The sequence below is a fragment of the Pholis gunnellus genome (assembly GCF_910591455.1).
Source record: "Pholis gunnellus genome assembly, chromosome: 2".
NCBI lineage: Eukaryota > Metazoa > Chordata > Actinopteri > Perciformes > Pholidae > Pholis > Pholis gunnellus.
Window position 1 is genome coordinate 20,703,162 of NC_136536.1, and position 72,089 is coordinate 20,775,250.

The 72,089-nt window shown below is 40.1% G+C and overlaps 1 protein-coding gene across 1 annotated transcript; it reads right to left on the reverse strand.

The window, feature by feature from the left end:
• Positions 1-16,724: 16,724 nt before the first annotated feature.
• LOC306706788 (carbohydrate sulfotransferase 11-like) lies at positions 16,725-31,062 on the reverse strand (the record flags this gene model as incomplete). Its single annotated transcript, XM_079174006.1, has 4 exons — positions 16,725-18,042; positions 18,375-18,536; positions 18,749-18,825; positions 30,969-31,062. The coding sequence occupies 4 exons, from the start codon at positions 31,060-31,062 to the stop codon at positions 17,359-17,361; spliced, it is 1,017 nt and encodes a 338-aa protein (XP_079030132.1). The 3' UTR covers positions 16,725-17,358.
• Positions 31,063-72,089: the final 41,027 nt, after the last annotated feature.

Consider the following 72,089-nt stretch of genomic DNA (forward strand, 5'->3'; position numbering starts at 1 on the left):
CACCTGAAACATCTGCAGCAGGAATAATGATACAAACAAATGCATATGTAATATCCATAAATAACAGTAAAACACTGACAGGGATCATGTTTCTGATAAAGTAGTACTTTTATTACTTCCGTTTGTTGTAATAAAATATTACATCATATGCAGATGATGTGTTTTTGTCAGAAGGACGTTCAATGTCTGCAGGATAACTTGTCATGAAAAGGCCTCATCTGTGCGGGTGAACTGGGTCAAGAGTGAAGCCTTGTTGGTGGGACGGTGGAGGGGCCGGGCAGCGCCCAGTCTGCCTGGTGGACCTGAGTGGGGGAAAGAGAAAATGAAAGTCCTGGGAGTTTTTTGGGGCAACGAGGGCTTTCAAGCAAAGAACTGGGAGGAAGTGAAGGAGGAAGTGTGTGCTCGGTTGTCTAAATGGAAATGGTTGCTACTCCAGTGGTCGTACAGGGGAAGAGTTCTGGTTGCCAATAATTTAGTTGAGTCAACTCTTCGGCACAAACTTATTGCTCTGACGTCACAGAGAGGCCTAATAGAGGACGTCCAGAGAGCCATCGTAGACTGGCACTGGGTCCGGGCAGCAGCTCTGTACCTGCCTGTTGATGAAGGAGGGCACGGACTGATTGACATCCAGTCCAAAATTGCCTCCTTTAGACTCCGGAGAGCTCAAAGACTGCTTCACAACTGTGGCCCAAGCTGGCTCGACACAGCTCGGCTGCTGCTGAGGAGAGCTGGGCGATCGGGCTACGACAAGCAGCTGTTCCTCCTGCAACCAGAGAACTTGGACCTTACTGGACTAAAATCTTTCTACAGCTCTGTCGATAACCCAGAGAGAGTTTGCCGCAAACCGAAGTCTGTGTGACCAGTGGCATGACGGCTTTGAGTGCAGTTTCCCCTCTCTGTTCACCCCCCCCCCCCCCCCCCCCCCCCCCCGGTGGGAGAGTGGCAGTCACTTTTAAAACACTACACCTGGACAAGTTTCAGGATGCATGAAAAAAAGCCGTCTACCACACCTGCGTCAAGGTTGTGAACTTGCGCTCTTTGGCAGGGATGGAGTCGTCGAGGTGGACTGAGTTCTTTGGTCCAGATGTTTCCTCGTAAGGCAGCTGGCGGTCTCTGTACAAGCTGCCCGTTGAAAAGCGGACACCTTCAGTGGAGGGTTGTACACGGGGCAATAGCTACAAACAGATACAGCGCACACCTTGATCCGGAGCTGGGGGAGGGGTGTTTATGTCGTTCTCAGGCGAGGACCCTGAACAAACAGATGTACAAGATCTTCGCTCTCTCAGCACTTTTAAAAAGGTGGTTTCAGGGTCTTGGGGGTGTGTGTGTGTGTGTGTGTGTGTGTGTGTGTGTGTGTGTGTGTGGGGGGGGGGGGGCTTGGTTTGTTCATCTTTGGTCCGAAAACGGTACACACTTTGGTGAACTTTTTCTCATCTCCTCCTCTCCTCTCCATCTCCTCTCCTCTCTAAAAAAAACAAATACAGACAACAGTAAGTAGAGTTAAAATCTTTACAGAATAAAGGTGAACATATAAATTATGCAGCTGTATAGAAATAAATAAAAATGAATATTTACCTTTTAAATGAGAGGGTTTACACTCGCCCTCCACCTCCCCTCCTCTCTCTTCCTCTCCTCTCCTCTCCCTAAAAGAGAAATGGAACACAGGTTATAAAGTTATAGTTAAAAAATCAGATGAACAGATTATTTATTTATCACAACATCAATTTTGATGATAAGAAATAAAATGATACTCACCTCTTCCTTAGAAGGATTCACACTTGCCCTCCACCACCCCATCTCCTCCTCTCCATCTCCTCTCCATCTTCTCTCCTCTCTAAAAAGAACAAATACAGACAACAGTAAGTAGAGTTCAAATCTTCCCAGAATAAAGGTGAACATATAAATTATGCAGCTGTATCAGAAAGAAATAAAAATGAATATTTACCTTTTATTTGAGAGGGTTCATACTCACCTCCACCTCCTCTCCTTTCCTCCTCCTCTCCTCTCCTCACTCTTCCTCCTCTCCTCTCCTCTCCTCTCCTCACTCTTCCTCCTCTCCTCTCCTCACTCTTCCTCCTCTCCTATCTTCCTCTCCTCTCCTCTCTCTCCTACTCCTCTCCTCTCCTCTCCTCTCCTCTCCTCTCCTCTCCTCTCCTCTCCTCTCCTCTCCTCTCCTCGTCACTGAGGACTCTTGTCGGACTAAGGGTGGGCATCAACAGACATGTGAACCCCCTTGATATGCTGTGGACATCCTATTAATTCTCTGCACAGAGGAGCTTCCCTGGGGGGTCGAAACACGTTGGAGGTTCACGCTATCCCCCCCAGACCACTCTCTGTGTGCAGACACCCTGCCTGAGTCTCTGTGCAGTGACAAGGAGAACCTTCTCAACAGAGCATGCTCCTAAAATCTAATACAACTTAATACATATAATACAACTTAATACTTATATATAATACAACTTAATACAACTTAATACTTATATCTAATACAACTTAAACAATTCAACACAATCATTTCAGTCTAAATAAGTAATCTCAAAGTCAGCTAAATTCAGTTCAAATGAATAAAGGTGCTTACCAGGATTGCGGTGCTGAACATTACCTGGAGGTTCAGGGTCTCTGTTGCACCGCCAGCTGTCGAACTGGTCTCTCCTCTCCAGATAAAGCCTCACGTTACTCGCCCACTCCGGCCCAGGGTGGTCCCATAACGGGCGACGCTGACCGGGACTTACCTTTATAGGCTCACCGGGTCCCTGAGGGGGTTTAAGTGTACTTACCTTTACAGGCACACCGGGTCCCTGAGGGAGTTTAGGTGGACTTACCTGAATAGATCCACCTTGTTCCTGGTGCTTCACAATGCCTGGAGGTCCAGGAGCCTTGTTGCACCACCAGCTTTTAAACTGGTTCCTCCACTCCGGATTCAGCCTCCTTTTCTTTGGACTTACCTTTACAGGCTCACCGGGTCCCTCGGGGTACCTTCTTTTGCCTCGCCTTTGGGGTGAGCTTGGGGGGATGCTACGAAGGACCCCAGTAACCGTGCTGCCAGGGTCGTAGTCAGGTGGGGGTCCAGGTGAGGGTCCAGGTGGTGGTCCAGGTGAGGGTCCAGGTGAGGTGCCGATCTGGGAGGCGGGTCCTCTGATCCTGAGGATGGTCCGTGAGACTCCGGGCCGGTTAGGGTCCGGGATCTGGACGCTGCTGTACGCGATCCGTCGGGCCATCTGAGGGTAAAAACACACACAACCCTCAGACCACTGACACACATCATGGTACTTTCCCACATCACATATCACATTAAAAGGATCAGTAGCACAAAGCAGTATGACTAGACAGAAAGTAGATGTCATACAATAAACTATATGCTATAACTATATGCACAAAAAAACACAGTAAAGTGCAAAATGTTTGCAATTGTTTCACAGTGTTGTTACTGCAGGAGGCCTTCCATATGTCTACAGGCTGCTGGTATCAAACCAATGAACACAGTCACCACTGAGAGTTTCACTGTACACAACACAGTTTACTGTCACGTGATTAAAATGACACCTGACCTGCTCTGATATTCACAACACCATTTTGTTTTCATAATTATTGAGCATATGAAGGATTAGGCTGGATAATGTACTGATTTCTGTCCGCTGTTTATTGTAAACATTAATATGTGCGTGCATGTAAAAACGTGTGTAGATAATTACAATCAGCCTGGAAGCTTAGCACAGTTTACACAGAGTACATCTACACTCAGATACATTTTACACAGCGAGATTTACACCAGACTACGTTCAAAAAAGTCAATTTAAAGCTGTCTTGCTGATTGACTAAAAGTGGGAAACATGTCCGCGCCTTTTCTATAAAATAATTATCCTTTGGTTGTTTCACTCTCTGCTGCGCATCGTGTTCATGTTCAGGGCACGAGGACATAAAAGTGACACGTTTTTGAGCGAGGTTTGGTGTAAAATAGTCTCCTCATATATGAAAAACATCACGAGTATGTAGGAAACGTGTGAATTGTGAACACGGTGAAATAATACGATTTAAATAAATTGTCATGCGTGCATCACTTATGATCCATATCCCCTAGAAGTTGTATAAATATATAGAAACAATATTTGTATTAGCATTTCTCAGTGTGTGCTAGCTTAATGCTATACGGTCGGGTCTAAACAGCTAACGTTAGCTAACAAAACAAAAGCGTTATTGGTTTAAATTAGACAAAAACGTGTTTAAATTTGGTCACAACAGTCAAAAGTCAATCCTAGTGGATGAATTTACACTGATAATTGAAAATATTACCAATATTAGCATACATATTGGTGTATTTTGGGGATTCACAGTCTCAATGGTAAAATGCATTGAAGACCATAGGGGTTTAGAAAGTGTATAAATCTCACTTCTTTGCAGCAAATAGTTCTCACAACTTGACAGTAGGTCACAAGTAGAGTTCCTGATGCAATTAAAATCACAGTTTGAAGGTTTCTTTTGAGAGATTTCGTCGAGGGAAGGATATTTCTGCTTTTCTGACTGACTGAACTTTCGTTTCTGGACAGATGGAGTGAATTTTGAAAAGATGCGCATTTTGGTAGACACGGTAACAAACAGAATGATCAGGTCCCTGCTGAGAACAGGTCTTACCTCAGAGTCTCCATAAGGTCCGGATCAACAGTCCTCCGCTGCACAAACAGACATTAAATACAAGCTCATGAGGAATATCCTTATGGACATAAGCTAAAATAATAAAGCTAGCTTTAGACTCACGGTCTCCTGTCACGTTTGGGAGTCACGTGACCTGCAACCATACTATAGTACAGGGGTGGCCAACCAGTCAGAGACCAAGAGCCACATTTTTTACTGTGTTACTGCAAAGAGCCACATCATACACATGGGCACACATGAACATCACCCTATCCCTTCCTCACACACACACATACCTTTGCTCAGCCAGATTTATTGTAAATGTCACACACCAACATGATAATGACAGAAATGGACTCCTAAGACCACAGGCCAGTCATTTTCAACAATGAACATTGTGTGCACTGTCTCACACAGACAAACTCTCAGTTCAACCAAGTCCACAAACAAAAATATAATAATTTACAATAGTGTTTTTCTTTTACTATGCATGTTACTTAGTGGGACTTCTGGCATTCCTTGCCTTGAACAATCCTCTTCAAATCTGGCTTGTATTCCGTTGTTGTCACTCGAAGCAATTCTTTCACATGGGTGTCAGTCAGAACAGATCGATGCTTTGATTTCACGTGTTTCAGGGTAGAAAACACAGACTCGCAGACGTATGTTGACCCAAACATTGACAGTATCTTAAGCGCAGCCCGTTTGACATTGGGGTATTTTTTCATTGGCACACTTTTCCAGAACTCAATGGTCCCGTCCCTTAAAGCAGGTTTGAGTTGGTCCTCCTCACAAAGATCGATCATCTCCAACTCAGCCGCAGCCTCATCTGTGACTAGCGGGGCTTTCAAACAGTCCGTCTCGGCGTTAAATGGGTCGACGAGGAACGTAATCTGTGGCCGCACATGCGCGTTTGACGAAAATACCGTATTTAACTCAAGCGAAGCGAACACGCACATTAAAAAAACACAAATACAAACTTCGATATGAACGTAAGAGCCGCATGAAACCGGGCAAAGAGCCGCATGCGGCTCGGGAGCCGCGGGTTGGCCACCCCTGCTATAGTATGTCTTATAGCATGTAAAAAGATGCAATAAAGTATATTATGTGGAAACAAGTCATGAAACAGTAATAGTATAGCATGTCCAAAAAGTCATAGTATAGTATGACAGAAAAATGTATAAACAAGTCATAGTACAGTATGTCAGAAAAATCATAAAAAAGAAATAAACATTTGGAAAAAGTGATTGAATAGCATGTCGCATAAAGTAAAAAAAAAGTAATAGTATACTATATTCTCTGTCTGTCTGTCTGTGAGTTAACAATTAGTGTAGAGATTTGAAAACACTGTTATTTTGGTTTGAAGGCATCAAATCTTCTAAATTTAACATTGAAATTCCTAGAAATGCTAAAATATATGCTAACGTTGTGCACCGTGGTACCCATACGGAACGCTTAGGAGCGAATGTCAGGACGTACGTAATCAAACTAGGGCACGATGCGACCGTGAATTGGTTTGTTTTGACTTATTGTACAAACATCTGCTCTTTTTATTTTATAATATTACATAAATTGTTTCTTTAACATTTACCATTGAGATGCGCTTTGATCGTTGCTGTACGAAGCAACGTGTAAGACTCAACATCCAGGATTTCCTTGACGACAGAGAAGATGTGTTTACTCCGGACCAGATGAGAAGGATGGAGGACCACAGGACCAGATGAGAAGGATGGAGGACTACAGGACCAGATGAAAAGGATGGAGGACTACAGGACCAGATGAGAAGGATGGAGGACTACGGGACCAGATGAGAAGGATGGAGGACTACAGGACCAGATGAGAAGGATGGAGGACTACGGGACCAGATGAGAAGGATGGAGGACTACAGGACCAAATGAGAAGGATGGAGGACTACAGGACCAGATGAGAAGGATGGAGGACTACAGGACCAAATGAGAAGGATGGAGGACTACAGGACCAGATGAAGAGCGGCGGTCGCCTTTCTTTCAGTCGGCTGAGTAAGTAATCCCTCACTAAGACTACAGAAGTATCAGTAATAAGATTCCATCATTGGAGGCCAGATTCAACACAACAATGTAGAGATTGTATAGTTGAGTTCAAAGTACGGGTCTTGCTCGTTTTTCTGCTTCCCGGCTGAGTCGCTGGATAAAACGCATCAGATAAAATAACGTTACATTTGTGCATGGATACAGTATAGCTAAGTTACCTGGCTAGCTAGCAAGCCAAGGTAACGGCTGTGCTGGTGACGTGCATTGTGCGAGACGAGAGGTGGAGTTCACTGATTGGTTTCACAACAAACTAAATGATACTACAACAAATCTATGTCAAACTGACTTTCTATAGAAGTCTATGGGAAAACTGACCCAACTTCTCAATTGATTTATTACCTCAGTAAACATTGCTAACATCAGTTTATCATCTCAATCGCTAGATTCAATTCTTCTTTAATACACCATGATGTTTAGTTACTGAATTTTGTTTAGTAAAATAGACAATGAAGCAGGGTATGCTTGAGGGTGGGGCTACTTTGTGATTGACAGGTCACGGCATTGTCCAGTCTGAACGTTGTCCCTGATTTGATGTTAGAACTTTAACCCGTTGACGGAGTGTTTTTAGTTTATGAAAAGTCAATTGTAACATTTTGGTTGCTTAAAAATGTTTTTCATTAGGTTGTTCTTAGCCCCACCCCATCACTTCTGATTGCAGAAAAACGCATTTACAATGTGCGCATGCACTGAAACAAGCACATACGCATGTCTACATTTATAAATGGTGCAAGTAGAACATAATCCTTATTTGTGACAGAGTTTAGACACTTTCCACAAATAAAAAAAAATGTTGGCACAAATTTGTAAACAGCTGTTCACTAGTTTAGAGCTGAAACAATTATAATGACCACAGCCAAGGAGGTTATGTTTTCGGCTCAGTATGTGTGTGTCTGTTTGTCAGCGGAGTAACGATTCTCATGAAACTTGGTGGAAGGATGTAGCATGGGCGAAGGAGGAAGCCATTAAGTTTTGGACCGGATTCGAATCACAGGATATAGGCATTATTTTTCACTTGTGGAAATGACCTTGAGCAGAGGTTTGCCCTCTCCGAGTGCTCTACTAGTTATTTTATATTTGATGTATCACAAAGGATTCCAGTAAGACATCGCATGTGGTAGCACAAATGAAGCTCTAGCTTAAGTTCAGTCAGGAAGACTATACTCTTGCATGCCTAAGCCCGTAGTTTATTTCTCATAGGGCCTACATCTTCCAATCCCTCCTTGCGCATGCTCACTCATTATTTCCTTGCTGTCATTGGTCGGGGCTGTCAATCATCATATCAGCTGTTTAGATCAGCTGGTCTCCTCTATCCAATGGCACAACGAAACATTTACATCGTTAGCCTATCATCTTGCTGCTGTCTCTTTTAGATATGATTGTCTCTCTACCTTCAGTACGTTCATGCTGCTGTTACGCACGCCTCCACCTCGCCATCTCCACTCAGTCCTCACAGATTCATCATCTTCATCAACTCATCATTCTATCAGCCTCATCAGCCACCACCACCAGTGTCTGGACTCCAAGGGGAGATTTATCTCGCTGCTGCTCAGGGCAGACGCCCCTCGATTACAAATCTCCCTGCAGAGTCAAAGACAAAGACTCTGTCAAGACTTTATCACCACATATCATCTGTTAATAATAAACAATTATCTTTTCTTCATCTGACTTGTCTCTCCTGATTGAAATGAATAAGTGGCTATGTTTTCAATTTTAAAGATGTGTTCAAGATATGAATAATTAAATATGATTTATCCTTGTAAATAAAAAAACACCAGGTGGAGTGGTTGCTCATTTTAAAGTATCCTTTTAAATTGTACAATTATACACAGAAAAGACAGGTGTGTTTACTGAGGAACATGCAGGAGTTGTTGACCTGACAAAGCACAGCACTTTAAAAAGATATCCCTCCACTCTCTCTTCTTCAGCATGTGGGGTAGCCAGTCCTGGTTTGTTCGTAACTCTAGGTCTTTGTTTTCTACATGTGTGGTGAGACGTTGTTTGTCAGTAGCCCTCAGGTTGCCTTATTTCCTCCTTCGGGCATCAGATTATTGACCATGTGAGCTTTATGATCACATTGATACTCTGGACTCTGGTCCTGGTCAGTCCTTCTTGGCCCTGCTGTGGAGAAGTAAGACCAAGAGGAGTTTGATAAGCTTTTTTTGAAGGATAATTGTGGCTTCAGCTGGGATAACATCTACTGAGACAAAATCGGTGTAATATAACGAATGTATCATGTTTAAAAGTTGATCTGTAAAGTTGCCTATTTACATTTTTGCATAACGTTTTAATCTTTTTCTGGGTCGATAACAAATTACAATCCCAGTGACAATTTGTCATCTTGATAAATTACATAAAAAATGTCTATGTTTATGCATCGAATGAATAAAATAATCTCTCAGTGTAAAAACATTGTGCATTACTGTGTTTAGTCCTTGCAAATTTATTCATGCCATACTAATATCCATTATACAATTACTGAGTTATTCGTTTTAGTTCTATTTAAAAATATATATTAAAACAGGATTACAACAAAGGAAATTCTAAATATGACTTGACTGGATGCACTGTTGTCTATGGTGAACCTTTGTATTAGGCAGTGGCGGCTGGTGGAACATTTTCTAGGTAGGGCAATCCAATCAATTTCAGCAAACTAGACTACTCCTGACGAGAACGCGCAATTTGGGGCGCTACAGATGCCCAAAGCGGAATCTATTTGAGGACGCTGATTGGCTAAATTGTATGTCACACATTTATATCTTTAATCAGCAATTGGCTAAATTGATTCCTAGACCCGCCTCCTGTGGGCGCTTTCTCCAGCCCCAGCTCTGCTGAGACATGTCCCACTGTTAAATCATCGAGTGTTTGAGGGCTCTCTTGCAGACATCGTGAGCCCTTTATGAACCCTTTCCGTACTTAGCCTAAGGAAATTACCCACAAATCATTGCAATGTGACGTTAAACACGGGGTAACCGGTGGACGCATGGAGACGTACAAAAAAAGGTAAACAAAGAGGACGGCTCACGTGTGTTCAGCCTGTCATATTACATTTACACAGAAACATTAAGGGTTAAAGGTGGAACAAAACATAAACATGAAATCAGAGGATATTTATTTATTTATTCATCAAATATTTGATTTTGTTATTGAAGCTGTTTTGACAAAAATGAGTAAATAGATGACATTAAATCACCTCTCATCTTGTGAGGAAAGGGCCTGGACGTTCAAATCAGGGAGTACAAATTATAAAATAAATACCCACAGTTATACATCATATTTGTTGTCGTTTTCATGGTAACGTGATATGTCGTTGATCGATTCGGCGCACGTCTGGTTTATGTCGAACGAGCATTATAATCCATTTCGTGTATGTATTTTAGCATGCGCGCATGCACTAATCGTGTGCGCGTGCTTGTGTGTTTTTTGCGTGCGTGCTTGCGTTTCTGTGTCTCGTGACTTGGCGCAAGCAACATTCTAGAACACCTGAGGTCATAAAGCCCTTTCGCAGCGTTCTCAGCGTCACAAAGCCCCCTGTAACGTTCTGAGCGTCACATAGCCCTGCAGTTGCATAAGACAGTGCACAGACCAAAGCAGATCTCAGAAGACCACAGGACAGCAAGGCAGGAGGACCGAACCGGACCCACTCTCAGACCGAACCGGACCCACTCTCAGACCGAACCGGACCCACTCTCTGGACCAACTCTGGACCAACTCTCGCTAAGTAGTATTTTAACTTCTTTGGAAGGGCTGGTGTACTTTTCACGGAGAGAAATTCTGAAGATATATTCTGTGTCGAATTCTCATGCTCTGCGATGTATTGGTGGTCCGTGTTAGCTAGCTTTGTGTTGGTATATCGAAATGGAGTACGTAGCTCGACTCTTGGGGAAAAATATGTGATACTGTGATACATCTTCTAGTTGATGGTATTAGTTGTGTATAATTGTGTTTGGAGTGTGTAAAAAATGACCTACATGATAGTGTTATGGTAGTGTATGGTACAAACAATGAAAAAGATACTGCCGTATTTACACCGAGATGACATTATGTTGAGTGTTGATGGAGCTGCTACAATTTTAGCATAACCTAGCACCGATCGATCTGAAATCCATTGAGAAAACTAGTTTTGTTTAGTCTAAAGGTCGGTAAGTAGTTTTGTTTTGTCAATGGTGCAGTAACGGTCACGCGATGTGCAGTAACGGTCACGCGATGTGCAGTAACGGTCACACGATGTGCATTAACGGTCACAGTCACACGATGTGCAGTAACGGTCACACGATGTGCAGTAACAGTAACACGATGTGCGGTAACAGTAACAATCACACGATGTGCAGAAACGGTCACACGATGTGCAGTAACGGTCACACGATGTTCAGTAACGGTCACACGATGTGCAGTAACGGTCACAGTCACGTGATGTGCAGCAGTAACATTCACGTGATGTGCAGTAACGGTCACACGATGTGCAGTAACGGTCACACGATGTGCAGTAACGGTCACACGATGTGCAGTAACGATCACACGATGTGCAGTAACAGTAACAGTCACACGATGTGCAGTAACGGTCACACGATGTGCAGTAACAGTCACACGATGTGCAGTAACGGTCACGCGATGTTCAGTAACAGTAACAGTCACACGATGTGCAGTAACGGTGCATTGGAGCTCGTATCTGAGCTCCAATGAGAAAACAAGTTTTGTTAAGTCTTAAGGTCGGTAAGTAGTTTTGTTTTGTCAATGGTGCTCGAATCGATCGGTGCTAGGCTATGCTAACATGGTAGCAGCTCCATCAACACTCAACATAACGTCATCTCGGTGTAAATACGGCAGTATCTTTTTCATTGTTTGTACCATATGGTTTACACACACACATTATACACATAGTTTGGTCCGTTCTCTTTTGATATGAGGTATTGTAGAGCTCTGGGTGAATGCAGGGGGATACAGTATTTATTTCCTGATTCAACAACGGCAGGACATCAGTGATGACAGGGGGAGTATCTCAACGCTGATAGGCTATCGTGCCGCAGCGCCAATTGCCAAGACTTCCCAATCGCGTGAGTTGAAAATGTTCAACTCACACGATGGGACTGGAGTGACGCAAATTTGCGATGGCGTGGCGCGTTTGGCGTGGCGACATGAGTTGAAATTGTTGAAACTTCAGCGATAAAATGGCGTGGCTCTGTGGCGTAATAGCCTATCAGCGTTGAGATGCTTCTCCTGTCATCACTGACGTCCTACTGTTGTTTAATCAGGAAGGCACGAGGACATAAAAGTGACACGTTTTTGAGCGAGGTTTGGTGTAAAATAGTCTCCTCATATATGAAAAACATCACGAGTATGTAGGAAACGTGTGAATTGTGAACACGTTGAAATAATACGATTTAAATAAATTGTCATGCGTGCATCACTTATGATCCATATCCCCTAGAAGTTGTATAAATATATAGAAACAATATTTGTATTAGCATTTCTCAGTGTGTGCTAGCTTAATGCTATACGGTCGGGTCTAAACAGCTAACGTTAGCTAACAAAACAAAAGCGTTATTGGTTTAAATTAGACAAAAACGTGTTTAAACTTGGTCACAACAGTCAAAAGTCAATCCTAGTGGATGAATTTACACTGATAATTGAAAATATTACCAATATTAGCATACATATTGGTGTATTTTGGGGGATTCACAGTCTCAATGGTAAAATGCATTGAAGACCATAGGGGTTTAGAAAGTGTATAAATCTCACTTCTTTGCAGCAAATAGTTCTCACAACTTGACAGTAGGTCACAAGTAGAGTTCCTGATGCAATTAAAATCACAGTTTGAAGGTTTCTTTTGAGAGATTTCGTCGAGGGAAGGATATTTCTGCTTTTCTGACTGACTGAGTGAATTTTGAAAAGATGCGCATTTTGGTAGACATGGTAACAAACAGAACGATCAGGTCCCTGCTGAGAACAGGTCTTACCTCAGAGTCTCCATCAGGTCCGGATCAACAGTCCTCCGCTGCACAAACAGACATTAAATACAAGCTCATGAGGAATATCCTTATGGACATAAGCTAAAATAATAAAGCTAGCTTTAGACTCACTGTCTCCTGTCACGTTTGGGAGCCACGTGACCTGCAACCATACTATAGTATGTCTTATAGCATGTAAAAAGATGCAATAAAGTATAGTATGTGGAAAAAAGTCATGAAACGGTAATAGAATAGCATGTCCAAAAGGTCATAGTACAGTATGTCAGAAAAATCATAAAAAAGAAATAAACATTTGGAAAAAGTGATTGTATAGCATGTCGCAAAAAGTAAAAAAAGTAATAGTATAGCTATAGCATGTCAAAACATTCATGAACAAGTCATAGTGTAGCATGTTGAAAAAAGTCACAGAATAGTATGTCGAAAGAAATCATAAAAACGTAGTGTAGCATGTCAAACATTTTTTTTAAATAAGTCATATTATAGTATGAAAAAAATCATATGGTCAGTATATTATGTCGAAAAACCCATAATATAGCATGTCGAAAAATGACAAAAGTCATAGTTCAGCAAGTCAAAAAAAGTAATGAAAAAGAAATAGTTTAGCCTGTTGAAAAAAGTCATTGCATAGCATATTGCAAAAAAGTTGTTAAAAAGCAAAAATATATTATGTCAAAAATAAATCGTTGTATAGTATGTCGAAAAAAGACATAAAATAGCATTTCATGTTGAAGAAAGTCACAGAATATGTTAAAAATAGTAATATAGCGAAAAAAGTCATTACAAAGTCATCGTATAACCTGTGGAAAAAAGCAACAAAAAAAAATCATATCATCACGTGTCAAACATTCACAGTATAATATGTAAATGTCAATGTCTAAATAAAGACAGAGTACATTCAATCAAAAAAATCATGAACAAGTAACAAAATAACATGTAAAAAGAAGTTATTTTACAGTATATAAAAAAGTTGTAGAATAGCATATTGGAAAAAGGTTTAAAAAAGTAAGTTAAAACATTAATAGAATAGCATGTCAAAGATGTATTTAAAAAGTCATATTATAGCACTTTGTGATGACCCCTCTCTTCCACTAGGGGTCTGTGTCCTGTTTGCTGTCTCTGTCTGTCTTTCAGGTTGTTGCTCAGCAGCTGAAGGGTCACACCTGAGCCTGGTGGGAGAGCCAGCTATCAAGACTGCACCTGAAAAGTAACCTTGTCCCTTTCAGATGAAGTCAAATGTAGCAGAATTCCATAATTAAACTACACAGAAGATTAAATGCATGCCAACTTTATTATACGACCTCTTTGGACAAATATACATATTGTAAACAAGCTTCAGACTTTTTAGGATTTTAATTCTTGAAAAAATGTTCAATAAATGGCTTGAAATTTGACATGGTCAGTGTGAACAGGGTTCTATTGAAAATATCAGGAAAACTTTGATTATGGATGTATTTATGTTATTTGAGCTGACTTTCCCATTCATTTTCTCAAAAGATGTACAGTAAAATCACATCGTATTTTACATGGGCATAGTTAGAGCCATGCTGAACAGGATTACATTGAAAATGTCAGCAAACCTTTCAGGGATTTCTTCTTATGATAGTTTAAAGATGAGGAAGTCGTCAGTGTTATGATGAATTTTTGACTTTAGAGTTCCCTGTAAAGAAATTGAACGGTAAAATAAATTCAAATTTCATTGTGTAATTAATACGAGTCTTTCTTTGTCCTTTTTAGCATCCAGGCACCTGTACGATCGACGCTCATCAAAACCCAAACGCCAGCTGGCTGACTGGATTCCTACAACGAATGGCTCACTCGACCGTAGTCCATACCATCACAGGAAAAATAGCCCTGAGTTTGACTTGACCAGTAGCAGAGCAGGGTCGTCCTTCAGGCAGAGGATCGGCGGTTCGATCCCCGGCTCCGCTAGTCCATGTCGATGTATCCTTGGGCAAGACACTCGAAATTGTTCCCGTAGCTGTGCCTGCGGTGTATGGATGTTAGATAGTCCTGATGGGCAGGTGGCCCCTTGCAGGGTAGCCCCCTGTCACCAGTGTGTGAATGACGACATGTAGTTTTAAAGCGCTTTGAGTGGTCGAAAGACTAGAAAAGTACAAGTCCATTTACCTAAACTTTGTGCTAAGAGAAAACAAACAAAATATACCACACACACTCAGAACTGCAGTTACGGGATTGCATTTGTAAAAACTTCAAGGTAACCAGCCATCATCTTCACTTAACACATTCACAGTTTTGTGGCATAAGTAAACTGGTGCACGAGAGATTCTTTCAGATTGTGCTCAGTTTGCTATTGCACCAAGTCACAGGTAGGTCTACAGAAATGGCTGGAGATGTCTGACTAGCGGTGTTTGTTCACAGCAGCGTCTGGGCATTTGATTGGGACGGATGTACGTTTTATCTCTTTGAAAGAACAAGCTGCTTGTTATTTGTATTCTGTATTTTCCAGCGAAGAAAGAAAGAAAAGGTCAAACATTTTGCTCGGCATCGTGAAGGGTGTGATCGGGTTTTGGCAAGTCACATCTGCTTGCAAATTATGGCTTAAATCACAGACTGCTCCAAAGGGGAGCATTAAAATGAAAACCCTGTAATCCACGGCAGCTTGATAGAAAAGAGAAAAATAAAATGTGGCAAAAGCACGATGGGTGCTTCAATAAAAGAGGAAATCACTTGTAAAGACAGCTTTTTAGCACATTACAGATACTCACACACAGATATTGCACTTTTCAAAGCATTACTACAGACAAAAAAAGCACATCACCGACAATGTTCTTCAGCAAGAGGACATTTTTTACAAAAGAAATCTGGAGGAAATGGATGAAAGAGATGAGATTAGACAGTTTCCTGTTTGTTCCATGCAACTTGAAAAAGATAAAGAAATAAGTGACACTCAAACTACACAAAATCAGGTTGCAGAAATGACTGCACTGGCAGATTTGACTGTTTCAATTGAAATGATGGAAACGTATTAGATGATTTCACACCTAGTTTCCATAATGGACTTAAAAGAGTACTCCATCGCTTTACCATTACACTCGATAGGCAGTTTAAAACAGAAAGTATATCATTATGGTCTTTAATTCCACGCATTCTTCTTTGTCCAATCTTGGCCTACATTACCCACTCAACTGCCAAGAGTCTGGTCAGAGATTCAGGGCCGTGTCGGTGCGTTGCAGAGGCTAAAGTAGCATCAAGCCATTTGCCTTAACCAGAGAAGAGAACTACAGAGGTCTGGTTAGCTCACTTCTTTCTGACTTAAAGTATTCAGTATTCAGTCCCAACCTACCCTGGCTCAAGTGCAATTTATCAGACGTTTTGCAGCTACCCCTCTGGAGCCACAAAAGGCTTTATAAAGCTCTTTTTCACATATGCGGCAGGACTCCCCAAGACCTGTAAACAGGCTTTTGATGTGTAAAATCGGTGGGAGTCCCCTTTAAAACCTGTATGTTAAAACTGATACTTTCACAGTACAGGCCATTAATAAACATTTTCCTACATCAAGCCCTGTATTATAAAAAATATCCTGACACATTTGCTGAACAAGGCTCTGCAGTGGAGATGCCTGCTGGTGGATTAACCCCTCCATGTGCCTGCATTTACACTAACAAGGGGAGCTCTGACCAGGGGTAGTGCTGGGCTGGACCGAGCCCCGACCACAGCTATGTGGTTGTTTGTTCAGCCGACTTGCCCAGAGCTAAATACAGACAGTGATAGAGGAGGGATGGCAACTAGCTTTCACTAGAATTAAGAAGTGACTGCAAATTTTCCCTGGAAGTGACTCTCGGTTATACATTTAAGATAATGTCAACGAGTGCTGTGACAAGCCCAGGGAAGGGTTTTTGAGCTAAGGTTATAGGGTAGGATGTGAAGATTTCTTTGACATTATCTAGCATATTTGTATTTGGATTGAATTTATGTGCAAAAGCCAACAGCGCAAGTAACTTTCCATGTGAAGGGAAAAAAAAAAGAAAAAGAGCAACACCTCCCTTCTTTCATATAGAATTCATTTTCACAAAAACATGAGACTAAATCCTTACTCACACACACTATAACAATAAATACTTAATGCACTTACACACATAAATAAATGCCATCCAGAGATATCCTTTTGTGCTTTGATTGAATCGGCTGTGTTCAGTTTGACAGTCAGCGCATTCACCTGTATACCACCTATGCAAAAGGAGAACCTGCTCCTCACAAGTGTGACTTTAATGTTTGGCTCATTAGTTCTCAGAAGAACAAAGCCAAGGGAAGACTGTTAATGTAGTAGGCATGGCAGAAATGTTGGCAAGGCATATTTACACTAACACAACGACAACATGTAACAGACATCAGAACTAAGTCTAAGAAAGTTTTGTTTAATTTGACCAAGTCATTTCTAGGTGAGAAATGGTAAAATCAAGTGAATAGAAAATAAATACCGAGTTGTAAGTGAACCCAAGGGATCGGTTTGTAAAGACGGGTAATGTGTCAACTGCATTTTCAAACTGCTAAATGTAAAAAAAAAAGGCACAATTCTTGGTGTTTTTGTTGGAGGGTCATAGTGACTCATGCTCGTGATGAACCACTCTGCGCATGCATGAAAATTGTCCATGGCAACCAAAAAGTGCTAAATGACCATCACTAACAGGAAACCATCACATCCATGGCACTGATGTCAATCCTCTTTTCTCTGCCCCTCATCGAGTCCTGAGGTACTCTGGTGTGGAGTAGTTGAAGAGCAGGAAGTCCATTCGATACAGGTTGAACAGTTTCTTCTGGTAGAAAGGACTGATATGCTTGAAGAAGCGTGCTGCCATGTTGCCGTCAGTTCTGGTGCTTTTACCAGATGTTGGAAATTGAAGCGTCTCCTCCACTCCAGCCAACCTGAGCACAGCCTGAGCGTCTGGCTCCAGAGTCTCGTACTTCCCCACTACATCATAGTGGATCAGGCAGGGGTGGCAGAGGGAGTGCACCCGCTCCCAGTGCTCATTGAAAGGTTCCTCCCGTTGGGTCCGAGGGTCCACGAGATACTGGACAAACTCGGGGAAAGAAACGTCACTCCCCTTCTCCAGTGCTTCGGGGTCCGGGTCGGGCCGGTTCCGGCGGATGATCTTGGTTCCGTACCGCTTGTGGAACGCCGTGTTGTAGCTACGGGTGAACTTGTTACGGTAGGCGGACACCAGGCGCTCGAAGGGCTCCCGCACGAAGATGAACTTGAGGTAGCTGCGAAGGCGTTGATTGATCTCGGGGACCGTGAACTCGGAAAGCGTGCGGAGGTTACCCGCTACGTGAGCCTCGTTTGCAGGGATGGCAAGGGGGTTGCTGTAGCGGCCATCACTGGAGAGGACCATAAGGACACGCTTCCAATTGGTGCAGGCTACCTGGAAGTGAGAAAAGTGAGGAAATACACATACATATTCATAAATACTGGTGCTTTTATACACTGAATAAGAAGAATATTCTCGTTTTGGTGTAACAGAATTTTTCAAAGTCTGACACTGATGCCTGCCCCCCCCCCCCCCAAAAAAAAGAAGCTAACTGCGCTCCTCACCCCCCTCCTTGTCAACAGGAATTTTGATTTTTCCACGGATTCAGTGAGTCAACAAATCAGCAGGCCAAACTTGCAACTCTACCCCTGCAGAGGTGCACCTCACAATTTGAAAACCTCTGGTCTAGAATATTAGCTGCGCTTCTTAATCTCATTGTAACCAACCTTGGGTACGTAGCAGTAAATAAGGCTGTGTTTATCATCCACAATGAGGTGTTTGAGATCCTCAGGTGAAAGCACTTGGCGCTTCCTTGTGTGGCTCAGACACGCCTGCTCCAACAGCTCCCTGCGGCCTTGGAGGGACCTCTGAGCTGCCGACAGCTCCAGCTTCTTGTAGGGATGTGATCGGGGCGATGCAGGACAAATGGACGAGAAGGCCCGCGTGAGGGATTGAGGGAGGAAGAAGCAGAAATAGAAAAATGTAATGTAATTTAATTACACTGTTTCAAGAACAATATACAGGAATGTACAGCACAAAAACAAGGACAACAGAGCTTGGCAAACATATGTTGTATTTGTGTGCGTTGATGTGTTTTCACCTGGTCACCATTGTAGAGGGTCTGCAGTGGACTTCTCCTGCTTTTCCCTGGTGTGCTGTCCGTCCTCTCAGCAGATTCTGCAGTTAGAAAGAAAAATCCATGTGATAACAGCTGCATTTACTGATTGCCTATGTAGCAAAAAAAAACAACACTATTTAATAGAGGAATTCTGCTTCTATTTTCTTTCCATCGCTCCTGTTCCTTTCTAACTTTACAGGATTTATGTGAAATGAACTTTGTCACCCCTTATACAGTGAACATTTTTTAAATATTTTCATAAGCCTATATGTAGTGTAATGAGAAACACTTTTTCACAGCGTGTCATGTGTTTGACCAGAGGTTTAAATTACACTCTAAAGATGTTCATAGGGTTATCGGGAAGATCAGTCAGAGCCAACTTTCCACCACTCTTCTGGTTCTGCCTTTGTCATGACGTGATCCTCCCTCCTTTCACTTATAGATTCCATCGGAACAGAGTGTTCCTTCCAAACTCTCAGTAACTCTTACGTAACTTACATTTCTCCTTTTAGGGCTCTCTTTGCTCCAGCTGCACATTTTTTTAACTTAATCTGTTCTTATTTAATTTGACTTTTACCCTTCTATCTATCCACAGCAAATTAACTGGAGGACGCAGTACGAAAGAAAAGTGATTTGGAGAAAACACACATTACCAATTTATTTACACAACAACCAAACAACGATAAATATGCATCCCTGATTGGCTGTGGGTAAGAACCACGCCTGGCTGCATCACATGCATTTGCAATGATGGAGCTGCTGGAGGCTCTGCGCGTTCCAGAAAGTTGAGATATCTGGTGGTTGAGACCTTGTTATCGTCTCTCCTCCCTCCTCCAGCCTCAATAAACACATCTGCCTTCTACTTCCATCCCCCACTCCCATCCCCCTCCCCGCCTGCTCCCACCCGGGCCTGATGGCAGTCAGTGTTTCGTTCTGCAGCTAATGGTACCGAGTAAGAAGAGTGATTTGTTTTGCACATGTGGCTCAAAAATGCATTGGGTTGCTTTACATTATGCACAATGCTGGAATGGCATGGAGGTGTGTCATGTGCTTTCTGTATGTTAGCATGAAGGAATCTACTTGTAAGAAAACATATGGATTGATGGTGAAATACGAAACCATCATATGGAAAGCATATCAGTTAGCAAAAAAAAAGCAAGTTGGTGGGCTATGCTGCAAGTATGGAACCCAGAAAGAGACAGAGCCTTATTCTCCCACTGGTGCTATTCCTCCTGCTGCGTTCACATTAAGCAAATAAGTCTGAACTTTCACCGTTTTTGAAATGGCACCCAAATGTAATAAATCTCTTTATCAACTTGGGACTCTGGTCTCATAAAAAAAACACACAAACCACAATTTTTTTTACAAACTCTTAAATCATATCGGCTTCCTGTAATTTTGAGGAAACAGAAAACAAAAACAAAAAAGGAGAAGCGCAGCTGTACTGGTGACTGAGCGACTGCTGCAAATATAGTAAAACGTGTGGTAGAGGAGGATCGGAGATAGACCGTAAGACTGAGACTGCAGTGATGAAGCCACTTCCTGTCCTTCCTCTTTGCCTAAGCTCAGATGGATCACCAAAATCCTCAACTTCCTCTGGGTGCATGTGTGCCACATCATCTGGTCACGCAGAGATTGACATCTAAGTCTTGCTGGACCATGTTGAAAGCTTACCTTAATATTAGGGGTGGAACGTTACATGCTCGTCCCTCGATGGTTATAGGACGTACGGTTCAGTATGTGACATGCTTTCGGCACGCCCTGTTACTGTCAAAATAGTCTATTAATGTCTACTACAAGGAGCAGAAATTCTAGAGCGTTGGTTACCAAAAAGGTTTTGGCAGCACACCAGATATCGTCTTATCAGCTGTAGCATGCTAGTCGGATTAGCCCGGCAAGTGGAAAACAATGGACAACAATTTTTGCCAAAATGTATGCTGACATTGTTCAACTGGAGTTGGGTATACCTGTGGATGCACCTCAAACATTGAATTTACTATGGCATCACCTGAATGTGTCAATTAGCAGAATGAAACAAAGAAACTGTTCGGCGAGACCTTCAACCTACAAAATGAGTACAGCCTCCTACTGCAGTATCAGACAGGGCCAAAGCAAACACATTCTCGCCCCAATGCCTCAAATACCGCAGCTTGGTCTTGAGCTTCAAACTCATAATGCTCCACATAACCCTGTAGCGTCAGTTTTAGCCATGTCAGGGACAGTGGTCAATACAGGCGTGTTACATTTAGTCTTTTCAAAATAAACTTCACAGGAAGTTTAGGTTTAGGCAATAAAACCAATTAGGGAGGTTTAGGAAAAGAGGTTGGTTAACCTTAACTTGACTGACCAACAACTCAAGTGACTATCGAGTGGTAAAAGAGTCAAGTGACAAGCTAGTCCAGTGACTAACCACTAATATTTCACACTGAACTAGTTTCACACGAGACACGACCATGAGTCTCCTGGACGAAAGTTCTGCTTGTTTGACCCATCCACCAGTCCTCTCGCTGCCCTGTGTGGACTATCTCGCACTTTATACCACATCAGTTGCTCGGAGCGTGTAATAAGGACAGATGTGTATTGGGTTAGCTGCAAGCCCGGTGCGTTGCATGCAAGCGCTAAAAGAGTGCCTCCACACCGAACCGTGACCACAAAAACGAGGTGCATGCCAAACTATGAACTTTGCATACCGTTCTACCCCTACTGGATATATGTACATACAAAAAGAATCTTAGGCTACGTATGAATATAGGACGCACAAACCGTTACATCTTATTTATACATGCTATATTACATACATGATAACGTATGTACTGTATATGTATTGCACAGCACTCAGAGAGTCAAAGTTACAGTGTTGGATGTCATTTTGAGGGAAGAGGAAGAGGAATGTTTATGAGAGGTCACAGAAACAGCACAAAGTATACCAGAGGTTTGAAAAATAAAGCCTCACCATGTATATAAATCAGACTTGAATGAAATGGATGAGGTGTCGAAGCTCTCAGTCAACAGCACTGCAGTTCACATCTTAACAAGCTAAGCTGTCCACAAACTCAGGACGCTTCCTCGGGAAGTTGGAAAGTAGGTCAAGAGACACTTCGAGGCTCTGCTCATGTTAATGGTTTATTGTCTGTTTTCAAGTATAAACGCTGCAGGATGGAGAGGAAACATGGGTGCTGGTGAGTATTCTTTATTGACAAAACTTTATTTCACTGGTGTCCGGGTTGTGCGGTGCACAGTGTCAAAGGTGCAAAGTAACCTAGGGGTGTTAGCTGGCAATGCTTATCTTTTGATTAGATTAGTCTCTGTTTCATGTACTTTGTTTTAATCATATTTCATATATAGATGTTCCTTTTTTGTTTATAATTATGTAAAGCACACTTAATTACCCCTGTGTATGAAATGTGCCGTTGATATGAACTTGCTATATGTAAATGCCAATCACCTCTGTAATTGTTTTCTCCCATTGTGCTATTGCGTCTAAAGGCTCCAGTCTGGGAGACGCCTTCGATTCTAAAGTGCGTTAGCATGTTTGATGTGTTTCCATTCTCATGACCTACAATGGTGGGAGTAATGCCTACACACCGTCTGTCAACTCTCTCCTCATTTCTCTTGTAGCTGAACGGGAAACCTGCAGAAGGTTTTCCATCTCCACAGTTATATTTGCGATTTACTGAATCACACGGCAATCAGCGTGTTCTGCTAGCCTCAGCACCTGTTGCTAACAGCATACGGCTAAAGGTTTCTGGCCTCCAGCGCTTGTGAACTTTGGTTCGGCACTACGTGTAAAATCTGTTTTGGGGTTAGTTGTCAAAATTAACACACTATGACTGAACAAATAATTAAAACAAATGACATCATCAACAACGAGCTGCAGTCATTCACTAATCACTGTCTAAAACGCCTCCTGGGAATCTAATGGCCAAACACAATCAACAACCCAAATCTATGGGAACGCACCAATCAAGAAACAATAGAGAAAGAGCTGAAAAGGAGGAAGTGGAGAGGGATCGGTTATACCTTAGAACGGGGGGCGAGGAAGATCCAGAAACACTTTGAGAAGGAGCACAGAGCAAGAGTTTAAGAAGGACGGACTGACGTGGCAACGGCAGAAAAAAATGGACGGGACAGACTAAGGTGGAACATTTTCAATCAATGGCCTATGTCCCACAATGGATACCAAGGGCCAAGTAACTTTATATTTGCCCCTAGAAAGTGTAGGGTAAAGATAATTTGCTAAAAATGAGATCACAGCGAAAAAAAGAGAGATTTACACCGTTTGCCACTATGCCACTATGCCACTTTGCCTGCTTACCATAATAAGCAGTGGCATAGTGGGTATGATAATGAGTGTGATGCTGCTGCAGAGTGGTATAGGAGAGTGGAACATTGCTAGGAATTGACACATGCCACTAGGAAGAGTGGCGTCACTCCCTCCACATCTTTACACTACCACAAAGTTTCTAAGCTTTTGTGCTCATGCTTGTTTAATTTAAGGTTTTTAATAACTTAGCATAGCAAAAAGAGGCTAAATGTATTGATGTTAGAAGAACATCTACTACTTGAATTTCTTCATACTTATGCTTTAAAACTGGTGAAACAGTGATCATTTGTAAATATTATTGGCTTTTTAATTCCTGTGGGGCTGCAGCAAAAAGACAACAACAACAACAACTATCTGGTTGGTGGGTTTAACCAGAGAATATCACAAGGTTTTCATACAGACATTTTTATAGCTATTGCGTGCAGCATGACTCTAGGGATGGTTGGGCCATCCCACCACATTGATCCAGACTGTTATCTCAACAGTAATTGGATGGATTTCTGAGACGTATTGTACAGACATTCTCTGTCCCCCCTAAAGAAGAAGCCTACTGACTCCGGTAGTCACCTGCCCTTTCATTTATCACCATTACCAGTTTCGCCAAGACAAAATGACATTCACATCCGCCTCAGTTGTGCTGTGTTTAGTGCTACTTTGCTGATGTTAGCAACGTCACATAATAAACTAAGATGGTGACCGTGATGAATATTATACCAGCTAAACATCCCGCGTTAACATTATTATTTTAGAACGCTGATACTAGAAATTAGCTCAAAGCACCACTGTGTCTGAGCATAGTCTCACAGAGCAGTTACATAATTATGGACACAACCTCTCAATGTGTGAGTGTACACATGGGTGTTAACCGGTATGCATGTTGAGGGGCGGAGGGTGTCCTTGTATCTTGCTCCGTTTTAAAGAAATGTGATTTTTTTTTTTTTCCTGACATGCCACTTGATTTGTAGGTCTGTACCTCTATAAACTTTACGACTATGCAGTTAAATCATCCTACTGATCCTTTTCCTTTCATTTAAAAGAGCCTAAAAAAGGTATTTGTGTCTGCTGGCACCACAAGACACGAGCCAGCCTAGATGTTCTCTTCCATTAACAGAGCTATCTTTTCTTGTGTATAAAAAGTTAAACTCAGGAATGCTTTTCCTATCCTGTATAATGCATCAAAGCTTTAACTTGCTCTCAATGTTTCGTCTGTACAATAACAAGTACATTCAGAGGCTACTTCACTCTGATCATTATAAACCACATTTATTTCTGTGCTCTATCACATGCACCAGAAAAACCCACTTCCTCTCAGACCCGGGAAGTGACACAATGCTGACAGTTAGCTAGAAGAGCGGAAAAGGCCCCAGTCTTACTGCGCACACAAGCAGCCCCATGTTGGACTTGGGTTTGTCAGGTTTAACAGCCTGTCAGCAGTGTGAATCATATTTTCCTGTGAACGGACATTAGTTAGGAGTAGGCTGGGTAGTGGCATAGCCCAAGGTCCTAGCTGGATTAGCTTAGCTTCCATCTCGGCTCTCCTCCTGAGGTGGTCGACTCTGCTTTCGGTGGTATTTGGTTAGGCAGGTCTGGTTGGGTGGTCGCAAGATGCTGTGCTGTGCTCGTCTCACGGTCCCGTAACACTTCAACCAATCGCCACACTTCCTTCTCCGATGTTCATGAGTGTATCTCTGTCATATGCCACACACTCTCCAGTAATAAACACGAAAAGACAACAAATTTAAAACAAAAAAAAAACGTAGCCAAGTTCACAGGAGCTACTCGCCACTGCATCTACATGCGCTGCCCTTTAAGTGCTGATGTTTTATTCGAAGACAAAGAGTTCCATTAAGCCTGTACACTTGTCTGAAACATTATAAACAAACACTCTTGTGATTAATCAGTTGACAGAAAGTTCGTGCCAAGATTGTGTCACTGTGTGTGGGCCCAATACATCAAAACATTTCAGTTGATAATATCACTTCAACTATTTTTTTAATGAAGACAAATCTTTGTCTTTTGCGGTTGGCTGATGAGCTTCTGTTTTTCTGAAAAAACTCCTCCCCTCTTTGATCATGATAAAAAGCACATGACGATAATATATTTACTTAAAGAGGTGAAACTACACTTCATTGTACTTTAAATAAATGCTCGTCTTTATGAGGGCCACGTAATGGAAGTTTCCATGAGCTGACAGAAAACCACAATGTATTTTGCTTTCATTGGGTTGTATAAAAGTCTGTTTTGATGTAAAATGGAAAGTGTCAGAAGATAACATGTCACAAATGAAAACAGCTGATGGCAGGAAAAGACAATGGGGTTGTCAGGAGTTACAGGGCTGCCAGACTTTCAGTGTTTGCTTTGTGTGTCGCTTGATTCAAAGGCGTAACACCATCCACGTGCTAAGAGCGGCACATGGTGGTAATTAGACCAACAACATGAGGTGCCTTTACGATCAGTGATATCCTTTATAGTGGGGATGGCAGTTCCTTTTGATCTCACTCTTGGGCTACATCCACACTACCAAGTTTCCATTTAAAATGAAAACGATCTACGTCCACATGCGCGTTTCAGCATCGTTTGAGAAATGATTTCCGTCCAAACCAGCACGCCTGAAAAGGAATATCGCATAACTATTCACGTACACTGGGCTTGCGGATGCCGGTGTAAACAGGAAGTACATCGGTTGGTTAGTTACAGAAAAAAACGACAGAGTAGAATTGTACTCTTTAATAATAAAGAGAGGCCTGGATCGTCGCTCGCTAATTGCTCCAATAATAGCTTGCTTTCTCCGGATGCAGGCAGTAGTCGCATTATAAAATGCAGAAACTAACGGCACAACAGCTGCTAGGTTAGACAACAAGGTCAGCAACTGGTAGTCGATCGGTAATCAAGGCAGTTTTTGTTAATTTTCACACGTCGGGACTGCAAACGCGGGTGTCTACATCATCATTTTCAAAAGTTCCCCCTGTTCCCCCGTCCACTCTATGACTCAACCTTGGAGTTTCTCCGTTTTTGGAGATTTAAACCTCCAGGGTAGTATAGATGTGTTTTAAAATGGAAACGTAGTAGTGTGGATGTAGCCTTAGTCTCCCTCTGTTCATTTAAAGTTTTTTCAAAGAAAAAAACATTCCAGCAACAGATTTGCATGTTAGGGCCAGTATGATAGAAGCCAAAAGGGGATAAAGTGATCCTAGTGCATCATTCTTGCAGATTTAGAGCTGGGAGATATGGAAAACATATTTTATCATGATACATTATTTTTTGTATCAGCAAATACTCACACTATAAATCAAGGCCCTATTTCTGTTATCAAATATTCTCTTTAGCTTTAAAATTCCACAGTAGTAGATTGAAGTGAAAAAGACAGCAAACAGAAAATCTGTTTAAATAAATTATACAAAAACAATAAATCCAATATAAATATTTATAGCCCGGAAGCATGTTTCTTGGGTCTGTTCTATTAACAACGCAATAGTATGTGTGATACTTCGCCAGTCTGTTTCATGTTGGACTTTATTAAGTTTGGGACCGTCTCACCCACCCTGTGGCCAAACAGGTCTTCAAGCAAAGTATCAGTGTGTTGTATGAGATATTTATCCATAGTCAGAGGATTACCTACTGCAGATGGCGGCTAGTTTGTAAAAACAGGCAGGAGGGCCAACACAAGAGCAAAGGAATACACTGCTGTGGAGAGGGGCATTGGCAGATTGTATTTTAGTCAACTAAAAAAAAAAACATGATCTGTTTCAGTGTAAGCTTTCAAACAGCCCATTCAGATGGTGAGCTAAACTGAAAGTGAAAACGAGTTAGAAGACAGAGCACGGTAGGGATATAAAGATATAGACTTTTGATTACACCACACAGATTGTGGCAGGACAAATAGCCAGCAGGTGTAGCATGTGGTTGTCAGCATTGTGGGACGACCTCAATGGCAACACAACATGCTGTGTTTGTCTCTCAACAGCTGCAGGTGATGTCAGAGTCAGATGATAAGCGGCAACGCACATGCACGCGCATAAAGTAGCGCTGGTGTGTTCAGTCATAGGATTACACGTTGTGTGTTCGGATGGGTGTGTGCGGAGGTGAACGAGCGTGATTGTGGGCAAATACATGTGTTCAATGACAAAGATCATCATGTGTGTGTGTGTGTGTCTGTGGCTTCATGGCCTCACATAATAGAGTGTTCCCACCCTCTATTATGTGAGGCCATGAAGCCATGCTCAGTAAATGAAGTGGAAATGTTGGAGAGGGGGAATGTACAGCAAACATGAACACAGACTACGTAAATTTAGAAATGATGAGTCTACCAAGAGTAAACCCGTAGACGCAAGTCCTGGTTCGGCTCAAGGGCAACAGCCTCCCATGCTGAGCTAAGATACTTGGCATTGGAGCATGTACGCTCAAACGACACGCACAACCTTGCTGAGTCAATGCAACCACATAAAAGGGAGTCTGAGAAGAAATAGAAACTGGATGTTCAGCTCTATTTTTGTTCAAATTATGATGTATCTAATAAGAGAGCCTGACTGGAAAAAGCACATGCTAGGGGATTTTACTCAGTATCTCTAAAGGGTTTTTACACTGGCTTGAGGGAAGATTTTTGGAGGAAATGAAACAATTAGGTTGTGATGGGAATGTTTCTAGAATCACTCAGCAAGCCTATTATTTACCAAATTGCAGCTGTTACATATCCAGCACATTGTATTTTAGTGTTGATAAGTTCAAATAAACTCTTGTAAAGCCCAAAGAAAGCAAGATGTGTTAAATATCGTAACAGGGATGAAAGGGGGGAAATCACTTTTCCAATAAAGAAAGATCCCAAAATTCCATGTTTCGCATGATTTCCTTTTGCCCATCTGCTATAACTATGTCAAAAGCCCACAGTGCAAAGCACAGCAGGGATCTATATTCATAACTTTAAATCCATGCATGAACAGATCCTGATGAGATGCTGATTGATCCTTTAATGGGTGATATGTTGGCCTGTAACACTGATACAGCATGAATCTGTCAAAACTCAAATCAAACAAAGCTCTCCAAGTTTCACTACACAGCAGTAAGTGGAGACTTAATTATTTGTCAAATTCTGACATTATTCATGGCTTAAGAATCCTGGCAGTCGAGGGACCTCAACAATTCAAATCACATGATTCAAATAAATTACATAATCACATTACATAACGTTACCTGTGGTATGTTAGTTTACCAGTGATACATACACACTGGGACTCCAACGGATCACCATGGACCGTAAATTGCATCAGTGTTGGTAGTTTTAGACGGGTGATTTATACTATAAGATTACATGTTCATTAAAGTAAAAACAAAACCTGTGAAGTTTTACTGCTAAACCTTGTACACTCACGCCATACACATGGCTGTACCCGAGTATGCTTAAGTCTAGCTTTGGTCTAGCCTTAAGCATCGTGCTACACATCGTTTATCTAGCCTCGTCGTCAATGAGCACAGCATCTTTAACACCAATGATCTCATTTCAACAAAACATGAGGAAGAAGTTAAACTATCTCGCCCACAGGGACCCCAACTTCAGCTCAAAATCTGGCGACATATGTGAACCTACCCAACTCAAATTCCGAAATAAATGAACAGTTAATAGAGCAACAAATCTGACAGGACTCAACTAATGGGTTTATAATCGCACACTGGTTAGCACATGTCTTCCTGAGTTCCAAAACCAAGGGAGTTGGCAGAGGAAGTCTGACAATACAAGAGCAACAAGAATATGCACTGAGCTTCCTGTCCGATATTAAACGGTAAGCTTAATAAGGAGATGTGGTAATGAAGACAAGTGACCTCGAAACATGGGGGATATTTTAGAATGCTCTGTGTTCAACTTACAATACATACAATAGGATTTTTGTAGCATTCATCCGTCTGTGCACCAGTGGCAAGTATCATTGTCCTATTGTGGAGGAAGAGCTTTGTTTGCAATGAAGGTTTTATGAAAGCAACGGAATTAGCAACAAATATGCTTCACATTCAAGAGTGTATATTACTCACGAGACTATGATAATTAACACAGTTCTACAGTAATATAACGCCAACCACAGGGTTGTTCTCTTCAATCCTAACCAATCTCTCCATCAACAATCAGGTAACGCTACTGGAACAAAACTCACATTTCTCATCCCCTATATTCTGGTTGTTGGGTAAACATCAAACCACCACCATGCTAAATCACCCTTCTGATCACAGCTGTGCAGAGATCCCAACTGTGTGAACACACTAGGAAACACTATTAAAATCTTCTCCACATTCTCCACTATCATCTATCATGATACCAGGTAGAACTTGTAAACCGGACGTTTGGACAGAAACTGATCTGAATCTTAAATATGATGAATGTTACATCTCATGAATAACTCTCTCAAATGGTTGAAATGTAATTTAAAATGAATACACAAGGAATAAATAAAGTAGAGTAGTGACACATACTGCGACAGGTTATTCTAGTTGAGGACCAGCTGGTTCCTTCCGTCTTGCTACACCTCACTGTGCTCCACTCCGATCGAAACAGAGTAGAAGTGGCAAATGAGAGGGAAGGGAAATAACCGGGATAGTACAGAACTAAACAAGACATTTGGTGGTGTTTTTAAAATAGTCTCTGACTAGATACACAATAATTAAGGAAGCTCTGTGCTTTGCTGCCATCCTCTGAATTAGTCCCCTCTAGTGTGTGGCTCCTACATGCTTTTCATGTGGCTCGCATGTCTCCTAGACGGACTGTAGAGAAGACAAGCCTGAACAGGTCCAGCTCTAAAGGTAATATACACTTAGCTGGTGGAGGGGAGTCGATGAGAGTGCTCCTGTATTTCTTTTTAACTGTAGCTTCGGCAACATGTGGCTTGTGCGTCTGCCACTGAAAGCCTTACATATATTCCATGTGTGGTGATCTATAAAGATGATTTACTACTTTGGTTGTGAACTGACAATCCAGCTGTGTCGGTGCTTTTAAAAAATGTTTTACTATTTATTAATCATTACATTTCATAAACTACGACACCAGCAGATGCTCCATTATATATGCCTTGACATGCACCTCGCCAAAGCTGGGAAAAGTCACCCAGTTCACCTCAATACTTTTCTATTTCAACAAAAAGCCACATTGATCTCTAGCTCTCTTTTCTCCCCCATTCTCTCCGACTACTCTCCCTGAGGGTCTGAAGTCCCCTGTGGGCCAATGTGCATTCAACGCCTAGAAGAGGCTAAGCCGAGGAAACAAAGGCAGAGGAGAGGAAAGAGGAGAGGAAGGTTGAAGCAGAGGAATGCCTGATGGGGGGGGGGGGGGGGGCGCGCTGTAGGAGGGGGGCTGTCAAAACATGACACTGCTCACAGTGAGCTGGTTCATACCTCATGTCATACTTCATTTCATTCTCGCTCTGCACATGCTCTCTGCTTCACAAGCACACGTGTACCAATGATGCCAGTTTCGTCTAATGATTGAAGCACCACGTAGACCTATTTAAAAGCCATGACGCTGCATTAAAAAGGGCATACAAGACCACCACACTGCTGTCCACAAGTTTAGTTTACTCCTACTTGTGTTTGTATGTCGCCATGTGGCATTCATATACTGTGCTATTCCTGTGGTCACTTATTTCTACTGATAACCATGAATCCAAAGTGCCATTTTTCACTGCCATTATCAACATTCAAGATACAAGTCTATAAAACACAACACCAAACAAGATATTATGTATATTACGTGCACGTGTAGCTTCTCTTCCTTTCTTTATGGTCACTGCACCCGAAAGGATATCCAATTAACACAGTATTGCTGTTGTGTTCAAATACAAATGCATTATTTCAGACGCATACCCTAACAACACGCTTAGTGTCGTGTGCGTGGGGTCTTACCTGGCTTGGTGATGCTCTGAAAGTAAAGCACGAGTACGAAGAGCGAGCCAAGGCACGTCCCCAGGAGCAGGCGTCCTCCTCGGGGCATCCTCATCTTGAAGCCCGGCTCTGCTGGCGGAGCCTCGACCCCTCGGAGCTGCTTCGACACGGTTCATGCGAGATCAGCGAGCGGAGGATGCGAGACTCTCCAAGGAATTAATAGCCTATTCATTAATAGCGAGAAAAAGACAACAGCCCATCCAGGAGGGAAAAAAAACCCGTTAGCTCGACTGTTGAACGACAGAGCAATCAGCCGTTCATTTCAACGTGAACCGCCCGCTCTGGTCTTTTGCCAGTTTTGTTTGGATAACGCTAACGTAATAATGATGAATAATTAAGTACGGTCATCTTAGATAACAATTAATGTTCCGTTGATATGACAAACCCTGAAGCAAAATTAGTTCTGCTTCTCCTAAGCTCTAGTTAGTTGTTGGTGGCTGATAGAGTTTGTCGAAACGACTGTCGACAGCAACACAAACTTTTTCTTCGCCAAACATGGACGGGGCACCGTGCCATGACGTCACACCCACCTCTCTCTCTCTTTCTCTCTCGAGCCCTCTCCTCGATTGCTGCATGCTGCCTTCGGGGACTGTCGTAATATTAAAGCTGAACTGAGAAAGTCGCCTTTTCAATATGATGTATGCTCTGCAGCCAGGTGTTGTCTATAGCAAAGCACAAACACCACTTTGTGGTTTAAAAAATGCAGTCAAATTTCAAATGATAAAAAACGGTACCTTGCACTTAGGCTACATTTTGCTGACGGTACTCTCAGAAACATGGGCTTACGAGGAGTACTTGAAGGCAGCATAACAGTCGTTCACAGAGATTTCAACATTGAATACTGTAAGTACAGCATGTCCTATCTCATGAAACAACCGACAATTCAATTACGCTGGCATACACGTTTTATGAAATAAATGGAGAAAAATGCAATAAATAAATTGCAGCCACATGAAACTTCCGGAACCCAGACTAATACACATTAACAAAAATAGGCAGAAAATAAACAAACCAAACACACACAATATGGACACAAAGTTGAGCTTAGGTTACCTGCTATTTACAAACCTAGAAGCTGCAGGGAAAAGCAGTGTGCTTCTGTTGTGTCATTGTTAGAAACTTAATATGGCTGCAGTACTGACCCAGCTTCTTCTTGATTTGTGCACCATCATGCAGTATGAGATAATAGGCCTACTCAGAACCACACAGCACAATCCATCAATTTTAATTTGTACTGAAGATGTTTAATTCCAAAACATTTCACATTATGTAAAATAACAGGAGGCTACATTACCAATTGCATAACATATAGTTTATATGTATGCAAGACTGAAAAACTGTCTTTTCTTGAAGAGTATTCTTCAACATTTTTTTCTTTTTTTATGAAATTCTTCAACCGTCTGGACTTGATCAAAGTCCACTCTGCTAGACTTTCTAGACAAATTGCATTTTCCCTCGCGTTGTTTTCATACTGGAATCCCCTATATGATACCCTTCTGAACAAGAGCACATATGCACACCAGGTCTCTGAAGAGTAGTGCAGCATTGAACTCAAGTAAGGCTTTCAATCACATGCCATAACTACGGGGGGAAGTTTTGACTAATGGTATCACATGACAAATGGAGGATGATGACAAATAGGTCAAGTTAAGGGACAACTGAAAAGACAGATTTGGCCTGACGAATACAATGCCATTAAATCAGAGTTGGATATTGTGTTGAGATTGTCTTGGTTGCTAATCCTTTCAAAATCGACTGTTACAGTTTGTAAAGTTGATTGCTTTCTCTTTCAGACATTTAAATATTCAACATGTAAACTATTAAATTCAAGTTTGGCAATCAATTGTCGATTAATATGCATGTATTTTAAGTATATATATTTGTTATTGTTATATAACGATGGAAAAAGAGGCATTTAGACAAAGATACCAACAAATGCTAAATACCTATATGCCCATCATGACCTACAACATGCAATGCCTTCTTCTTGAAGACACTTCAAAAAGGTCTCAGACTATTACTGAGTTGGCAAATTATGTGGTTGTTTGGGCCAATGTTAGCTTTTACCACACAACTCTCAACCATAGACAGTATATGAGCAGTGGACATAGTCACTGTGATGTCACCCATTGGTTTGTGGGCTATGGTTTGGATGCCTCCAGTTAAGCATGTCATTTGTAGCCATCTTGTTGCAACCAGAAGTGACACAAGAGGGTGGAGCTTAGTACAACCGAATGCCGAAGGAGATATTTTTAGGCCACTAAATATGTTACAATTATTGTGAAATTGTGAAAGGATGAGAGTTCTAAGACAAAAACACAGACAACACCCAGACCAGACAACGCCACAGTAACGACCTGTGAATCACATGGCAGCCACGCACTAAAGCATACCCTGCTTTACCACTTGTATTAATCTAAATGGGACTACAATTTTAACACTGAATATCATGATGCATTAAAGAAGACTTGAAACTAGTAATTGAGATCATAAACTCATGTTTACAATGTTTACTGAGATAATAAATCAAGTGAGTAGTAGAGTCATTTTCTCATAGACTTCTATACAATCAGACTTCTTTTTGCAACCAGAGGAGTCGCCCCCTGCTGGCCATTTGAAAGAATGCAAGTTCAAGGCACTTCAGTATTGGCTTCACTTTTCCGATACGGAGGTTGCCGCCTGGTTTGCACTTTTGATTGTGAATGATGTGAATTAAACTCATGTACAAATTAAAGGGCTAGTTTTATATTCTGGTTTATGTGCTTTCTCTCTGAGGGTTAAATAATTGATATGGAGCTAGACCAGGGAGTTGATTTGCTTCGCTTACCATAAAAGGGGAAAGAGCTAGCTTGGTCTGCCCGGAGGTAAAAAACTAGAACTTTTTGTTTTTTCATGTGTCTAACAGACAAGTAAAGCCTTTATTGTTTGTATGCTAAGATATTCCAATCAACTCGATGATAATAAACATTTACATATCTACCAGACTGATACAGACTAGATTGTTTGAGAGTGAAAAAGTTGAGTAGTTTATTAATGTTCTCCACTGTCCTCAAGGACCTTGAACTGACAACATCCTGATGTTGACAGGCTATCAAAATGTAGGCTTTTTCTTTGGCTTCCAACAGAATACATGAAAGAAAAACATTTGGAATCACTACTGTATATTATTCTTGTCCCAAAAATATATTGTGCCATAATATATGTTCCTCTCGGGAGATTTTGTCAACAACCTTTTGGATTTTGAATTTCTTTAATCCTGTCACTGTGTTAATTATAATGTGAACCCTTACGAATAACTAACTTCCAACTAACAAACCAGGACCCTAAACATTTGTCAAATCTCATTACCAAAATCACCACGTCACCCAGAAATTTAAATGAACAAATCATAGCTCATGATTTTGTCATTCAGGAGCATCAATGGCAGGTAAATTAATCAAAGCTGGAAGGAATCATTACAATTGTTTTCAAATGTGTACATGTGTTGTTGGGCAAAGTGTCTCATAACAGAACAGATCTATTGAACGCTGAAAGCCAAACTGGCTACTAATGTAGATCATAATGATGTTATGCTTGCTGTAATTAATCACACAGCATTTTGAGCGTCATCATGTGCTTTTGTTGCACACTTACTTGGGTTTATTTGATCTCACATGCATGTAGTAGTGCAGTTATGGAAACCATCATCTCCTCTTTTAGTGGATTTGTTGGTCAACTCCCAAACCACCAACATAAAATTTGTGTTGCATTTTTTTTCCTAAACACTGATCAGTTCAGTGGTTTAGTGAAGGTTTATGTATGTGTGTTCCAATAACCATACCTCCATTCTATTAATATGCCAGAAATGTTTTTTGTATGTCCTAAATATAGTATATCAAATACAGTTTGCCACAAATACCAGGATGTACTGCGTCTGGTTGCATTTTGTAGTACGCAAACAACTAGTGATGTCTGAGATGCCAGATTTAATTCTGAGGAGAAAACACTGACTGGACAGATTGTTTTGTATCTCCAATTCTGTGGGCCTGTGGGTCTAACTTCAAAGGAGTCAGATCCAAATATCTCAATCCAGCTTCAAGTCTTTGACCCAACCACTGCTTCAGCAATAGATTCCAATTCCACGTATTGATCATCTCTCCAGTTTTGTCTTTGTCATTGTCTCAACACATGCTATTATTGGCATTTAGATATTGACAACTTTGCTTTGATTAATTTGTGTTCCTGATAGCACAACAGTGTTCCTTTGACTTTCCTTTGTTCTTCCTCCTGAACTTATGATGAGCCGTGACAAATGACTTTACAAGGGATTACGTAGATAAGATAATTGATTGATGGGTTGATTGATCCAGTCATTGACCTGGTGCACACCCAGAGGCCAAAACGCCTTGAAGTAAAGAAATACACAAGCAGATTATTTCATTGGAACCCATTGAAGACCCAAACATACTAGTCACCACAACCTCATTAGGAATATTTACTTTGACTGTATGTCTTTAGTTAGTTAGAGTTAGAAAACCTCATGACCCCCCCCCTCTTATACCTTTAATATTTGAATTCCCAGATGAAACACGGTGCAAAGTCATGAAACTGCCAGAAATGCTGTTGGAGGAAAGTAGATGATGCAAAAGCCATAATGTGAACAAGACTCATGAGACATTCTGTTTCTGTATTAGCCGGGGATTATTTTGGACGTTAATGCCACAGGCATGAAGAAGAAAAACAAATGAAGGATGAGGGAGGGCACTTACTGACAAACCAATTGAAGAACATTAGAACGGTTTTCAGTGTGTAACACTGAAAATGTGCACAAATGCACTGAAAATGTTCAAAGAAGCTCTGAAAATGAACACACAACCACTGAAAAAATGGGGCGTGTGCACTGAAAACAGGAACTTGTGCATTGAAAATGTTCACACCAAGCACACAGGAGAGAGCCTACTTCAGTGTGCAGGGGTATCTTAGTGTGTGTGTGTAAAATAATTTCGGTATGGCTGGAAGTTGTTGTGGTGTAACAGGAAGGCAGGTAAATATAGAACTTCCGCTTGCAATGCATCGACTTCCGGACACATTGAAATTGGGAGGAAAGAAATATCTTCTGCGTGCGGCGGAATTGTTCTTGTGTAGCAGAAAAGCCAGCATCTAGAGCGAAACTTGGATCTACATAGCTCTGCTCTGTCTTTTTTAAAGATGAAGACGCATTTATTACCATAAATTGTAGTTGGCCGTTTGTGATCAGCTATTTGTTACTGCTAATATTGACCAAATTCATGACTCCTTCTGCAGCGTCGTGCACAGCATCCAATCTTTAGAAGTTAAACCTTTAGCCAGACACTTGACACCATACAAGGACTATCCATTCTAGATTGATGTGGTCCTTCATGGTGAAAGCCAAAAGACTGCCTGACTTTCTTAGAGTCATCGCACAGACACAACTGATTCTTTTTCTACAGCAACCTCAACATCAGACACAAGGATGCATTCTGCTAACAACTCAAAGTGATGTTCCTGGTCGTCCACCTTAACGTTACGCGTTAACAGCGGATCTGACCTCCAGCTGTTTGGATTTAGAATTGAAACCATGTAGGTGTTTGATTTTTTCAATGCTACATTTTAATTAAAACCTAATGCAATCATATTTAGTGGAATGTTTGAATGTTATTCCATACGTAATGTGTAATAGGTAGGCTATACTCTTTTCCTGTTTATAGAGTTCATTAGTATTTGCCCCTTTTCCTTTTTGTTTTTACCACGGTGTAGAACTCGGTGGGTCACGCTACTGCCTTCTTGGAAAGGGAGGTGTGAGCGGAAGGGTATTCAGTTGGTTGTAATCTGAAACCACAATAGTGGTGAGGTTATTAGTCTTATTATTCTGTGATTTGTTGTTAAATTCTGTTTTCTTGAATATGGGTATTTTGGATTACATTAAAGTAATTTATTTTCTGTTAAAGTAATTTATTTTCAGTAAAAGGATAAATTGCACACTTGGTTTAGAAATTAATTTTTATAGTATTTGTTTCGTGTTATGTTGGTATTTGATGTTTGATTAAAATTTGTGATTTTTTATTTTTGCTAAATAAAAGTCATCTGAAAATGTTATGAACATCTTTTTATTTGGGTCATAGGAGAGCCGTCTGAACCCCCTAAGTGCTCCATCGAGGACAGCAGAACGACTGATGTTGAACTTGCAGGTTATCAATTGTGTCACTGAGCTCTCTCAGAATTTGAGTAATGGGGAATGTGTTCTTTTGGCTGCCTAAAAATTTGAATGACTTGAATGACCTTGTCATATAATTTCATTTTGATATTGTGCAATGATTTAAACTTTTCAATGATCTATTTAAGCCAACAGTATGTACCTGACAGTACTCTTTTATCAGGACCTCTGCTCGTTGCAAAGTAAAAACACAAATGTACCTTGAAGTTATTTTCTATGTAGTTCCTTATTTTGTTATCATCTGTGCCTCTCCAGTGTTGGTCAGTTCCATATGATCATTTTGAAAAAAACTACAGCAGTGTTATAAAAAATGATAATGATATCAATTAATTAAGTTCCCACATTGTTTCTCCCTTATTCATTAACGGCACATCTTGTTCCCTTGCACCTACATGTGTGTGTCATTACGTCCTGTACAGTAAAGATCTCAATTATTTATGATTTAGTTTTAACTAAAGTGGGAAGAATTATGCTGCACGTTGCGGGCCGTAATCTAAAGCTTTCCCCATTTTATTTATATCAACATGTAATATTATGAGTATCAATACTTAACAGTACTAACAGTAATACCTTTGAGTCAAATGAAAATCAAAAAGATAATAAATTATTATTTAATTATTTATTATCATTAACAATATTTATTGTATATGAATTGTCATACGATGTCAGATTTTTGAATTATATCAGAAATATTATGATTTCTAATATAAACACATTTAGAAAGTTTGTCATACATGTATTTGTGTTGAGGATGCAGCCGCTGGATTGGGACACAGCTATTGTCTTAAAATTTGTCACTGATAGAACTTCAGGGAAGTTAACGTTTGCAGTTTTTTCTTCTAACATGTGCTGTAAGACCTGCAGTTAGCGGTTAACTTCATTACCATTCTTTGATCTCGGATGGTTTTCTGTTTGTGGTGTTGGGATGGGCTGGAATGCCTGGCCCAGTGTGGAGACATCCCATATAAAACTGAAAGACAATAATAGGGCCCTTAAACATGCTACACAACATGAAGAGACCTTTTCCTGGACATGAAGTCTTAATCATAAGCCTGTAAGGCCAGCCTATAATACACCAAATGTATAACATGAGCTTGTTTCAGAATACCATATCAAATGAATTGCATCAGGTCACATTAGAGAATAAAAACATATTCTCAAACATTTATCTAATTTGTCATCATACAGTACGCCGTCTGCTGACCATGCTTTTCTATCACATTTCTTAATCCCATCTCTTGTCTCAAAGGGCTACACAATGCCAAAATGATGGAAACAACAACTGAAAATGACCCTCCCTCAATCGATCTATCAACCCTCTGCCCAAAAGTGAGAACAAGAAAAAAAACTCCCACAAAAACCTCATGACATGAACAACCTGGCTTGTACTTTCATGTTCACTGTGTAATGAGTATGCTCCTTTTAAATGCATTCAACCCACTAATCTAGGAAACATCAATGCAACCAAAAGATTCCGCCTATGCAAACATCTTACATGCAAGGTTTCTGTGCTGCACATGTTACCATGATGACCTGGGTTCAAACACAATCCTACACAAACCTCTAAAACACAAGTCAATATACACTACTGTAGGTCTTTGATTCACATTTCAAGAATGATATTAGAATGCACTTGTAATTTCATGAATAATGAAGATTATTGAAATGATGACACTTCCACCCTGTGATGGTTTGTCTGCGTGCTTCATCACAAGAGCTGGCCTTATGTTCAGAGTAGCTAAGAGCATCCTCGGGGTCTTTGGTTCTCAATCATTTTTATTGTTGTGCAATAATATGAGGCAACGTTTTTTACGGTACACAGCAGTTCAGTTCAAGAGTGGTTTTCCGAGTGATACAGGGATTTGACTTTTTCACTCCTGATACCTAAACTCTGTGTAACTGCCGATATCAAGTCTGATACCGGTGCTCTCCTTTAGCCTACCACAATTTAAAATCTGTAAACTGTGCCCTTAATCGGGATACTTTTTTCAAATTAACATGAGTCTGTTACTTCAGCACGTAACTTATTGAATATACATTAGTGGAGACACTATTACGTTTAACGTGTGTCCTACATTTAAGTAGTTCCTACTTAAGTTCATTGCCAAGCTCCCGCAAGAAGTGACGAGTAACAGCAATAGCTCAACCCATCAAAATTAGCTCACATCAGCAGATGAACAGAATTGGTCACATTTGGCTGATTCCCGATCTGCTTAATGAAGTCAGTATCGATCCAATTCACTTCTCAAATGACTTTATTTATATAATTCAGAGGCCTGTTTTATACAGAGTCTTCTGCCCTTTTTTCCCCTTAATAATCATCATGTGACGCTGAGATTAATCTTGCAACCATTTGTTTGGGCCGCGACTCCCAAGTTAGGAACCACTGCTTTAGCAAACACTGCTGTGACATTTGATCTCTGTTCCATCTAATGAGCCTGCAGAGATCATTGGACTGTGAAAGCACTTTTACTAAACCATTACTTGCACCATGGGGCGCATGGATCGCTCTGTGTGTGAGTGTGTGCACACATTAATTTACTTTCAGCTGTCATGGGTGTAGTGGTACACGTTAAACACAGCAGAAGAAGAAATTAGGCACCCTGGACGCAGCTGCTAAGAAAGCCAAGGGATTTTTCTCTAAAAGGCTTCATAAACACATAAAACTGACCAGCACTACGTGTCTTAATAGGGTGTTTTTCTTTCAAAAGACGCCAAAACACCGTCAATATGTGTCTGAAACTCATTTGGGGAGGTGCAACACCATCCCTCCTCAAACCATGATGTCAAATAATGCTTTACTGATGATGCTGGAAAATACCGTCTCTCACATGGCACCAGGGTTTCCACAAGTGTATGTCTCTCCCTTTTGTTTTCATGGGCATCAAACCATTTGGTGACCATTTGTGGCTCCCGCAGATTAGGGGCAAGAGTCGAGGTGCTTAGTGAGGAAACACACGGGCCCCGTGGTTCCTTGTCCTTTGAAGAACTGCGAATATGCACGTGTGGAGGATTTGATCTCATTTTGGTAAAGTTTGTCTGATACACTGACTGCGTGTAAGACTAGATGTGTGAAGGTGCCAGAGGCAAATGTTCCCAATTAAATACAAGGAGTTACTCGTCAAGGTTTATTAGAGCAAACAAAGCGAGACAGCATGAACTATTTGATTTTGTTGTTTTACATTTGCACTCGTTATTTTTACTTTAAATTCACGATTTGAACCTGACACGCTTGTTTCCTTGACATAACAAAATGACATCACAAAGAAGCAGGTTGTCTTATTTATTTTGTGGTGATCACGAGACATAATTAAACTGTCTTCCTCAGCTTTCCATACATGTTTTACTATATGTTGGGGAGGAAACAGTTCCCACCACACCAGTTATTTTCTACTCACGTAGGTCTGCAGTATTTTTTACTACAAAAGCTTGATTTATTCTTTCCAATTAAATTCATAAGGGATCAAAGATATACATTTGAACTTATTGAAAGAACACAAGTCCAACATGAATGTGTATGACAGTGCATACAGGAATCCCCTGCAATCTTTAGCCACTCTAGTATCAAAACTATAGTTTAACATCTTTTATATGACAGCAGCCAAAGGCACAGTAACCAGGGCACCGGGTCAAACATGATAATCTAAACAAACGTTTCCTCTCCCAGATCATTTCACAGTCGGCAAAACACTGATCAAATGTTACAAAGAAGTGGTATATTGCATAAACAAGAAGCAGCCCTGCACATTTGTAAGGGCTGGACAATAAGTGAACAAGTGTTTTTTGAAAGTTATTCTCTAAACTCTAAAGTTAGCAGAGTTCTATGAACTGAAGTCCAGCACAGCAAAAGCTGTGTGCAGAATGCAGCAAAGGCAGGTACAATAAGCCAGTGTAATCCTCTAGAGGTCATTGAAGAGAAGACATCAAGCTGATAAACAATTGACAATCTCTGTGGGTATTTTGTGAATGGTTAGAGGGGCGTGCTAATTGTGTAATCCACACAGTGCTACTGTAGCTCCACTGCTGTCAAATAAAGGACGTAAAGGGGGCATGGCTGAGCTAGATCAGATGTATCTGATGCACTTCTGCTCTTTCATGATCCCTAGGAGTCTCTCTAAAGCATATACAGGACTGTCTCAGAAAATTAGAATATTGTGATAATCCCCATACGTGTGATTTAGTTTACTGAACCAAGCTGAGTGTTTTTCAAGGCTCAGGAAACCCTTGCAAGTGTTTCGAGTTAATTAGACGATTCAAGTGATTAGTTGAATACCCTACTAGTATACTTTTTCATGATATTCTAATATTTAGAGATAGGATATTTGAGTTTTCTTAAGCTGTAAGCCATAATCAGCAATATTAAAAGAATAAAAGGCTTGCAATATTTCAGTTGATTTGTAATGAATCCAGAATGCATGACATTTTTGTTTTTTTAATTGCATTACACAAAATAAATAACTTTATCACAATATTCTAATTTTCTGAGACAGTCCTGTATATGCTGCCACTAAATCAGATTTGGAACGTGGATATTGGATGTTTTTGCAAAACCCCAGAATTGATTCCCTGACAATTGGACTCATACAAGAACATTTACATTTTCCTTTCCTAAACCTCTCACTTTTGTTCTGTGAGGTTTCTATGTATGAGTGTTTTTTCATTTGCATATTTTAACGCACCTAGACTAAAATTGCCATATAATGCAACCTCATCTGCTCCCATTGTGTGCAAATTTCATTCACAAAAATGTCATCACATGAAGATGTTTTTCATGCTGCAGATCTTCTAGTTCTGCGTTTGGAAATCAGCAGACAGAAATATAAAAGGTTAAGTTGTCTCATTGACCCCAAGCTCAAAACCCTTACTTTCAGTTCCGCTACCAAACGGGCACACTACTATCAGCATTGGCTCTGAACGCTGGTACGGAACGCAAATCCTGAGGTGTGGAGTCGTCCCATTTGGACACATCTTCTATGGGTATTGGGCTACCATTTCTGCCACAGGCTGCATGTGATAGTCATTTACTGTATTTGTATCTTTGTTTTCTTCTACCAAAGCAACATCTGTTTAGATGATTATGTTTACCACACCTTTAATGTGGTAGGAGTTGGTATTCAAGGCCGCCTTCCCCTTCCAGGAGGCGGACTGTGTCCTGGTAGACTGATTAGTCTGACTTCGCTCGACATCAAATGTCATCCTCTTCTTCAGCCTCTAGCCTGGTGTGGTGTAGCCTACAGCGGGTCTGGGACAAACCTTGCATTACAAATTCTACATTGATCAAAGCTGAATACATTTTTCAACAACAGCAAAAGAAGAGTGAGAACTTGTCAGCTGTGGTCTCTTCTGCACTGTTCTTTCAAGACTGTGTGCACCACTGACCATCAGTCCGTCCTGTGCTGCCAGTACTGTTCTTTGTTCCCCTTAAAGCCTGACCTGCAGTGTTGACTTAATTAAAAGACATGGCATTTACACTCTCACAAGTTACACTCTGTCATACATAAATCAAAGTTAGCCTGAAAATCTAATGGATATTTTTATTGACCTGTTCAAATGCCTATAAGTATTCTTGGCCGTCAATACAGAGTATCACCCACAATGTAAAGACTTACTATCTATGTTACTATTGCTGCGGGGTGCAAATATGAGCCCAATCCTCCCTTGAATGAACCATATGCCAGTTATTAGATGTGGGCACTGGTTCTCTGGTGAAGACAGCAAGATGATTTGTTGATTTTCACAACCATTAAAAAACCATCAGAACCACACAATTGCAGTTTAAAATGCATAAACAGAGAGACTACAAGCATATTGTGGAAAAATGGTTAGAGGACATGATTGGCTACTGCATTACCCAGCTAGGCCATGCTATTTTCTATGAGTTTGCATTTCCATTATAAGATGCAACTTTCTTGATCTAGTTAAAAAGACATTGTTAAATTTGCTTATGTGCACAACAACCCTACCAGGGCATGTTCCTGATGAATACTTCATGGAAATGTATTAAACAGTTTTCCCAGCTATGAATAGCTTTTTGTAGGTTGCTTGGGAAATCTTTATTTTCCGTGGCAATGCTGATGTTTTATATGTGCTGCACGTAAAAGTTGGGTTACACTTGTATTCCTTAAATATAATAATTCAGGATTTGTAAGGTATTTAAAAGGCTTTAAGTACACAAACTGATGCAATCATGCATAATATGATTTCATGTTATGACTGTATTTAACTGTATCAGGGAAAAGTCTGTAATATTCCACAGATCCCGTACATCACTTCAACAAACATTACCAGAGAAAATAAATATAATTTCACAGACTGGCCAAGCATGTGGTGTTTAACAGCGTTCTCAAACCAGGAAACTTGCATCTGCCAAATGACTTCAACATTTTACGGGCTTGTGTTCCTTGTGCAGACTGTTATGATGCTAGATTAAACTATTAACACTTCTTCACCAAAGATGCAACTAACAAATGAATGAACGGACACTACTGTAATAGTCTGTATGGCTATATGCAAGAAAGGGAAAACAATTCCAAACCTTTCAGAAAAAAGGATTTTTTTTTTTACCACAAAAGCAGCTAAAACTGAAGAAGTACGGGCATCCAACCTCTATATTCTTATTATGGAAATGTGACTATTATTTCTCACTACTAATGCTGTGAACCTTTGCACATCCCTTAGAATATGTACTGTACTTGCACATTGTTGACTTATATTTGCAAATTCCTGTTACATTGTACATGTGTTTAAACCGTCTATTTTTAATATTGTTATTGTATTTTTTTCTATATTATGTTTTTTGTTGATGCACCAGTACACCCAAGCAAATTCCTTTATATGTGAAAACCTCATTGGCAATAACTCGCATTCTGATGCAGATATTGTCAACAGATTCCTGTCTGTGGCTTTCATCCCACAGCGCATTTGTTCCTGCTGAAGATCTAACTCCTAAAAAAAGCACCACAGCTATACAGTCTCATCTTTCTTTACAAGACTAAAAGAATCCTTCAAAACGCTGGGCACTGTGGGTTTTTACAAAAGGTTATTCACAAAGAAGTAATCAGAGCCTTTGTTGGGGACTATTATCCGATGCTGATTGATATACATTCGGTGGTATTGTTGGTGGGATCGATTCGTTCATAGAAATGATATTGAGTAAATCTCTGCTACCCCACACAACTTTGAATATCTCTTTCGTAGTAATTGCTTCTCCAACAATGGTTAGGTGGTTACGTGACTTTAATGTGAAGGCCCGAGCCTCGGCGTGTCCTGGGTACTTTCTGTGAAGCCACATCAGTACATGGGGTTTGTCATTAAATTGATCTTGTCAAGTTTCAGAGATTACAATAAGCAGACAAGGTCTCTGTGGACCCAGAGGGAAGTAGAAGCTGTGCAGCCAGACATGCCTGGTGACTTGGCCATCATCCACACTGACACAGCAGATTATTGTCGAGCTCATACCTTTCCAACTGTTTGTGGGGAGCTCATGGCTGTGTAATGTCTCTGCATTTCATCCATAAAGCTTCAGCTTCTTCTGCTTCACTCCAGCTGGAAGGTATCAGTGCACCGAGTATACTGCAAATGGGTTGTCTAACCACAGTGAAACCACTTGAATAGTTCCCAAAGTATACAACCTCACTCACGTGGCACTAAGCAATCCGAGCTGAGGTTGAGGCACTTCAAACACTAGAGTAGCTTAATTAGAAATAGAAGAAATATTGAATTTTCTTTAAATGGGAAGGAGTGACCACAAAGGATGGCCTGATTACAAACTGACATTATTCTGCTTGGGTACTTTCCAAACGCTCAAGGGAAAAACTTCTTCAGAGGAGTTTGTAATATAAGCTTTGAAGGAACAGTTCGACAATATTGGAATTTTTGAAATGGCTTGCTGGGCTTGTTGTTTGTCTTGGTAAACTTGGTAGCAAACAGTTGGATATTTACACATCCAACAGGTGGAAAGCTGATCAGTTACTTGCTCTAACTTCGTATTTAACACACAGACATAAGAGTATTATTAATCTTCTCATCTAAGTCTTGGCAAGAAGGTGAATAAGTTATGTTTCCCAAAATGTCTACACTATTTCTTTAACTCTAATCTTATCGTTTTTATATATGATTTTGTATTAGGCATCTTTATTTCTTCAAAGGCGAGAAGTCTTACATACATTGCTTCAATTGGACTTTATTTAAATACAACTTTGCCGATTTCTTTTAAGATTTTTTAAATTCTAGATAAACGAGATATAAGGTATGATTCAGGGATAGACTTTGCTTTGATATGAATTTCAGCTTTAACACATTATTCCTGTGGATATACTGCATTACAGCCTCCACTAAAATGTAGTAAAGCTATTACCCATTGAGAACTGTGTAATTTACTACATACAAAAATCAGCTGCCGTTTTTAATAGACAATTACTGTGGGATTATACATTTTACTTAGGAGAGATTTATACTTCTATAGAAATGTAATACTATACAAATCGTTTTAATGTTGATTTAATCCTGGATTGGATCGTAAAATGTTTTCTCTTCAAGCATATAAGTCTGGGGCCCCACAAAAAGAATCATTTAAAAGTTGTATGTACCGTATGGCTGCAGTAGAAAAGTCAATGTCTATTACGAACCACTTTTCCTTGACCTCTATGGAAAACGTCATGGGTGAAGGAAAGATGTGCTGCTGTCACACTTAATCAACACTGTTTCAGTAGAAACGGATAATTCACTCGTGCAATATCAATGAAACTGTTCAATATCAATATTTCCTTTGTGCAATAATGTAGATTCAGCGGTTCGGTAATATTTTGCTCTTTAACAGTTTAATAATCTACCATAGGCCGAGCTTGTTTTGTTTTTTAAGAATGGCTCTTGTTGTTGAGAATGAGAATTTGTTCATTTACTGTTTAACTTATTTGTTACATGTTCGAAGTCAATAAATACATATGAAATGAAACGTAATATTCATCAACATGAATCCCATTACTTCATGATGAAAATATGAAAATAATAGTTAAACCTGTGCAAGATAAGCATATCGTTTGTTTTCATGGACGGCCAAATGGTGCGTCACTTTAATACTTCCGGGTCATTTCACTCAGTTAGGAACCTTCCGAAGCAAAAATGACGCAGCACATGTGAGCATGAGGTAAAGACACAAATAATATGAAATGAAGCGCAGCTCGAACAAGAGCTCAACCACTAGGCGGCACTGTTGTTCCTCCCACAGACATATCACCATCAGACTGGGAAGACAGGAGTGAGATGAAAGAGGTGCAAGTGAGAGCGGGAAACAGAAAGAGTGACAGACAGATGGAAAAAAGAAATGATGAGGAAACCTTACTAAGCTTTTTCCCAAAGTATCTGCAGTCAGTGCTGTCCTATTATGTGCCAGCTGGGCATGAAACGTACCAGCACATTATGGGCCAGCTTAGTATTTTCCTGGTGCATTTACTGCGTCAAACACACATATACACTCACACAATAACCCATTCAACGAGGACTTAAATACTCATTCACTAAAATGTCCTGGAAGCATCCCTGATCAGCGTATGCCATTATTACACAATAACTATGTCCAACATGACTTTGGACAGAGTTCATCTAAAGCAAAAGGCTGCTGCTAGATAATTAAGAGGAGTAGCCAAAGTTTGATCCGTGTGGCCTTGAGAGTCTGGCGGAACAGGGATCTGTCCATACCTCACATCACCTTCCCGCTGATACACAGCTCACCAGTCTCACTCCCTCCGTTTCAAAGGCATCGGATAATCCAAACAATTGTCAAAAAAACCAAACTAAGACCTGAATTTAATTTGCAAAATGCAATTCAATATCTGCTTATTTCAGGGTAATAGAAATGGTCTGTACCTACAGGGAAAGAGACAAGATAAACCTGATTTATGTGGCAGGAAACATGTGCTCCCAACATGCTGCCCAGTCTACATAAATGCAACTATATAGTCTTCAAAGGCACACATGTAGTGTAACAGAGAACTTAGTATGATTTCAATAAAGATGAAGTGAACAATGACAGAAGCTGGTGACTCTTTCTGGAGACCTTGTGGATTTGCAGCGCACAGTATTTAAGATTCAGGAAGACAACTTTCTAATGAACGAGCAGAATCAAACCCAAGAAATGGTTTGATTGTTTCAATCTGGTCAAATATGATTGCACTGTGTAAAACTTAGTAAAATTAAAAAATGAATAGGTGTGACTACTTCTGTCAGTCAGGGCAATGAAGAACCGGAGCCGGTTTACATAAAACATCCTTCAAATCGCAGAAATGCAATTCAGCAATCCCAGAAAGGTAAACTATGACCTCTCCTGGTCACAGAGAAAACTGCCGCTAGTGTGAAAAGAATAACACTAATTCATAAAAGACCCTTTTGTATAATATGTTTGCATTGCTGTGACACTATTTACTGTGATATACATATACAATGGATGAAGATATCTACTGTCCATCCAGAAAGACTGTAAGATCTAAGATAACAAGGTGGCCAAGTTGGCCCAAAAGGCAGCAATGCCCTGAACGATAGTGAAAAAGGATAATGACAATAATAATAGTGCTTTACCATAAACCGAATCCATACCCAAGAGGTGCAATGTAACTAAGTACCAACCTTTTTACATACGGCCACTTTATACTTCACTCAACTACATTTCAGAGGGAAATAGTGTACTTTTAACAGCTTTAGTTAGACTTTACATAAAATAAAGATATAGATATTATTATTACTATTATTATTATTATTATTATTATTATTATTATTTAATATTATGAAGTACTACCAATCTAGTAGTATACATATTAAAAATGGCTACATGTCAATGAACTGCAACATTTAAATGCTCTTTCATGTATTCATTAGAGATAAAAACTGAATAATAAGTAAAGGTTATAGAAATAACCTCCAGGGAACGTTCCCTAAAGCTTATAAAAACAACTAAAGGTCATAAAAAAACCTCCAGGGAACGTAGCCCAAAGGTTATAAAAATGACTAACGGTTCTGCGGACTAAATTTATTTGTGATACGTAAAAAAAAACCAACACAATCCAGGAGAAAATGTGTTTCCCTCGAAACGTATTTCACAACACAGTTTCGTTGTAGGAGAACACGTTTGTTTGGTCGGGGACAGATATCTTAAACTTATTAGACCACAGAACGCACAGTGTGCAAAGGCAGGGAAACCCAGACCGCAAGATTAGTTTACTGAGACATTCCTCCTCAAAGTGATCTGTCAGTTTTCATCATTGTATATATATTTTTTCATGTGATCAGTTTTATATTTACAGGTGCAAGTTTCCTCGGCTCCCTCTCTGCTACTTGACAAGCCGGGTCTGTCCTGTCTGTAATGTATATTGGGGACACTTGTCATTGAACTGTGCTCTGGACTCTATTAGCAAATTACCGAAAACAATCTATCACTTTACTCGCTGTAGTCACAACAACCTGCCACAAGCAAAGAAACACAGAAATTAAAAAAGTTATATTTTTATATGCTCAGCATTACAGAATGTCACAGCGCTCCGGTTATGAGAGGTCTCTAAATTGTACCAGATTTTGCTATGTTGCATTTTACAAGAGTAAGATAGCATATTACTAAAGATCTGTGTTTTTATGCAGCATATTTTTGTGGATCCAGAGTTTCTTTTTGCGTTTCCTGACGCAGCACCAGTGTTCTGAGACAGCTTAAGTTGCAACCAAAGATGACCCTAAAAGTGGCTTTGCGCTTAATAAAAAACAAAAACTCATGTTCTTATGTGTGATTCATTTTTGATAGTTGTTTGAAGTTAGAGGAAACTCTTTAGAATTCCAACTGCGTAGAAGTAAACTGAGAGAAAGCAACTGGAAAAATGGAAAAGCAATTATGAGGACTGCAAGAGGATTCAGGGCCTAGTCAGAGATAAACAGTGCATCGAGATCTTGATTTTCTCCATGTTCTCTGGATATACTCTCTGGCTGGCAACAGCAGACATAACATATGACTTTCTCTACTCAGTTCTTTTCTGCATCAAACAGAACAATGTAGAAAAACGTGTTGAAGAAGCTCAAAGGTTTACAAGATCGTTTCACAGCTGCAGAAGTAATATCTCCCTTAGATCACACTTACTCATCTATTTCTTTTTTACGTAAAGAAGTATGAGGTAAACGACCAGTAGGTAGGATTTAGGGGGATTTATTGGCAGAAATGGAAGATAATATTCACAACTATGTTTTATTTTTTACAGTATTATCACCGGAAACTAAGAATTGTTGAGTTTTCGTTGCCTTACAATGAGCCCTATAGGGAGCGGGTTCTCTTCATGGAGTCCACCGTGTTGCGCCGCCATGTTTCTAGAATGGAAAAACCAAACACAGGCTCATGAGAGAGACTTCTACGTTTTGATGTTACCTGAAGGCCACAGTAGCTCTCTGATGCGCTTGGAAAGAGAGAGGTGAGCCGAGCTCCATGTACAGCAATAGCAGGCCAAATGAGAACGCTTGCTTTTTCTATAGTTAGGAAGTTAAAATGTGTCCACATAAAAAAATTAAAAAATAACAATGCAGTCATTTTATGTAGCTTTTTATGTCATGTATTACCTGTATTTTGCTATTTTCGCCTATATACACACACTGCACTTGGCATAAGCCCTTGCTTTCATAGAGGTATCTGTTCAGTGTCATGCTCAATGGCACTTGTATAATATTGGTGGGCTGCAATTTGGAACCTATAGTATAGCAACGTTTCATGTGGTGTTTATGTGAAAACTAGGAATCAAATAAAGAGCCACATTCATTCCATGACTGGTATCATAGTAAAATGGTTTCGGAGCAGCCTTGCAGTATGGTAGTACTGTATTTCACATGTATTTCACATGAGTATTATTGAAAACCTTCAATGCCACTGCTTTATTCATTGGATGCATTTATTTTCACATATGAGGACGGAGGATAAGTTAGGATGTCTTGGTTCAAAGTACTTCTGAAGCTTTTCAGGGCTCAAGATTCTTGTGGCTGTTTTATCTGTATTTTGGAAAATTGTTGCTCCAGGCTCCATCAGTAATTTCAACTGTGAGTTTTCAAAGTCTGACGCTGTTGCTGGCTGGTGCCATAACCATCAGCCTCTCAGTCCGCCATTGCACTTGTCTGAAGAGATGCAATGCATTTTGAACATGTCCAGATCGCTCACGTTGCATGTTCTGAAATTCTCTCTACTTTAGTGTACCCAGGCATTTCTCGCGTACGTAAAATCAGCATGCTATACAGTTAGTTGGAACGCACTACATACTAAACTTTACATCAGACCTGTTTTTGTGCTATTTCGAACAGAACCAATAACTTAGCTCATGTTTATAGAATGCTTTATCTCCCATCTCTCAATCTACAAGCCCCTTTAACTCTGCTCTTTGGAGGCACACCTCATAGTTTTAAAAAACATCTAATGTAGGATTTATGTGATGATGAGAAGTTTTGTTCAGCAATCTGCACCAAACATCATTAGAAAACAGAGAGTTGAAGGTACTTTCCATTTTCACATTTGCAGCTTATTTTTGATGTCACGAGAGCAAAGACACATCTATGACAAACAGCCCCGTCTTTGATTTCTGCAGGGTTCCAGGGTTGCGAAGGAATCAAACCGAGCTGATGCAACCTTGACTGAAAATCTAGTTAGCTGTCCTGCACAACAAAATAAGAGTCAAAGCGGTTGCTTAGCAACAGATATATCACCCTGGCCATCCTCCAGCAGCAGATGCTGTTGGAGGATGTTTTTTCAACCCATGACAGAAAATCACAAGTTGACATGACGCAGGTTCCCTCCAGTCAACACAATTATGACGATATATTGATTCCTGTGAGATATGTGCATTATCATTTTGAAGGCGAGGGTCAACATCGGCATATTATTATAAATGTAGAGCGGGGGAAATGTTGTGTCTTCTTCAGACTTTGAAACAGGGATTATTTCATTGTCAGAGCAAGATAGTCGGCGCCTAAACTGCCATTAGCTCTTATTCGATGTCTAACTAGAGCCGTGCATTAATTCCACCAGTCTTATTCTTCTCCATCTCCTGTGGTTTCATCTTTTACTCAAAACAGATAATCAGACAGCTCGGGTCTATACCTCTGCCGTCCACATGATGGTGCCATTGCTTTACGTTAGAGACGTCCTTTGTACTCGGAACCTCTCACAGGTGAACCGCTCGGCAGCACATACAGGTAAAAATAACTCGGTATGGTAATGATGGGAGTTCACAAATACAGGCTTCAATATGTACCCTCACACATGTGGCATGATCACTTAGGCTGGTTGATCCTTTGATGTCCCAGAAATAGGCTTGGAAGCAGGTATCATTAGGGTTTTAGAGAGGGAGCTGGAGAGTATGTTCTCCATCAAAGCGTGTGCCCTCCTCTTTGTAATGGGAACACTGGATGAGAGCTGCGCTGAAGGAGTCTAGCCATGACTTTTCATGTTTTTAAAGCAACAGTTTAAGTATATAAAAAAAGGATATGTTACATGCTGCGCTCAATCATAATTAACCGGGTATGCACAAACCCCCTGTTGTAAATAGTTTAGGCACTCCAAGCACTTAAGGTTAGGGAAAGGCTGTCGCGTTGGTTTAATACAGAAAGAGTCTGCAGTGACTTGAAACACGAGACGTGACGCGGTTGCTATTTTTAACTGAATTATAATTAATGAAAACCCGACCTTTCACGAAACTTAACCAAAGTGCTTCAAAAGAGGGTCTCAGCATGCTAACCCCAGTGGTACCAAATTATAATTATCAAACATATGGAATAGATATGCAGTGGTTCCTTCCCTGGAAAAAGGTTGCCTATGAACATGATTCAGGCAACCTAACAGATTTAACATTTAAAGGAGTCAACTTGGGCTTTGAAGACCTGTACCAGACCAGGGCCACCGTTTAAAATGGTTACCACACACATCTACGTTTAGTATAAATCAATGTTGATATTAGGGCAATACACTTATCAAATGCTAAGTGAATTAATCAATTCATTGTATGAAATGGGTTGTTTTTAAACATATACACCTGAGGGAGATTCTGATTATGATTGAAATGGCTATTAAAATAAATGTGCCGGTTGGAGTGGGTGCACAGGCATTACTCTTTTCATTGATTACCTCATACTTTGACAAATATGAGGTAATACATTACATGTATAGTAACTTTGACAACAACTTCATTTCCACTGTGATGAATTGCACAAGTCATGAAACATTGAAAAATCTGAGAATTCATTTTCATTTCATACAGAAAAGTGTGGAAAGAAATACACAACAAACTGCCCATACAAGAGCACGATGTACTAACGTGTCAGCTGTAATATATGTAAAGTCTGGGTGATATAAAATGTGCTCTTGATAGTACATTTACTCAAGTACTGTACGTTGGTGTCATAAATCATAAAATAATACATTTCTGAAGTTGAATTTCAATTATAATTTCTAATTTTATTTTGACTTTCTGAAACAAGCAACATTTCAAATGACTTTTTTTTTTTTTTGTTTGCCTTTGCGTCTGTTTGCATTGTTTGTCTTTTTTCATTGTTTGGCGTACTTTACTTGAGTTTTTCCATTTTATGCATTTTTATAACTGCATATGGACATTTTCAATGTTTATACATTAATACGCTTGCAGGATACTAGAAGAATTACTTTTCAAACTTTATACCACTTCTGATTGAGTCAGCTATCTAACACATGCCATTCCAGAGCAAAACTGAAGCTATAGAAGTAATGACACTAACACAAAGTTAACTCTACATGTAATGAGTTATGACCTGTGTGTGTGTTCATGACCATCAGCAGGCAACACCAGTTAAATATGGAGGAGCCCTCTTTAAGCAACATTTGCATTAAAAAAAGGAACATGAGCATACACTGTATTACAGGATATTCTGGATATTATATAAGTAAAGTGTGTGAACACCCTGCCATTTATCATCACGAGACACTACATATATGCCAGATGTATTACATGTTTTAACACTAGTGCAAAAACTCTGATGACTGTGTAAACAGGCAAAGCTTCACTCACAAGGCTGTCATCTCAATACAGGATTTAATACGTTTATTATTAAATTATTTATTAGCCATACACGATCGTAAAAACAGGCTCTGCACACCTTTTGTATTTTTTTTCTCTGGAAAAATATCCTGCAGTTTCAACACAAAACCATCCAGCACCTTATTCAAATCCAGCGCTCGTATCAGTTTGCTTGATAATAGATACTTCTGTACTCTGAGCGAATAGGGAGCTTTCCTCTTGGAATATTAAACATTTTCCATCCATTACTTTTGTGATTCGTGGAATTTAAGGCACACAAACAACCTCACATTTTGATCTCCTTATAGACTCCGTCATTTTGGTTTGTTTTCGACCCGTGCGTTTCTCTTGATGACGTTGCTCAGAAAATATAGTCACCATTTACTTTGAGGATAAATATTCTATTTACAACACATATGAGCAATAGTTTACTGTTGAACTATTTTGTTAAGGACTGCAACTAATGATTATTTTCACTGTGGATTGATCTGCGGATCGTTTCCTCCATTAATCTATTGATTGATTGGTTTTTATAAATTATTGAAAATAATTGAAATAATGAAAGGAAAAGCAGCAAATCTTCACATTATGTGAAGCTGTTGACCATGAAATAGTTTTACACAAAAACATTATTTGATTGATCAAAATAGTTGCCAATTCATCTTCTGACAATCCACCAATTGATTAATCCACCAATTGTTTCAGCTGGACTTGTATAAACTGTTGGGTTATTACATTTTTTAAAACAATGTTTCATAAACTCTCCATTTGTGCTGGATGTAAAAATTATAATTTGTAAAGTAACTTAAGCTGTAAAATAATTGATATGCATAAAATATTTCACTCTGAAATGTAATGAGGAAGTAATAAGTAAAGAAAAGACTCAGGTAAAGTACAAGTACCTCAAATGTGTAAAAAAGTACAGTAATTGAGTAAATACACTGACAAACAATACATCAAATAGTTTACATTAGCACCGTCTTGAACATCTAAAACAACATAATGCTGCTGCTTGTATTTCAATGCATCAGTACTTAGATTCCAGTATTATAATGCTTAATAATATAACAATGACACGAGGTCATTCTGCATAATGAGTGCTTTTATGTTTGATACTTAAAGTACATTTGACTAATCACACTTTCATAGTTTTCATTAAATTGAATGCAGGACTTGTAGCAGAGAGTTATACATTGTGGTATTGCACCATCTGAATACTGCCTCCACCACTGTCTCTTTAACACCCAAACAATATGATTGAGCCTGAAAGGACTGCTTATTATACACGGTAAGAAAATACAATAAAGGAATTAAAGAAAGGAAACTTGCTAGCCAGCTAGCTTGCTGTTTCCAAGACAATTAGATGAATGATATTTGACAAAGGACTTCAGTTGTTTGCCTGAACTGATAATTACAATGGTGTCTTTTCATTTTTCTGAATACAGCCTGAAGTGAACTTTGCAGGCAGTATATTGTATTTATATGGATTTTGTACCCAATCAAATGCTGTATATGCTGCCCCAGCAACATTTTCAGGATTCAGCTGACCTCACATAACATTAGATAAAAAAACTATGACAAGGTAAAGTCTGCAAAGTGGCCTGTGCCTGTGCGGGCCTGCCTAATTAGGCTTATAAATCGGGCCAAAATCTATGCAGTAGCTGCTAGTTCCACTCAGGCTGTGACTTGACATATTCCAGTTTTTACCCCCAAATCACCAGGGGCATCGCTTGGAGAACATAATCCTGAACGCTCCAAATTCATCAAGAGCCAGCAATGTAACAACGACAGAATGAAGACAAAAAAAAAATAAAACACAGCAGAGAGAGTGCAAACTTTCAGCTTGTTAAAACTCTGAGCTTATCCATTTGGCATCAAGGCCCTTTTGCTCTGCACTCACATTAGTCCAATCCCTTATCGCTCTCATGGTCCAGGCACACTCAGATCTGGGCAGCGGAGGGAACATTGAGTTTTATATAAATCAATACTATGTCCCCAACACTTTGCTGCTCCCGGCACCCCGGGGAAGATTATAAAACGCTTGGCCAGATCATCTCTCCCCCATCATTTCTTTCTGAGGTGAGGTATTTATTTTCTTCTCTCTCTCTTTTGAGGCAAACAATGTGATGTTTTTCGGAGTAATCTGGGGTCAGCTCAATTTCCATTAGAGTCAATTCTCAACTGAGTCAATTTGAGTCATACAGCCATAAGTGCTCTTTAAATGACGTGGTTGAACATTGAAATAATACCTTGTCATCGGCTTTAAATACTGCTGAGCTAAAGGTTAAGAAGAGGTGGATTGACGGGAATCTCCTCATGGTGAAAAAAAAGAGTGTTAATGAGATTCAGAGAATATGTCGATCAGATGAAAGAAAGTGGAGGAAAATGAGGCTCAACAACAAAAAGAGAAATGCTGTTTAATAATAGCCTGGGGAAATGAACTCCCAGGATTTAATCTGATGTTACAAGTGTTGGTGTTATCTTGGATTCAGATCCAAGCTTCAAGTCCCACATTAAAAAGGTGAAGAAAACAACGTACAACAGATCAAAAGTATGCTGAACAACAGATTCATGCTTTTCCTTGAAGCGGACTCGATTACTGTGATGTTTTTCCTGTAAATACAAAAGCAAAGAGACTTCAGCTCATTAAAAACACAGAATAAAGATGAGAGAGCACATTAGTTCAATTGTACCTGCTCTGCACCGGATTCCTGAAACATAAAGAATTGATCCTCCTTATATGCAAACACCCTTAATGGGCTAGGACCAAGCTACATTGCTTACTCCCTTGTCAACTAGTTGCCCTCAGGAACACTGCGGTTGTACGCTGCTGGTTTATTGGTAGAAGTTTCAAGCAAAAGCTGAAAGAAGATTGAGGATGCCGACCTTTGTCGATTATGCCCCAAAGCTAAGGGGCAAACTATCTATAGATTTTAGGGAAGCCAGCTCGCTAAACCTTTTTTAAAGCACACTATAAACGTATCTCTTCACTTATTAAGCCTTGAACTAGCTTTGACTTTCCTAATTATAGGTCTGAAACTTTTTTGGGGCTATTTGCTTCGCACTCATGCACTGCTACTAAAATGTTGTATTGTACACATTCTATGTACTTTTTTTTACTATTTTCCATCTTATATTGTACACTTTATGTATTTGATTTTCACTGTTATTTTAAGTAAAAAATGAACTAAGTGCAGTCTCTCCCCACAGTCCTGCACTTAGACCACTTAAAGGCTGCTCCTGCTTTTATGTCAATGAATAAGCTGACATGGTGTTATTGAAATCTTACTTGAAAATGTTATTCACAAGTCTCAAGGCTAACAAGTAGTAGGCTTAGGAAGCCTTTCAATTCGACAGGTATTCAGACTTTGGGGAGATGGGAACAGGTTGGATTAGATGGGATAGTCTGTTGCCAAAGCAACTGCTACACTCCACTGTGTTCGAAGAGGTTGCTTTATCTGTGAGGATTACACTGGGCGCTGAGCGAAAAAAAAAAAAAAAAAAATAGCTGTTTGCCTCGAGTCAAACAGTTCAGCTCCGAGGCCAAAAGCTGTGTCAGTGCAGGGCTAAATCCTCACTTGGTTTAAACAACAAACAAAAGAACGGAATCTGTCAACAAGGTGCGAAAAACAAAGTCAAGTGAATCAGAGAAAGGGTGACAAGGAAGAGGGAGGAAAGATAAGAAGCGTAAAATGAGGCTGATGTATGCTAAATCCAAAATTATCCTGAAACAGCAGCACTGCGTACCTAAGCTCTTAGGTGAAAAGTGGCTGGATTAGATTTCTTTTTTTTTTTTTTTTTTTAGCTGACAAGTGGAAACAGTAAAGACACGTGGGATGTGTCACAATCCCCAGAGAGCTCCTCCGGCTTTCTCCCCGGCGAGGTGACACTTGTTAAAATAATTTATTTACACTTTTTCGTTTCATCGTGTGATGCACCTACACCGCAGCAGCTGCGGCCTGTGTTGTGCCGTTGTGGTGGTTTATGAATTTCCATAAGGAGATTATGGAAGTTGTGTGATGACAGAGGGATAGAAAGACAACACGACAACAGTCTATAAGAAATAAATAACAACAACCACAACAACAACAACAACCCTGCTTTCATCTCAGGAGTTCACAGGTGCCTTTGGCAGGAGTTTGACTTGTTCTTTTACTAACTACGCACACACGCAGACACACAAACAGGAGCACGGCTTCTGCTTGTGTCATCATAGAGAGCAAATTATGATGACTGATTATAAAGCCATATTAGCAGAGGCTTTACACTAACTCATCCAGGCAGGTACAAACACATTTAAAAAAAAGTTCTGCTAAATCAGCGTTAATAAGATACAGTTTGTTTGACCACATATTGTATATTTACTTATCGGAGTCATATCTCACTTGTCATCCTTGAAGCATGTAACCTGACCTATATTCAAATGTGACTTTTGGCTGTTTTGGCGTTTAACCCCCGTGCCACGCAATCACACAATTTGCATGAAGAAAAGTCACACTCCTACACAGAGTCATCACTCATTCGAGTCTGAACGCACACAGACAATACACATGTGTGACTATTAAGTGTGACTTACACTTACCAGGAATATCTTTATCTCTGATGTTTGCTCAAAGGTCCATGAATCAGCTTCAGAAGTCACAGAAAGAAAGACGCTTCAATTTACCACAGAACGTGCCTGAGAATCATCACGGCATCTCCAGCATCAAGGTAATACAGTGCTCGTTGATGGGATCATTACTAAAAGTGTATTCGGCTTACTTTCAGTGGTGCCAAGTTGAGGCTCAAGTCGTATCCTGCAGCATACTCCACGGTGAAGCTGAATCCATGGTGACGTTTAAGTTGCTGCAAACAGAGAGAGAAAATAACAAAAACAATTACGCTGGACTTAACGTTTAGGCTTCCATGGAGAATGTCTATTGTCTTTTACTTGTGTGTTATCTTTTCCCAACAGTCTGTGCTTTGTCTGTTGACAAATTAGATCGCTATTCACCGTTATTAAGTATCAAATGATGTTCTAGGCCCTGGGAATATCTCTAGAGGTGCTTTGACAGTAAAAGCAGCCCTCCCTTGTTCCTCATCTTTGACTGCACTGTAGATTAACTGTATTTTTTATAAAATAACAGAGAAAATGTGAATCCATGTGAATCAGCTGTTGTTTTTAACACCGTGCGGGTATATTTCAGCATTTCACACTTAGTTTAATTGTTAGCTTAGCACCTTTTGAGTAAATGCCACTCAAAAATTCCTCATGTTTTCACGCTTTATGTGAGATTGAAAGCGGCCACAGCAGCGTGGAGCTGCAGTGTGAGATGAAGACTTCCCTACATCTGGCGAAACCTTCTGCTGCACCACAAAAAGCCTTTCTCCGGTATTATTTGGCTCTTCAAGCCTCAATTACAAGTCTTAGTCAAGTAATCTTGTGGTGGAAATGGGCACATATTACACTAACACACATCCACACAGCCACAAACATGCAATGGTAGCTCGAATAGAAATACAGCTGAGCTAAATGGATTAGCTTCCACAGGGGTGATCTCAACATAGAGAGTGATTTGTGCTTGTGTCTGTGTGTGTGTGTGTGTGTGGTGTCATGTACTGCATGTGTGTACTGCAAAGCTGTGCTGCAGAGAGCAGAGACACTGAGAAGAGCTGCTTGACTCCTGCCATGTCTTCACAGTGGAGGCTTGGATACTGTCGTAATGAGTGTTGTGTGTTGTGTACACAACTCTGCTGTGATTGGACGCACTAGAGAACAAACAAATCCGTTACGCTAGACTTGCATGTGCTGACACACACACACACACACACACACACACACTCACACTCACATCCTCAGAGATACAATTATTTCGAAATAAAGAATTAAAGCATCCCTAATGTAAAAATGAATACAGTGAATGCTCCATTAGTGTTGTGATAGGGTCTCTGCTGAGTTGAACCCTGCTTGCTGAGTTTGTTTAGTTTGTTGTGTTGTGATCTGGTCCGCAACAGCGGGACCTCCATTTACCCAGGGTTCCCGGCATGTTGGTGCATTAACGGCAAAGCGCTGAGCGCTGTTGGACACAAGGCCAATCGAGACAGTGTGGAGTTATGTCATGAGGCGCACAGTGGTAAATGTGGGAGGACTTCTTAGAGTAAACACACAAACACACACATACACACACGTAGACATATTCTGGAAAGAACATACCCTATGCTACAAATGAACAGAAGTGCAGTTGTGACACAAAAGCACTGACTGAGACTTAAGAGAAGCACTGATGGTGAGTTTTAAGGTCTGTGTGCTTTTTACTATGCGCTTTATGAAAACCAAAGGGATGACAGAATGTCAGCTTTCTCTTGATTTAGCGCTCACTTGCTGTTTGAAGGTGCCGCTACTGGCACTCGGTAGCTTAACCAGCAATATGTGAGTTTTATTGTTGAAATCTCCTCTTATCCACATGTCAAACAACCTCTTTCACAGGCAGTTGTGTGGTCTGTTATCTACAGTAATTTGATTGATTTATTTTTCCCACCCACATTCTGCGAAGACCCGCTGTTCTCTGCTTCTGATTGGCTAGTACTATAGTGCTCTCACATATGTAATTAAAATGTCCTGATTATGGGAGAAATCTTTGTTTTTTTAAATGTTTCTATACGCGTTGCCTGTATGGATGGAATGAAATTACAGATTCTTTGGAGATTTGATGTAGTGTCATAATTAAATTTAAAGTCTGGGTAAAGCAATAGTGAAATGTGTTCTGAGTTTGTCACATGTTATTAAACATACAGCCAAATTCGAACGATTACAAAAATTGGATATATAAGTATATAAAATAAGGTTTCAAAATGTTGAGTTAATAAGCAGTATTCTCTGCTCTGAAAGGCTGGGTTTTGTAAAGCTACGCCCAATCTTGAGTGATGGTTGATTACATTTGTACTGTTACAGGATCTACGACATGTTGGCCATCTCACTGCTACTTTACAGAATGTTAATGAGCATACTCTATGGGCAGGGCATGACTTCTGGTTTAGCCCCATGCTAACTTGAGGGGGATAACAATATTTAATCGTGCGGCTCTTCTAGACTTTCCAAATGTTATTGATCCAAATTGATCAAATTGTGACAGTGAAACGAGTAATTTCAGACAAGTCGTGACACTCAAATCTATTCATCCACGTCTTTATCCTCGCCATTAAGCAGCAGAACCACTGATGCTTTGTGCTCTAGTTATAATACAGTGTGAGAGGAGGGTCCTGCCAAAGATGGCTCCAGTGCGTCACCGAGCCATAAATTCAGGCCTGCCCAAAAAAGTGATAACCACAAAAAACAGTGAAAAACTGTTTAACGGTCCAACTCAACAATTCCTTACTATATAGATTACAGTTTTCCACGTTTTCAACTAATATTTGAAACAAATATTTTAGAAACAAATCTTGTTGACAATTTAAAAGTGGCACTTCATACCAAAAAGGTTGCCGATTCCTGGAATGTATTGGACCTGTGAGGCCAGTTGGGTGTTGTGAAAGATTTTCCAATAACTTTCACAGAAGAAAGTCAACATTTCACAAAATGCTCAGTTGCAAACACTGCAATTGGTCAGAAAAGTAGAACATTTCACAGCTGAAGTCAACCTTTGTTCTTTTCCTGTCAAATTTGATGGGAAAACGCAAACAGGTGTATTGCTTCCAGTTAGAAACACAAGGAATTGGAAAAGCAACTGAAGAAAACACACTAGGTTGCTTCTGCAGAGAGCTTCGTAAATTGCAGCAGTGATAAGATAACCACTTTGTGAGGTAACCTCAGTGACACAGCACTACACTACCACAGACAGTAGCAACAAGATGTCAACTGAAATGCTTCTCCATCCCAAAATGAATAAAGAAGACAATGGCTGTTTAATATTGGATCTCATATTTAAAACCTTCTCCCTAAATGGCAATATATTACCTTTTACTAGCTGACGGTATCCAAATTGGCTTGTTAAACTCCTATAAAAAAAGACAAAAAAAGAAGTGATGCACCACAGTGGAAAATAGTGGTTTGAGTGTGATTAAAAGTAATGAATTTTGCATGGTAAAAAATATAAAGCATGCAAACGCAGAGCTGGAACAGTGTGGATGCAAGTGTCACATCAAAGGCATCTGCATTAACAGAGAAATGAAAGCCTTGTGTTTTGATGTCAGAGTGGGATTTTCATTGTCTGTCAAGTATGTCACAAGCCTTGCCTGCTTCTTTGAAATGGATTATCTAAGTCTTATGGCATGTTGTCACAAGGTGGCTGTCACTTGTAGCCAGCTGCTGAGCGCATCCTGCACAGCTGGCCTGCTCCTCGCTCCAACTTCCTCTCCAAAGAAGGAGAACAGTGCAATGAGGTATACCTACTCTCCAGAGGACGGCAATGTGCTGCCTTTATGCTATTTAACTTTGCTATGACCCTGTGTTGGATGTTTTTGTATTGTGAGTGTTTGACAGATCTCTCTCTCATCCCCACTGCTTGGTGTGTCCGTGTGATTTACAGGAAAACATCCCCAGTGGTGCATGGGAAAGTCATCTACTCGCTGCGTGTGGTCAAAATGGACAATTTGCAAAGTATACCAAGAGGTCAAAGCAGCCTGAATATTAATTTCTCGTTGTACCTGAATGCAGTTTGCTCAGTAGGATGGAGCTATGTCTTGGACTGAGACTGTCAAATAAAAAAACAAACAATCCACTGTAACTCTCCGAGTCACCGTTTTTTCTCAGGAGAAACTCAATTCCATGTATTACTTTGGCCTTTTTTTTTGGTCACTAAAACTGGGATGTATCTGCCCATTATCAAGCGTTATTATGTGACTTTGTTCCAACATTCACAGCAAACTACAGAATAATATACTGGATCAATACACTTCTTGATTACACATTTCTCCCGGGAACTGTGCTCAATATATATTGTTAAATTGATCGTTAACGTCACGCCAGTGTTGCTTATATGCCAGAGGTAGAAAGAGAAATGAAACTCTGGAGAGATGGAGTGAAAGAGAGAGCGAGAGAGGAGCTTAAGGGACATAAAAGAAAAAAAGCATAAGAAGGAAAGAGAGAGAGCTGTTCGGACGTGTGAAGTGGCTGAGTGTGATAGCAATCTATTTGCTACCATGGCGATGACAGGAGTGGGCGGGCGTTCGATATCATAACAGCGCAGAGGTGGAGCTGCAAATCCACCTTTTTCTCCGTCCCTGCCATCCATCCACCTACCTGTCCTTCTGTCTGTCTGTACATGAGGAGGGAGGGGTCGGGGGTGCTGAGGCGGTGGAGTGATGCCCCTCAGTCAGGAGGAAAGAGAAGAGGAAGGATGCGAGGTGTGGAAAAGAGCTGTGGCGGTGGATGGCTGAATACGGAGGGAGAGGGGCGAGAGAGGTGGGGCTAAGTGGAGGAGATAATAAGTGGAGGGTATATGTGTTCTTGCACATTAAATACAGATGCAGAAACTGATGCACACTTGGTACTAACATGTGATCTATATCTGGCATCTGATCACAGGCCTTTGCATTCACACTTTGTTAATAAGCCTTTCATCTCCATTTTGATTGTGATTGGATAACTAGGCTATAGGCAACGTTGTTTAAAGGCCCAGTCACACCAACATTACATTTTGCGGCAATTTCAACAGAATACATACAGTTCACAACGTACATGGATTACCGTTCAGAAGTTTGGAATCTCATATACAGTCAGATGGTTGAGAGGACTCCTATTTTTCTGAAGTCTTTCATGCTATTAGGTTATAGGAAACCCCTATTCACAAAAACATGTTATTTTGTATGAAGGGTTTGTTTTGTACATGTAGAAAACAATTTTCAACCACACATTTACCTGAGGTGGTTCTTTAGAGGAAAGCCAAGCAGCAGCCTTTGCTGGCAGTCTGTAAAACTCGCTAAAGCTGCGAATGAGAAGCGTTGCAGTTGGTATTATCTAGTGTTTGCTTGAAGGTATTTATTGGAATAATTTAATGACATTGTGACATTTAAATAATTTTCAGTGTGTCAGATACATATTCAGACAACAGTTGATGTTTTTATGCTGCAGATCGAATTTCCAGCGAAGGTTGGCAACATTAATCAGGCTACCACTAAAAACTGTAATGTCTCTGCAGCTTACGCAAGCTGGTTATAGTTCTGAGTTGAATCTTGGTGTATTTTGCAGTAAATGGATGAATTGAATTAAAAAGGTGCCCGGTGTCAAATGGGAAGCTAACTTACCTGGAGCCCCAAACCATTTAATTAATTAATATTAGAGTAGGTTACATTTTTATTTAATTACAGATTTGTTTCTTTAAAAGTGGGTCTTTCTGTAACAATGGCATTCTCCCAATTATATATCGCTTTTCATGACAATCCTCGTGCCCCGTCACATGCCCCCAGCTGCAGCAGGCTTGCTAACTGCTAGCAGGCTAGCTAGTTCTGGTTGGCTACAACAAACAGAGAGTGTTGTTTTCTCTTTATACAGAGTTGAGTGTCTTTCGCTGAGAGACATTTTCAGAATAGCAAAACATTACCCGAGGTAAATCTGAATTAACCAGCCGGCTGCTGACGTTAACACCGTCACTGTGATGTAGAGTGATGGAAGTTCACAAACTAGCCTAGCTAGTTAGCTGGCTCGGTAGAGTAGGTAGCATGTGGATAGCTTGTTTAGCTTAATAAAATAAGGTTAGTTAGTGCGGTTGCACTGGATTTAATTACAACAGCAGCTAGTCAGGTAATTCATAATTAGTTCAGTTGTTGCTCTAGCTTACAGGAGCTAGCTGGCTAAATCTGGTAGCAGTTATTGAGCCTGCTAAGAGAGGCCATTATGCCTCATTCAAATGACTTTTTGATTAAGATTTCTTTCATGTAGTAAATATAAATTCCAACAATAATCCAATTAATTTAATAATCAGCAAACACTCCCTCGACTTATGAATGGCTTTGGGCTAAATATAAGCAGCATAATATTTCATATTTATAAAACAAATATTTACAGGATAAGTATCATGCCCTGGTGAACCAAGATGTTCGGGTTATACAGTAAGTCATTCGATTACTTAACAAAAAAACTAACTTCAACTAAGGTTGACGAAACATCACTAACTTATGTTATAAACATGCCCATATTACACTTCAAAGATCACTTTCGAATTTTATCCTGTTGGCTATTATTTATGTTTTAGAAAAGGTGAAAGTGTCTGGGACAACTTTCTTTGAAAAGAGGTGCAATGTGTAAATGTCAGGTGAGAAAAAGCCAGAAGACTTGGGAGACAACCTGACCTGAGATGTTTGAGGAGGGATAATGGTGGTTCTGAATGGGAAGATAAACTGGAGCTCAAACCGGGTGAAAGAGGGCGAAGGAAAACAAAAAAAGGAAGAGAGAAGCGAGGGCTAGAACAGACAGCAACATACTGTTTGAGTTTACTTCTACTGGGAAAGAAAGAAAGCAGTTCACACATCAACACACAAACACACGCACAGATACATATTACTGTCTGATGTTGAGGAGTGTTTTTGTATGTTGGGTCACGCTGCCTGAGTGCTGCAGGTGTTATTTACCCATGCCTGTATGGCCCAGCACTACGCCATGAAAAAAGCACTGATGGCCTGGTTTCAAAGAGCCTTATCTGCTCTTTCAGCATCAAAAAGTGCACTTAGGGGCCTCTGTAATTTCCCATCTCTTTCCTCAGCTCCGGTTGGGTTATATTATGATGGGCAATAGTCTTTCTCTCTCTCTCCAGCCACCAGTCTTTCATCCTCCTCCACCCTCCTCTTTCCTCCCCCATCACTCTCTCTCTGTCCTTGCTGTTTCACATGCTATACCGAAGCTTTGTTGCACTAATAACAAGCCTTGACTTTAACACAAAAAAATACATTTTCACTCAGTGTGCTCCCAGTGATGAATCAGATGTAATCATAACTTTATGCAAAAATGCATCAGTTTAAGATGTAAATGTGCAGCCGACATATTGAAGATGTAATCATTCAAAGCGCCTCTGTAGGTGGTCAGGGATGCATGGGGACTCAAAACAAGGTGTAGACGCAGTGTGCCGCCAATCAACATATGGCGATGGTTACATGCCTCACATTTGCATGTGGATCTAATCAAGATCAAGCGTGACAGGCAGCTCAGATACAATTGGATTGTACGATGAAAACAGGCCAGAATTTACTTATATTTTTTCACTCCAAAGTGATTGCCTTTGCATGATATGGTGCTATACAAATACATTTTAATTGAAATCAAAATATTCATGTTGGGAAATGCTGGTCTCCAACATGATGGTTCAAATGTTGAATCATGGTCTTCTCGACACTGCCGGGAATAGAGATGTTGGGGAAATACTGACCTTTGAAGTACATTTAAAATATACTGAGTCTACAAAAATACTGGAATGAGCCTGTAAAATGCCCTCCATGTTTGAATTGTACAGTGGTGGCTCCACTCACACATCCTTAAAATCGTCAAATTATCTGAATAAATACAGACGATATGACCTTAATAGTAGCTCCCTGGGTTTCAAAAAGTCTCTCTGACTGGTGTTTATCCTCCTCCAGCACTTTCTTTGTTTTTTAAGCTATCCCTTTAATTCATTTGCACTCCTTCAGGGACTGTTTGACCACTTACCCGTTGGATAAGGTTATAAAAACCCTTTATCAATGACTAATTCAATTTTATAATTTCAATTTCAATTTATAAAGAACGCAACTTTATTTATTTGGTTCAGTCTCAGGGTTCTCAGCAAATGTTATTAAAAAGGTTTTAAGCTTCTTCCACTGCTAAAGTTACCTTTTCCTCCCCGTAGAATAGGATGAGCAAATAGGCAACTGCTTGCTAACACGTTCACCAGAACAACTTTACAATGTGATCAAATACAGCTGTAACGACGTTTGCAGACAGTTAAAGTACTAGCTAAGAAGAAGCTTGTAACTCATGAGACATTAGTAAATGCAAAACTTGTAAACCTTTCATGGGTGCCATATTACAAAGTGGTATGCAAAGACACCACTGGTGTAAGAGACGTGGTAAAATGAAAACCCAATTTCAGTGTGTATATAAGACATACAGTACCTCGTGTCCAAAGCCCAAAATGTATCTGTACCGAGAGACCAATAATAACACAAAAAAATAAGTCTTCTTTGTTAATTGCATCTCTGACTTGGTCGAGGACACATGGAAAAGGCAATATATAACAGCGGTAAACAACAACAGTAAATTTCAGACACATTAATTGCTTAATTGCTGAGAGTATTTTATCCGCCATATTAACATAAGCAATTCCTTGGAAGGATAGTGCTAGCATAGCAGAAAATTGGCCTGGAGGGCTTAGGGGAATTAGAGAGGCAGATTGCATGACATGGTGGAGGGAGAAGTCTAAGCTAGTGGAACCGACATTTGAAGCTTTTTTTCCCCCCTAATTATGATCCTTCTGTGCATTTTTTTTTTAGTCCGCTCTCTTTCCCTCGAAGCTCTTTCAAAGCTCATTTCATTCACTTGGAAGGGATTTGTCATGTGGAAAATGAGCCTCAATGTTTGATTATTCATTCATTATATTTCTTGTGTACTGATGAAGATACATCTTTTTCAGATGACATGACATTAAGTTTCTCTCTTGATTAAAGAGCACACAGGAAGAAGTAGCATTGTCAAGTCTCTTAATTGTTTGTTTTTTTGGTGTTTATCAAAGTCAAAGATGTGTGACATATACTTCTGACTCATTTTGCATTTTCAACTTCATTTTTTAATGTCTAAAATGTGCCTGTGTACACACAACGATTGTCTTGCTATCCAGACATTCCTCAATCGTTGCTGTTTTCTTTTCGTATTTATTTCTCACAGTTGTTCCTCTCCCCTCATTTCCCTCCAAACACTGCCTACTCGTCCAGCGTGAAACAAAGAGTGAAACCTCCTGAACGAGATCCCCCACCATGAAATCTCGCCAAACAAATGACGAACACCCGCTGCTTTAGCGAAACGCCGTCCGCAAGCGGCTCCCGCTGTCCGTGATGGCAGCCTGTGTGCGCGACTAAATCCACCACGCTGACTGCAGCCAAAGCGTGGCGAGATGCGCCGCTTTCATATCTAGTTACCCGGCGCTGTTTGCTGACTCCGGAGATGCTTGTATTAATGGGGAAATAGAAAGTAATGAAATGCTGAAGGAAGAAATAAGACTCACCCTTCTTCCTTCCTTACCTCCCTCCCTCCCTCCCTCGCTTCTCTATCTTTCCATACCTGCTGCGAACATGCACATTATAACACCGTCCTGTAAAGCTCGGCCCTTGTCCATACTGGCTCATTACAATGATAAAGGTCTATGAAAAAGCCCTGCTCTTTCATTCTCCGGGCTCGGTCCCGTCAGCACTTTCCTTCAAGATATTGTTGGGGGAAATCTGCAGACATTTCCTTCATATTTCCTCTCTCGGTTAATATAAGTTGACCTCTCGTCGCTTCATCTTCATGGTAGTCAAAGGCCACAATAAGTGCAGTTGTATTACAAGTGATTCTGACTCAAGACCTAAATCTGCCTGCTGCAGCTATACGACTACTGCCTCTTCACTGTCTCGCTTCCAAACACTTATCTCTCTGACTCTGCCGAACTCATTCTTCTTTCTTTCCTTTTCCTCACTTATCCATCTTCACCTTTCCCCCCTCATCACTCTGCTGTTTGGGGACTATTTGGCTGCTCTGCAGGAACAATAAATTGGCTTCAAAAAGGATATACAAAGCTAACACAAACCTTTCTAAATCATTTCTAAAGATTTAGCTACATTTCTGAGTATATATATATTAGGGCTGGGCAAGTTAACACGTTATTATCGCATTCATGCATTAATTAATTAACGCCGACAATTATTTTATCACACATTAACTCAGTTTTATTTTTAATTATTAAGTGGACATTTTTAACACAAGAGCGGTGAACAGCTGTGCAACTCTTTATTAGCATAACTTCCACGTGCACATTACTGCCATGGTACAGACTCCCTCCAGGTTCCCATGCTTCACCTACATTCCCCTGGGTCCTAAATCCCTACATGTACAGCTTCTTATCACCTCTATGTACCAACGCACATTTATAACAAATACCACACATATTACGGTAATCAGCATTATGTGTCTGACCAAAATACCAAAAAAGAAATGATTCATTTAATTATTTTTTTTACAGTTTTAAATGTTTTTTTGTTTGGAATATGTATAATAAGCATACCATTTAGTTATTGCTACTGAGAATTTAACAAACATAAAAAAATAAAGAAAACATGACGTAGATAGATTTACAGTTTTCAAGGTGTATATTTCAAATTGCAGAATAAAATAAAATAAAGTTCTGAACACTGGCTGAATATCTATTATCAGAATCATAACTGTATTTTAACTGCTACTGTGTAAAAGGAATACTGCTGTTAAAAAGCACCTCATTTGTTTAAAGTGTTTGCAAACCAAATGTTATTTGCACTTTTGTTCATATAGCAGTACTTTTAAAATAAAAGTGCACAATACACTACTTTTGAATTCATTTTTGAATTTTGCGTATAACAATCACGATTAAAAATGTCAATCGTTGCCCAGCACTAATATATATATATATAATATAATATGTTTGCTGGGAGCAGTTTGACATATATGTAAGTGTAGCCAGTACTATATATCATACAGTATGTGGGAAGCTTGATAACTGTTTTAATGGAATATTAGCTCTTGTATTGTGAAATACTTTATTAAAGAACACAAGTGAGAAGCTCTCTGTAGACTACATTAGCGAAACCAGAGGATGGCTGATAATAGGTAATTATTGCAAGAGGAGCCCAGGAATTGTAGCCTTTTCTGAAAGAGCATGTGTGTAATTTCATCCTATGAAAGATTCCCAGCTGAAATTACTGCCTCTATTTTTGATGTCCTAGGATAATTTTGCATCTGCACTTATGGACTTACATCTCTATTACAAGGGTGGCAAAGTAGAGCAGCATAACTCTCTACAACAGAGGTGTCCACACGTTTCATGCCAATGTGGAGAAATGAGAATTACGGTCACGGTCGCATGCCTCTGCCAACCAGTCATGTTATAGTTTGTATCAATGTCTATCCAAAAGGTCATCACTTCATCATTTTATCCTATTAGACATTTGTGTGAAATTGCCATAATTAGCACTTTATGTACTTAAAATCCCAAACCTTTTTTTGTGAGGTCATATTTGATCACCAAAATGTAATCAGTTCATCCTTAAGGTCCAGGTGGACGTTGTATCAAAATTGAAGGAATTTGCTCAAGACGTTCCTGAGATATTGCGTTCACGAGAATGGGACAGACGTGAGGTCATACTGACCTTGACCTTTTGAACTTTGACCACCAAAATTAAATCAGTTTGTCCTTGAGTCCAGGTGGACGTATGTGCCAAATTTGAGGAAATTTGCTCAGGATGGATGGACAACCACATTTGCGGAGGCATACAAAGTTTATAGTTGGCCATAAACTTTTAATTTAAGATGACTAAACTGTACACTTGAATCACATCAATAAATATCACTCCTAATGGGACCAGCGATTCTGGGCCTCGGACTGAAGAATTGCAGGTCTTGTAGTGGAAATATATGAAGCACTCTTCGGAGGTGACTGTCAGTAATCAGCGTTTGCTTGTTCTGCGTCATAAGAGAAAATCTTTGCTCACGTATGCATGTTGATTCAAATACAATGAGCTTCCTTTTGGCTTGGCGCCTCATCTCTGGAAATCTAGGCTTTTCTTGACAGTGGGAGCTGCTGGTGGCAAGTTCGTAGAGTATCTTCACATTCATTTCAATTAGCTCAGACTACACGTCCCATACTAAAAAATATTTTATGTGTGCATACATCTGCGACACAAGCCCATCTTTTCCTTGCAATCTTTTGTTCAATGTGTTCGGATAGCCGTTTAGATCAACTAAAAAAGGGAGGTCTGCTGACCACAGCCCGAAGCATCAGGGGCCAGGGGCCATAAACTCTGTATAGATTCATGACTAAAACAGAGTGTGGGCACAAATATGCATGTGCATTCTTTTCGTCAGATCTATAAAAGACACATCTCTGCCTGGGTCTCTTCTATAAATCTCAATCATTGGGGAGCTGGACGCCCATTTACACTCCCGCAGGTAACTATGAGTGTCAATGGGAAAGACAGTGAAGACTGTACTATTTGTAGCGTCCACATCGCCAATTCATCACGTTTCTGTAAACCGCCACCGCGCTAAAATCTCAATCATCATTATTATTATACATCAGAGGATGACAATAGTGCTCATTTTGAAATTGACTGAAACGGAATATGCTTCACAATACAGGATGGGATTAAATGATCAGTAACAGGGAGAAAATGGCTCAAATGTAAATAAAAAGAATGATGAAATTCATCAATCATAAATAAATAAAAATACCAGTTTATGTGTGGGAAAAGGCATGCCCACACCTGGTGCAGAGTGCTGCTTCCTGTCACCGATATTCCCCTATGGTGCTGCCTATTGTTTAGCAGGCCAATAATAATTTTAATTCAAAAATAATTTAAAGGCCATTAACTTAAGGTGTCGGACCTGCCTTGACCTAAGCTGTTGTTTGGATATGGAACCGCTGAAAGAGAGAGTCAACAGTTTTCTCTGGCTTACATTGTGCGGTGCGCTTAAATTGCCATGGTTTACCAACAAACTTTTTTACTGTCTGACTGAAATTACTAGTGTGGACAGAATCGAACCAACCTCCTGTGGTACCACTGCTGTTTGGACAGAACAAAAAAAAAATCTTTCAGTCTGCCTCTGCTATCCAAAATGTTTTTTCCTGATTACCAGATGACAGACTCTGCAAAAGAGCACCACCGTAACTACCAACAACAGTTCAGAGAGGGAACAGCAGTATTGATTGAGCCCCGATTCATCACTCTGAGCAATCTCTTATAAAAGTCTAATGTCATGACATTAAAGGTTTGATGCCATAAGAAAAGAAAAAAACAGTTGCACAGACAGCCAAATGACCGTAGTTGATGGGAAGCACGCAGAGAGTGTTGATTGACACAGAGCCTTGGCCCCGGTGTGGATGACTTAAGCTCTTAATACGCCTGATAAAACTCTCACCATTAAAGCTATTGGCGGCGAGAGTCTTGTTAATTGCTGTGTTGACACATGACTGCTCTAATTTCAGAACAAGTTACTTTCTTTTTCCTCATCAGGTGTAATTTTCCTGCCCTGCTTTGAATATTAACCACTTTCAAACTTTACCCTTGAGGCATTACTGTATATATATACACATGTGTATATATATATATATACATATATACACATTTACATATATATATATAAATATATATGTATATATATACACAAATAATAATATATACATATACATACATATATACATATACAGTATCTAATTGATGGGTTCAGATATGTCATTCACAAGTCACCCCCCTACTCTCATAGATGTAAAAGCGGTGACTAGGTTGAGACCAATAACCTCTTTTTTCCCCCAGTGGCACCATTACCATTCTGTGTCACTAACTCTTGCATTCACTCAGGCATCAGTGAGTGCTAAATAAGCACTAAGCTAAAGAGTACATATGGAATTATGTATTCAGGGCTGTACTTCTTCTTTTTTAAAGGACTAACTTCCTGGCAGCTTGTGTTTTAGACATTAGCACAGGTCAGAGGACGGTTCCTTAAGACCAATGTTTGGCCATGTTATCTTAGATATTAATAGTACGTCCCATCATGACCTGGATACAAGCCTAGAACTTAAAGTAGAGAAGCAGTTAGGAATGAGTTCACAAAATAATATACAACACATCGAGAGTCTTAAAAAGTAGGATGGG